The sequence below is a fragment of the Sinohyriopsis cumingii genome, chromosome 13, assembly GCF_028554795.1.
Source record: "Sinohyriopsis cumingii isolate HCF-2022 chromosome 13, ASM2855479v2, whole genome shotgun sequence".
In the NCBI taxonomy this organism is placed as follows: domain Eukaryota; kingdom Metazoa; phylum Mollusca; class Bivalvia; order Unionida; family Unionidae; genus Sinohyriopsis; species Sinohyriopsis cumingii.
This window is the reverse complement of record NC_142973.1, coordinates 33,507,515-33,563,201: the sequence shown is the minus strand read 5'-3', so window position 1 is coordinate 33,563,201 and position 55,687 is coordinate 33,507,515. Positions and strand designations below refer to the sequence as shown.

Here is a 55,687-nt window from a genome sequence, read left to right as displayed (position 1 = left end):
CAAAACTGTAAGAAGTTAAAAAGTATCAAAATGTACAGAAGTTTTAAAAGATGAAAACTTTTTTACAACAATGTAAAATAAAAAATAACAAAATTGATTTGGAATATTGAAAGTTGTAAAAATATTCAACAAATTGCAAATAATCTTCGACAATAAAATATTTGTATAAATTATATTGAATGATTACAAACGTATAAAATAGATCAACAAATGTCAAAACTTCAAAAACTGAAGATGAAAACATTTAAAAGAAAGCTTAAAACTCCGCTACTTCGTCACTCAATCTTTGTACTGAACTGTCTGATAGTATGTATATAGGCGTGGGCGTGTCTATATCCTATTAATACATATTCACCGACATTTGGTATTTTCTCTTGAAACAGGAATCGCAATGGAATTTTTGTCATTTCACTATAATCCATTTGTTCCTTTTAGGTTCGAACTGTACTGTAAATACTTATGCACAGAATATTTCCTGACAACTTACAATCGAGCAAATAAAAATAAATAAATTAGAATAATCTGGCAGAGATCTTGTGAAAATTCTCCCCTAAATAAATATTTCGAGCTTTTTTGTTTTGGTTTGTTTCCTGCAATTTGGAGCCGCACCCGTTTTTTAAAAAAGGAAAAAAAATCATCTGATTTTTCCATTTCCACACATGCTAATTCTGGACCAATTATTAAATTATTGAGTCTAATTACAATAAATGACGCGCTTCATTAATTTTGTCTTAAAATAAATCTTAATTGAATGACTTACTGCAAACCATAATAACACGTCAAGCAATATGTATATATCTTTTTTCAAAATCTTCGATAAGTCAAATCAGTATTTCACCAACTAAAAAAAAATCTGCGGACTTCTGTTCCAAGGGAGACAAAATTGTGAGGTGGTATCGTAATATTGAGAGTTAATTCCCTTGTTGATGGGTATTGGTAGCATTAGTACAACTACATATGTATATGTATGTGTATATATATATATATATATATATATATATATATATATATATATATATATATATATATATATATCTGGGAATTCACAGTCGTCTGATGGGTTAGTCAATTGTCTGATCGCAGGGAGAGGGAGGTACTTAAATTATGGAAGAAATGGGAATCAGAGTTTTGAAATGGGAATGGTGAAAATAAAATAGAGTATATATGGGTTTGGCTGGCCAGGAATAGTTGATAATCAAAGTAAAAGTTTAGTAAAATAATCTTTTGAGATCTTATCCTAGTTGTAGCTTTAAAAAAACAAAACAAAAAAAAAACAAAAAATAACAAAAAAACAACAACAACAACAAACAAACACCCTCCAACATGTACCCTTCAAGAAAAATTATGGCATTGTTTTATTGATTGATATTTAGTCCCATTACAGACTTGAGTTTGGAAGACATATTACTGAAATCAGTGCCCGACTCTTTGGTGCGGTATTGAAAGCACACGTTTCAAACACAGATCGATCCAGAAAATGTCGGCTCATATGGTTCTCTCTACACAGAAGCTGTCATCAAGGAGGATGTGTCTGTTCTGATAAATATACATTTGATCTTGAGCTCTTGAGCGCTCAGATGTTTAAAGTTACTGAATTTTTAATAGCATGGTGTTTGCATATGTTTGCTATGGGGACTGAATTAGTACCGTGAGTCCTGCATGTTCAGACGGAACTGTGAAGGTCACTTGTAAACCCGCATCCGACGCCGTTCACATTGGCGACTGCCTGCGAAACTAGTGACTGCAATTATCATTTGTGCTACTTGATTTGTGTACAACGGCGGGAGTTCCAATCCGGAATCACGTTTCCACACTGGTTTCCCGCTCCATGATTTCAGTAGCTTTCCTTATTTTTATTTTTAGGGTATTATTCTCTCTACGAGTATCCCAAGATAAAGTATGCCCTGATTCCTTGCAATGTTCACTAACTGCTCTCAGGGATTCTCTGTTGGTGTTCATGTTCTTTAACTCTTGTTTCAAGGCTTCCAACCGTCTCTCCAGTTCAGTCTTTGCCGCAGTTATCACACTGGGCCTTATAGATGATTTAGCATTTCTTATTCAAACTAGTGTGGTCTTTAGGATGTATCAAGATTGAGTGGATGGTGTTAAATGTTTTAGATGTCATTAGTTTCATGCTTTCGGAGCTTTTTTTATAGTCTTACTGAGAATCAACCAAGCTATGGTAAATGTACCGTTACACGTCTTTCTCCTTTTTCTTTCATATGTTTTTCTCTTGTTTGTTCTTTTTCAGGAAATACTAACATCCTGTCTTTGTAATCATTGGCCCTTAAGTTTTTTTTTTAATGTGTTTGAGATCAGTCAGACGGTCCTCCTCGGTACAAACGATGCTGTTCATCCGATGTGACGGAGTTGTCACCATTTATCTGTTATTTTCAAGATGGTGGTTGGAGCTGAAGTTCAAATACTGATCTGCGTTGGTAACTTTACATTAAATCGTAACTTTTGATCCTCTTTCATTTAAAATATAAAAACAAGTGTCCAAATATGGCAGCTTCTTAGCCTCTTCTACATCACACGTGAACTGGATATTGTATACTAATTACCCACTCCAATCATAGTGTTGATGTAACAACAATCTCTGTCTCCTAACAATTCTAAATAACTTCGACAAGTGAATTATATTCTCAATGAACTATAGACACGCTGTCATTCTGAGGTTTTTGCCTAATATGTCTTCTCATCTCTGACTAAAATATCTCAGAAATGCATCATCAATATAAGCATGTTATTTACTGTAAAACAACCTGCTCTTAATTGGCTTGTTCCTCATCAAGTTATTCATTTTCAACCACTCATTCATTTACCCTGTTATTTAAAATCGATGTAAATACTTTGTTTATACAGTTAGTAATCTAATACCTCTGTAGTTATGGGTTAATTTGCATCCACTTTCTTCAGAATTGGTGTATTGATTGCTGTTGACCAATAGTTTAAATAATATCCAGTATCGAATAGTATATTAAATAATATTGTTTAATATTAGTGAAATCATGTTGCCTGCAAATATAACGAAATTGCAGGATAAATTATCTACACCCCAGCTTTATCATGCTTCCGTTTCCTCAGAACAGATTAACCTCCTCTTCAGTGATTATTCTACCTAGAGTTTCATGAACTATTTCACTGTTTTCATTTGCTTGTATCAGGTCAACAGAACTGGAGCAGTTAAAGAATTCTGACAAATATTCATACCAAGTTGCAGATGTGAGATACTGCTTTGCAAACGACTGCTCTGATTCTTTACACGGCGCCAGAAAAGCGTATTTTTCGAGGATAATGCAAACAAAAGGCTCTAATTCATACTGCTTTTGTAAGAGATTTATACATATATCTAAAGAATTTATAATCTTCAATTGATTCAGTTGTGCCTTGTGTTCTGGACTGTCTTAGATATATTAATGCCTTGCTCTAAGAGGCTATATAACCTCTGTCGACCCATGATTGACCTTTAGAAAGTGTTTTTGGATATGTCACATATAGGTTTTGCTTTCTATTGACTAGGTTTGCTTCATCATGGTAATTGTCAGTAACTGTTTCGACGCATTTATGTAACTGATATAGTTTATAGCATCCATGTCTTGAAATAATCGATCGAAATTTTGTTTTCAACTATCAGGTGCACAGGCATCTCCATGGCTCTGTGTCGACCATTGTTTGTGCACATGGTGTTTTGCTCATCGGCCTTCCGTATTGGTGGCTTTCGACAAGATTTCTGGAGTGTCATCTGCGTTTTCTGGCTCGAATATCCACACCGTCGTCTGGTAGGACTTTTCTGCCTCGGATAAAAATTGTTTGCAATCCTCTCTCCGTTGTTTGCATATCGCTTTATGTACGCAAATAGGGTTCCACACGACCTCCGATCCCTGCGACTAGTAGAAGGAGCGCGTCGATTATACCGACAGGTGCAACCGCTTTGTTTCTTCGCCTTTGGCTAAAAGAAAGAGGAGCGTTTTAGATATGTGTACTTTTCTTTCTCAATCATGAAGACATTCTTGCACTTTTCAATCTCCCCAACGATTATATTTGTGATTGTCTCCAGCGTCCAATAGCCGTACGAAAATGTGATATTTACCATGCTCTGCCCGCCGATACCGAGGCACGTATACAATCAATTCTGTGGTCTCGCGCGAAAAGACCTGGGACTGCCTTTGTGTGTACCTAGCATGCACTTCCACAACGAGGCTTTTGGCTTCAGTCCAGTGGTCCTTGTAGTTATTCTTGGCCAGGAGTAACTGCACTCTTTGTTCCAGCTCAGCATTCCGCCACCCGCGCATCTGTTGTACCCATGACTTGATATAACTGTGGGTACAGCGAGCTCTCCATCGCTATCTCGCTTCGTTCCCTTTCCTTGGCAGAAGGGACAGAAGTCTTACGGTTGTAGCCATCCATCCCAGATGACATCGGTGTTGGCTCCTTCCCGGTGCTGTGAATATTTTATTTTCTCTAAACTAATACTAGATGCGTCGTGTCCGGTTGGATTACAGAGGGTGGTAGCGCGTCCATTACCTGCATTTGCTCGGTTGCATTCTCCAGGACGGTGTTCGCAACGGTACTTTCGTTCTGAAGCGCAGTGGTACGATGTTTAGTTCATCTACCTCTGCATCTGCGTACACGATCCATTGGATGTCTGCTTGGATTATTTGGAACCAGAGAAAGTCAAATTCAGATATCGCCCAGAGAATGTATTGTGTCCACCGGTCATATCTGGTGGAAATTGCATGAGCCCCATTTTCATATGAACCTACCATTCTACGTAGATTGACTTGTTAGCTCAGCTGTGTAAAACCATTGAGCGTTTCAGCTCCTTGGCCAGGTCTGTCTATTGCATGATTGGTGACTGCATCACAGTCAAAAAGGTTCATGTCGATACTTTCTTCAGTGCGGATGTTAAGTAGGTTTCGGTGGTGTGTGATTCGAGCTCTACCCATGCATGCAGGCTTTCAATGAGACATCAATGTGGTTACAGCCGTAGGTTAGGACACCGTGGAGTACAAAGTATTTTTGTGGTTTTGGTTTGGGAAAAAGGGGTAGTCTGAGAGATGTCCTCCAAACGAATCGCAATTCTCTCGGCCTCGAAGGTGGAAACGACCGTGATGTAGATCTTGCATCGTATGGAGATGCATTCGGGGATCTGCTGCAAGTACAACAATATATGATTTCCTGTACTATAGGTATTGTCGAGGAAAGTCTCAAGCTTGTTGTCGTCGGCCCACTCATCCCCTTGTACTAGATGTCGCACCAACTGTTCGCCGTATATGTCACGGCTCTCTAGGACATTTTGTCGATAGGGCGCTAGATTTGTTCGACGATAGACCATATGCAAGATGTTGGCATAGATGTGTCTGCAAATGGATCTTTCTGTCTTTCGGACCATCGATTTACCGGGAAAGAGGCGTATGGCTCCCACAATGAGCTTGCAGGACCTTATGTTTCTGATCGTGTATAGATCCGCCCCGCTACATAAATTGTCTTCTCTACGTAGGTAGCCAAACACGCAGAGGCAGTCAACAATGGCTGAAAAATCATTGTTATGTTCATTTAAATTGTGTGCTTGACTTTTGTCCAAGATTGTAAAGTAGATAATGTAAACAGTATGTTTACATTGCTAATGTTTGTCCATCTGTACTCTGCTGAACTAATTTTATTTGGTATCAATTATTGTTCTGAAAACGAATGTTATCTATACGTCTGTTTGTATTTCAGTATAAAACAGCGCTGCATTTTAGTTTCTCAGTTACCAATATTCTGTGTTTCTTGCTCTTTGTGTTTTAGTATCAACCGGTGCTGTATGTTTCATTTTATCGGATATCAGTGTTTTGTCTGCCTACCTGTTTGTATTTCAGTAAAAATAGTGACGCCTTCTAAATGTTTTAACAATGATGACGAAATATTTTACCTGGAGTAATATACTGATAGGCCTACATTCTTGAATAGTGACTACTTGTATGTATGTAATTCTTACAACATGCAAGTCAAGTATTAATTTTCTGCTGGGCAATAACATTTCACAAATATATAGCTGAGTGGGCCAGTGCTATATCATCATGGACACGCCTACAACCTACGTCATCGGAAGTGATGCATTCCGGGAATTTTAAGACGTTATGGTGAATTTTCGTTTCTACTGAAGGTACGTTTTGCTTTAAATTCTGTATTAATCAAACGTCTCAGGTAAATGATGGTGTATTACAAAGACAATGGATAATGAGCTAATAAGTTATCTTTGTTTGGGTATTGTTGTGCGTGTACTTTCTTCAAACACCTCAACAGATGATCGGTTGAGGTCTATGAAGTTATCAGCTGCGCTTTGGACAATTATTGAACAGCGATAATAATCTGAGAACCTGCTGACCTTTGTGCACTAGGTAGTTTTGTATGAAAACTCTTCAAAATACGCGTTTATTAAATAAACTACCTCGAATCGACAGTTCAGTCAAATATGGTGGCTCAGATTTTCCACATGCATCAATTCCCGTGACATAGGTTGTCAGTATGCGTCCCACTTATTTGTTTGTGATGATTGACAAAAGCATTGCATTCTAGTTTTGGTTATCATTCTTTCTACGCTGTTTTGATTACATACTTTATTTGGTTTTTCACATTTCGTGTGTAGATGTAACAATACTCATTTCATTTACCCCAATCAAGTTATCTCCAAACTGAACACTCTCGATGGTGTCAAATATTCATCCGTTCCATATGGATTAGTGACTTTTAAGTACCACAATTATAGCACTTTAGTTTAGCAGTAAGAGTTTAATATCAAGTCAGTCTAGTGGATTTAAAGTAGTAAAATGGCATCAGAGAGACCAAGATGATGTCTTCAAAAATCAGTAGCTAGGAAAGTGCTAATATCACAGCTGTCATTTTCAGTTTTGGTGCAGTAGTTGAAAAAGTGGTCCACTGCTACGGAGTCTATAAAAATTGGTTGTTTCATGCAGTATTAAGGAAAGTGGTACATACATTATGGTGTTTTTGGTATTGTTTTATTCAACAGTTAAGAAAGGGATCTGGAAAGTATGGTGTTTTGTGTTGTTTTTTTTTTAGCAGGAAGGAAAGTGGTTTAGTAGTGAGTAAGTAATACACGAAAGCTGTAGTTTGATCGGTCAATTAATACTTTTATTTTATTTGTTGTACGTGATCAACAGCCCGAAAAATAAACTGTCATATATTGTCTACTTATACATTACTTTAGTAGTCAGCAATTATTTTTTATTTTCCTACGTTATTAGCTGATATATTTCATCATGTGGTAGCAAACCATCATATTTGAACGAGTGGCGAAGCCACGATTTAAAATATATAGTTTTTGGTACCATATGATGAATTATATCCAGTTGAAACGTAGAAACAGAAAACATTATTTTTATTAGCTAATAAACTTGTTCCAAAATCGAAGTTTATCAGATTAAACTCACTCTTCGGCAGAACACGCTCATCCCCACCCCATTTTTTCGTAACTTCACCTCACTTTCATAGCCTGGTAGTATAAATTATACGTGAATTAAGACAGCGATATGACTGGTCTGACCTAATCTGTCACAGCAAATTTCATTTTTGTCATTTTGTAAACTGTTTGACCATATCTGGAAACAATGCAAGTCCGATTCAGCAATACATCACAGCGGAAAATAAATTCAAAGAAACGCGTACGGCGTCTGGTCAGATTCTTTATCAAAGATTATTTTCCATGTCTGAAATGTAATGTAGTTTCTATTTATTTGTTCTAGCTCACAAAATACTCGTTTCATGTTGTTGCACACGCAATCAAGCGACGCTTGACATAATGGGATATCTTATATTTTCACATGTGAAAATGTAAGGACAGTTTTTACACGTGAAAATATAGGAATGAAAAAATAATATGAAAATTGTTCAGTAAGTCTCTATATTTCACAATAAAGTATATACTAAGTGATATTATGTTTCTGTAATTTATTGAAAGAGGAAAACTTTCTTTTTACTCAACTTTTTGCAGTCCCCCAAAGCATTATACAAATTGGGTTCAATGATTCATTCATTTTGATATGCTGTCTGCAAACACAGTCTTTTGCGCGTTGTTTGCACCGATTTGCGGCATTCTATCTATATACTGAATGCATACACACCATGCAGATGCTGTACGTACGCTATATCCATTTTTTGAACTTTGTATGTGATATCGAAGGCATTCTCCAGAAAGTCTAACGTTGACTGTATGATTTCTATACATATACAATTGTCTGTGAATGTTGCAAATCATATACTTTGCTTATTACAATAATCTTTAAACGTTTGAAAACAATATAGTTTGAACAAAGATAAGCCTATCTGAGTTTTGAAAGAAGAAACATAAATACGTGAAATAATAAGACTGCAACCACAACAACAAAAACATCAACACTGATAATAATAATATAGCAACAAGAACAACAACAAATAATAATAATAATAATAATAATAATGTTATTATTATTATTATTATTATAGAACAATGAACATTATGGTCATCGTAGTCATAATAACGTATGTGCTACCACAGGAGCCTGACGTTTTATCAATAAAGTACGGCGAAATCTCTGACAACATGAAATCACTTTATCGGTTATATAAATGTATTCACTTATATTAACGATAAGGTGATTTCATGTTGTCAGAGATTTCGCCGTACTTTATTGATAAGACGTCAGGCTCCTGTGATGCTACTATGCTACTTTCACTGACCATCTTAATTTTTTTTTTTGTTTTACTTGTTTTGTACTAGGCCGATAAATCAGCCCCTCATCCGATCCGTTATGATATTGGTTATCGTCCATCAGTTCCAACACAGATTCGAGGTTTGATTTATCGGACTTGTTTTGTACACGCTCTATGTATGGATTGTACATGCACACGAGCTATTCCAATTGGCTTTTAAGGAAAATGATTCTTGTGAGAATGTTCGACATTTATCCAATCAGGGCTGGACAAAAATGTTACCGGCCAATGAAATTTGCTGTTGTACATAAAGTCTAGTACATTGATGACGTTGCTTGGCCATATGATCCACGTTGTTCACGCCAGCTTGATGCTTTCGTGGTAAATTGCTAAAGAATGTCATAAATTTTGATGAAATATAAAAGCGGTTTATATTCCAAGACAAGAAAACTTTCTACAACATACGTTCAAAATTTGTACAGCCTATGTAAAGAAATGATAGCGGATCCCGCGCTAACAAGGTAGGTTGGTTACCTCTCGTTTTCCATGCTAACGGCGTGGATGAACGAAACGTTGCATGCAAAGAAAGTTTCCATTGAGTTTCTAATGATACTGTTAATTATTACTTAAATTGAAGGTGTCATGGGGTAGTTTTACTTAATATAAATACACGAATCTCTTAATTTTAAATTAAAAGTCTGCAGGGCCATGGTGGCCTTTTGCCGGTGCTTGGGTGCCGTGTTATATCATTGACCTGTAGTGTCATGGTTCATGCTCGTAACGCGAATTGTATCGCTTATATTATAGTATTTCACGGGCTAGTGGACAATTCGGCCCAAAGACAATTCGGCCCAACTTGGACCGAAAATAAGACAATTCGGCCCAATTTTATAATACAGCTGTCAATAGTTTTAACAAGTATTTATTTTTAACATATATTTTGACAATTCTTATATAATATGTTTTTACCGTATAGTTCAAAATCCTTGCATTAGGTAACTTAATTATTCATTCTCATTTTAATTAGTTTGTAAAATAGAATAGGTTGAGAATAAAATTTGAAACATTTGGTGAACTAGATGAATGTTTTCCGAAGTTATAATGGTTAGGAGCTTTCTGATGTCTTTAGGAAAACCGTCCCAAATACAAATATTACTGTGGAGAAAGGACGTCTGATAAAAAGAAGTATAGTAGATTTTTGGGCCGAATTGTCTTATTTTTGGTGCAAGTTGGGCCGAATTGTCTATAAGTCATTTCACGAAATTATTAAAATCGCCGTAGAAAGTATTCTGCTGGTAAATGCTTAACTAATTAATGGATGCAAAATGTTGATAAAAACCAATTCTTTGCGAGCAACAACAGGGGATGTTTTTTTCGACATAATTTTAGTGCAGAATTAAAAATTGAACTCCTGTTGTTTGAAATAAATTAATTGGTAGCATTCATACGCGTACACCATCCACCTTTTTTAATACTTGTGTTTGGTCACTTTTTGACCTCGTGTTGGGCTGGAATTGGTACATTTGCAGCATATGGTTCCAATGCTGTCGGGCATTTATGTGCACTTTACGTTTCCGTCACCAATATTGAAGCAAAATGCATACCGAATTCAACCGATTGACGAAAATAAAATAATGCAGTGCTTACCATTTGAAAAGAGGCAATTGTCACCAGAATATTCTGTTAAAAATAGTATTAATTTTGGACGCACGGGATACCACCCCCGTGTTTTCATGACTCGCAGTATATCGACCTATTAGGCGCACAGGTGCTTGACACGAGCTTGATGTTAAGAAGAAAAAAAAACAATCGTCTAAAGGAAAAAAATCATACAGAGTGACAAAAATACCTTAGATTACCCCAATGACCCATTCTGACATAGGACCCTCTCTATCATAACATATAAGAGAGAAGGTACGGAACTTCCAAATACTTCGCTCCACCCATGACCCTCGATTTCCTTCTGCTATTTCCGTCTTTAAAGGCACACGACCATCCTGTATGGCTTGTTTTACTTCTGAGATATTTTTCTATCCATCAAGCCATCAATGATCATTGACTTTTCTGCGTTGTACCAAATTGAAGTTACGGGTTCCGAAACATGCGATTTTCGCGAAGTTTATCATTGTGGACACTTCTGTGCTTTTATGATAATAAGTATAACCTTTTGAGCCAATCATATTTTGACGTTAGTGCCGCCTATTTTGAAAATAGAGATGCCTGTATACGATGTGTTGTGCAGTGAAGAAGACAATGTACAATTCTTGCATGGAACAGGATTCCAAAAGTTGAATCGAGTTAATGGTAAGTAAAAAACTTACTTTTGCATCTACCGCTGTTCTGTAATTCAAGAAGGGATGCACCATAGAGTTGAAAACATTGTCCATATCGCTCTTGTCACCGGTTTTCAGATGAGCACGGTAGTGTCCAAAATGAAAAACTTTGCAAAAATCACACGTTTTGGAGCCCATAACTTAAGTTTGGTAACAACCCAGAAAAGTCAATGATGGCTTGATGGATAGAAAAACATCTCAGAAGTAAAACAAGCCCTATTGTATGGTCGTGTGCCTTTAAAGACGGAAATAGCAGAAGGAAATCGAGGGTCATGGTTGGAGTGAAGTATTTGGAAGTTCCGTACCTTCTCTCTTATATATTATGATTGAGAGGGTCCTATGTCAGAACGTGTCATCGGGGTAATTTAAAGTATTTTTGTCACTCTGTATGATTTTTTTCCTTTAGTTGATTGTTTTTATTTCTTAACATCAACATGGCTGCCAACCCTCACGAATTTGGTGTGAATTTCACGACTTTTTTAGCGATTCATGGATTCACGCCGTAAACCAAAAATTCACGAATTTTCCAATCCTCAATTGTTTTAAATCTTTAATAAAATAACCAATTTCCCGTTAAGCGCTAGTCGTGATATTCGCAGTTGCCGAAACGGTCCGGTACTGCTGGTCACGATATTAGTAGATATGTAGCCGATTAGTACAGTTGGCCCGGTAGCAAGCATTTTAGCCTCTTTTAATCTATATGTATAAGAGTAGTTTTACAAATGCTTTTGAGAGAAACTGGGGCTTAACCGGAAATTTGCTCCGCGCATGCGTCAAAACACTGATTTGAGTTACCGTTCCGCCTCGCATGTAAGATTTTGAAAATGTCTTCACCACCAAGGAAAAAGAAATGTATTACTCAAAAAGTAAAGTTTAATTTGGAATATATCAAAAATTGGCCGTGCATTCTGCCATTAAACATTGATATTCATTCATGCTTTTTGCGCTCAGTGTGTCATCGCAGAGACGATGTGAGGAAGAATGTCGGTTGCAAAAAAAACACGTCGAAGTTGGGAAAATTAAGAATTCGCAGATTTCGTCTCTGGAATATTTTAAATTATTTGCGGAAGACCTGCAGGCTACCAACGCTAAAGCATTATTTGTGAGTTTTCTTGTCGAACGCAATCTACCTTTATCAGCTGGAGACCATGCTAAACATTTGTTCTGACAAATGATCCCGGACTCGAAAATCGCTTTTTTTCTTGTGGAAGAACCGAAAATGCTGCAGTTCCTGTGCATTACTCACAGCAACAGTGACAGCGTAAAAGTATTTTCTTTAATAAGGAAAAATAAGACAGATTTTAGGGCCTCCTAAGCTGCAGAAAATTTGTCAGCAATTTTAGTCCCCAACATCAACCTGCAGGTAATAAGTCGGAACTGTTTAGAAAACAAATTTACGATCAAGCAGTTGAGGAAGTTCAAGTCTGCCACAGTATAATGCCTTGATAAATAAATATGTGTAGTGTTTTATATTTATTTTGCGAACTTGATATAGTGTAGTATTGACGGTCGTAGTGGTCAGAGTGGATGGAGTTATTGTCATGGTATTTTTCACAAATTCATGTCCAAATTCACGACTTTTTATCCCTATTTTCACTAATTATGAGCCTGGAAGGTTGGCAGCTATGCATCAAGCTCGCATCGAGCACCTGTGATTAGGCGCACAGCTTTGAAAAGATGTTAAGTTTATTCATCGGGTTATAAAAATTAAATACATTACTTTGGACTGTTTCTGTTTTAGTTCAGTCGAGTAATTAGGTTAGGTTTTTTGTTTTTCAAAATTTAATGTAACAATGGCAATAAATGGCAAGAGATATTAAGCAAACTAAACAGAACCTGTAATTTTTTTATAGTAACATTGAACATTTTAAAAATAAATAAGCTATTACATGGTAGAGAAACAACAATGAATAGGATGTAATGTGTTTACAATGTCTTGTAAATGGGAAAAATTGCTAAAGAATTCAGAAACAGACTATACGCTGAGGAATTTTTTTGAGAATCCTGTTCTTGTGGCGAGTTGACATGCTGGGTGGCAAACGATTTTGTACATGTGGGACAACTTCTTGGAAACTTGGATTAAGATGCAGAATTTTTTTAAAGGCAAACGTTTCCATCTTGTAAATAATGTATTTATATGTATGATTCTAAAAGATGCATATTAATTAGGATTTTCCGGGTTAAAGGTTCAAGAAAGTCATGGAGTGGGTCTTCATGTTGACATTTAGAAATCACATGTTCATATGCATTTAAAGTTGAAATGTGGGATATTTTTGTTCAATTTATGAATATCACTTTCCTTAATTAAGGTACGATGAATCTTTCTTGGTACAAAATTGATTTTTGACACGTGACCGAATGTTTACATAAATGACGTATCGTTGCGCAGAATTACCCGACACACATAATTGGCTGAAATAGTAGTATATATAAATGTTTTGTGGACAATCGGCTTTAAGTAGCAACAGGGGATGATTTTTTGAGAATTTTAGAATAAATAAAGATGGAATGTTTTCTTCATAATTCAGGCATGCTGAATTTAAAATTGAACTCATGTCTTTTCAGAAAAATGTACAAGAAGCATTCAAACGTGTACCAGCCACCACTGGTCTTAGTCCCATTTTACAAAATCTTGACATATTATTTCAAACTGAAATTTACATATATTTTTTTTTACATATGGTTATTTAGAAATGTCATATGAACATTCAGCTATAAGAACAGATAAGACGTTTCTTATATTCCAGGAACTTTAAGCCTTTTTATGAAGTCCCCTCCCCCCATTTATTTGTATGAAATACTACATTCTTAAGCCATACACATGTTTTATACATCATTTGCGTGAATAGTTAAATATTGGACTTGTCTTTTCAGATAAATTCGCATCATGTATTCCAACATGTGCAACACGCACCATTTTAATATTGGACTTTGTTAACTTTTTGCAAAATCTTGACCTCCTGGTTATTTGAAGCTGAAATTAGCATATTTCTTACATACGGTAATAAAGAAATGTTTTGTGAACATTTAGCTTTAATAGTAAAATAAAATTTCCATTGTTTGGGGTACTTGTTAAGCCTTTAATGCCTTCTTTTGAAGCAACTCCCCCCCCCCCAATATTATCATATATTTCTTTGTTCATCATGAGCAGTTTATTAAAGAAAAAAATATACCTACAAACTCCCTGTATGTTGCAAATGCAAACTTGATTTTCCTGTTTTAAAGTGGAATTCTGCTTTTCGTCTGACTTGGCTTCCGCTATCTCTTTAACAATTGTCATCTAGTCATAGTGAAATCGGCGACATTTATCAAAATATTTGACAAGCACACTTTTGTGAATGATTTTAAAAGCCTTTTTATCCATTTAATTGTTGGCAAACAATAAATATGCATTGATTTCTGCTAATTACCATGTTGACAACATATTAGCACCATTTGTGGATGCTTCATTTTTGTAAATTCATATGCGCTTGGTTAATCATTAGAGACGAGTGCCTTTTAGTTCCAGACATGATTGTCAAATAAATCTTGTGAGTTATATTATTAATAATTAATACCACATCACACTAACATTGGCAACGTGCATGAAAATAACCTCTGAAATGCCCATATTAAATGGTAATCCGGTAAACTGCCTGAAGTTTACTTTAAGTTCTAAGGGCATGAACATTGTTGAAGACCGATGCATGCAGATATTAACCGATAAGTTAAAATATAACAATTCCTTTTTTTTGTCAGAGCTTGTTTTAAATAAATATGCACATTATCTGTGGGAGAAAACGTGATATAGATCATAGACGAAATAATCAGTGGCTATATATTTAGAAAAATGTGCATGTAAACGTTAATTCAGAGTGCTGAGATGTCTTCTCAGGCAAGATTGCAGGATATAAACTTGAAGAATTTAAAGAGTTGTGAACTGAACACAACCTAGAGTTTTCAAAATAACTTGTGCAGACCAGCTTTCGTTTTGTGCATTTTACATGTACAGTAGTCCCCCTCTTATAAGGCCACCCCTAATGCAGCAGGGAAGTGGCCTTATAATGCGGGTGGCCTTTCTAGAGGGGGATGACAAATGTGAATAGTAAATACATATGAAAAAAGTCACAAATACATTTAATTTTAAATATTTAATATTTTAATTAAAAAATCACATGCATGATGTGAAATAAATGTAAAACAAACTTTGTCATCATTTGCAAAAGAATGCTATGAATAACCATTGATAGTTTTAAAACTGTCTTTATAATTATGTTACAGTTCACATCACGTCACTTTGTTGGTAACAGTCCAAAAAACAAACCAGTCTCATCACATTAAAAATATCCTTGCTGTCATATCCCCTGCATATATCGTTTAGTCTTTTGTTCCAATCTTCGACAACTTCATTATTAACATCAGCTGATTCACCGCTAATGACAGAACACTTGCTATTGTGTCGCACTTGAAATCTGTGCAAACTATCCGTTGCTTGCGGTAAAGTCGTCATATCCCAGTTCAACTGGCAAAATTTTTGCTTTTTCTTGTCTTTCAAATCAGGATACAAACGTCTCCTGGCTCAAACAATCTTCCTTTCTCCGTCCATTTTACCTTTCCACTTCTGCAGAATTGTTTCATTATCTTTCACGATATTGTTTATCTGAGTCTTCCCGACGTTAGTTTTCTGCAAGGATCCTCGAGGACCCCCCCCCCCGTCAGTTGAATTACTTTCACGTTCTCCTCTAAACTGAGAATTTTTATTTTCCTCGATGACATGTTGATCTTTTTGCAGTATGTTATTCATGTTGGCAACTACAATACTGATAAAACAATTTTGTATGCTTCTAAACAAATTGCCGTGTGTTTTTAAAGGAAGTGATCTTGTCACGTGATTCGTTAGTCTCGGTCTGGTACCCTATTGTTTTTATACATTTCTTGAAACTAAACGGCTTCTATATGTACCATTAACATCACGCAGATTTGACCTCGCGGCCGCTAGGATTCGTAATTTTGACAATTATTGTCAGTAGTAATAGCCACTGATTACCAAAGTCAACAAGCTCAACATCTTACTAAGGGAAGCCATAAAGGCTATTAAACCATTTTCCTGCTGACTTTGGTATTGTACATCGATACTGCCACATCTCAGCTGTTACTACTGTTCAATAATTGTATTCTTAACAATTATCAGAGTGACTAAACCGGACATCTTATGATAACACAGCAATAAGGATAATTGGATTACATGTACGTACCCTTTTGTATGGATTAAAATTTGAGTCTTTCTCGGTTTTTATTTGGCTTCTCGTGAGGCGTAAATGATATAATATTAACCTTAGTGGTAAATGTACTTTACTCAACACTTCTTTCAGTAACGAAAACCTGACATCGGGAAACAGAAATCGGATTACTTAACACACGTTATGAATACAATACTGGTTCTGGATACATATTCAAATAAAATTCGGCCGCTTGTGAGGGGTAAATTTTATGATTTTGTACTAATATGCTGGCCGCTGGTCGCGTTAGGCGGGTGGCCTTTCGCGAGGGGTACTTTTGAACACAAACTCGTCGGTGCCAACGGATTCTGGCCGTAAGGAGCGGGTGGCCGCTGGTCAGGGGGGCCGTTCAAGAGGGGGACTACTGTACTGCCGATGTTAAATAAAATATTTACCATTTTCAGTTGGCATCATGTGCAAGCTTTGGCCTTGTTTTAAAGTATTTTGAATGGCGAATGTTTTTGCATTTTTGCTTGTGTGAAAAAAAAGATTTGAGATTTAAAAAGAAAACTGTGTGTTGGGAAGCACAAATAATTTCAAGTGACAGTTCATGATTTTGTAGAGCCTATATTAAATAAAGTCTTTGTGTAAAGTAAAGATCTATTTGTTTTGAGGTGTTTGATGATGGCCAGTAAAAATGCTTATTAGGTCTCAGAAATGATACAGGATAGATGATAAGAGGCAGTTCTGAGAAAAATGCACACTTTGATTACTACTCAGTTCTGTAATTTCATTGATCACTCCATAAGTAAGTGCATACTGTCATAAATCCTGATATTAATACAGCTATCGAAAGAAAAGATTTGTGCACATGATTCTCACTTGAAAATATGCAACTAAATTACCAATAAATAAAGCATAAATTCTAGGGCAGAATAAATTTGTTCTGAATAGTACTGCTTCTTTTTTAAGTAGTTTTAACAATATTATCATTTACATACATAAATGTTATCATTTGCATACACAACAACCTGATATATTTTGCAAATAGTCTTTTTATGCTGATTGAAATAAACCTTTGATGGCAAAGGTTAAACTTGAAGATTTAAGGTTTTTCCAGATTCCTTTGTTGATAACTTCACTTGATTGATTAATGTTTTAAACGCTTGATTGATTTGCATTTATTTTAGCCTGTGGCCATCAGAGGTTTTGCTGGGATGTGACCTCCGATTGCCAGTGCTGAATTCGAACCATGAGTTATATGTGGAAAGGTAAAATATAATAGAGATGCCCAGTGTGCGAATGCAGTAATCACAAATAGTTTATTTGAAATGTAAGATGGGTGAGAACTTGGATGCAAAATGTTATAAATGTTATTGTATATGTAACATAATTAACATACTCATTCATGATAATCAAAGACAGCAAGGCAACCAAGCAAAATGAATACTTCTTAAAATAAAGAGCATGGTTACACAAATATGGACCATTGTAGGCAAGCGAGTTTCAGTGAATTCCTGAACTGGCACTTACAGATACCCTCAGGGATAAGAAGTTTCACTATTACTTCCAAAGAAATCATAACATTAATACTGTATGAACTGAAAAATACAAAAACTTAGATTCGATATACGTAAATGTCAAAATTTTTTTGTAAAAAAGGAATCTTGTTTGGTTGTGTATAAACAGCTCTCAGCTACTTTGACTTCCTACTTGGCATAATACGACTGAATACCACTCCAGGAACCAGACTAACGAACAACACAAAAAGCAGTGACGTACTACAAATGTTTTTGCATACAGGTGATCATTGGTGAAACCAGTTGGAACAAACTTTCAGTTGACATTTTGAAAATGTTATTTCTACTGAAAAACAAACACAAACAACTTCATTAGAAGTGCATTATTATCGATGTGATTGTAAAATAGGATTCAGTCATTAAACAGCCCAGTTCCCTACCCCACCCCCCACCCCCATGGTTTTCTACACGTCTGAGCGAATGTTTTAATTTGTAGAGATCTCTCTGTAACTAGCGCCCTCGCTTATAGTGCAGTATATGTTCGTGGACCCTGTTGTGCACGAGTTATCGAGGGAGAGGTGTATTTTGATTCCATTCTCCAGGTCATGATCAGTGCTCAGTACCCAAAATAGTCATGCTATGCAATGTACTTCAGCAACAGTTGTCTTATTTGTTGACCCAAATTCTGATATCTCGTTTCTCATAACACTTTCACTGCTGTCAAATAGACTTGATACAAAAATAGTTTACACATAAAATGATTATTATGCAATTAGATGCACAATGAAATTTTGGGATTTTTTTTTAACCCTGGGAGAAAAAAGTGCTGTGGTCAGCGATGGAAAACAAAGACAGTCAGCTTAATGGAAATGCATTTTTTTGGGCCTTAAAATCATGTGTAACGTGTTTTAAGGTAAAAATAAACGCATGTAAATTTAGAACACATTAATGCATGAATACATGTATTTGAAGATATGGAGAGTTAAAAAGTGTCAATATATTGGAAAAAATGCCTGACTCTGTGTTATAAACAGATTCCCGAGTTATTGGAGGAGTGGTGTATTTAGCATTGCTCCAAAAACGTATTTTTTAGACACATGCCCAGTTCTTAAAATCCACAAGCTTGGATTCCAGTTTCTATCTGCCCAAAAGTTACCTTTTTAATCTTCTATGTTACACAATGATGCAATTGCCACAGTTCAGATATAAATTCAGTAGGGAGTTTGCAGGTAATACAAGTGTCTTTAGTGTTCATCACCACACGCACTAGAGACTGGATGGTCCTGGTGTTCAAACTTCTGCTGGATTCTCTGAGTGAATCCTGGTCAGAACCAAGTTGTGGTATTTCGATATGTGTGGAGTATGTGCAAAGAATTAATTGCCCTCCCACCCATCCACCACTTATATTTTTTTGTACTGGTAAAACGCCGTCAACCAGGAGTTCTGAACTTTTTTTTTTTTGGCTTTGCTGATAGCTATATGCAGCCTAAATCGGCTTCAAAAATGAATCACTTGCAGCACTATTCTGTCAGTTTAAATGATCATACTTTGCATTTTATACATGCAGTAAATCCAACTTTAAAAAGAAACGTTGCATGTGGTTTAAAGGACTGCTGTGTTGGCCTATTGGTTAGAGCGTCTGCATTGGTTGTGGGTAAAAATGGTACTAACAGCTGCCATACTTTGCGCTTAGCATTAGAGGTTAGAGTTAGGACTGGTTGGCCTGGTGTCAGGATAATGTGACTGGGCGAGACATATTCTACATGTCTGCAGCATGATGTCCCAGTGTTAGACATCACTGTAAGCTGCCACACTGCAGACACCGTAGCGATATGATTGATATTTTTTTTAAGCTACATTAAAATTCCAGTTCACATTCACATACCCACATATGGCTTAAACACTCTCATTCATAGCAATTTGTAGAAACTTGTTCTCATACACATATCTAGCATCACCTATGCCCACTGCAGTCATTAAACACATCTCATTACCTGTTGTCAGCAAATTAAGTACCTGCGAAATGGTGGATTATACCGGACCACCATGCTTTTAATTGACACATTAAACTGCCCAAGGGATAGTTTTACATCAACTCCAGTCATGACTGTTTAATGTTTATAAATGCTTCATGTAATGGACATGTACTGAAAGGGTGTTTTCTTGTAACACGTCTGTGTCAGTGAGTTTGGGAGGATTACAAAATCGTGTTTTACCATGACACACCATTTTACGGTTTGATTAAAATTAGATGTCCGCTTCATGTAGGACAGTGGTGATCTGATTTTAATCAGATTGCATGTAGTTATGGCAGGTATGTCAACGGCTTGAAAATACTCTTCTGCGTCTCATCAGCGTGACCAAAGTTTTCTCTGGCAAACTTTTATTTTTTATTTTTGGGACTATCACAATGGGCACTTTTTTAAAAATACTGATCTGATATTAGATGGGTCCTGGCATTGGGCTATCAGATTATTTTGAGCACAGTTGTGTGTCAAGTCCTATAATATTTGCTGAGGTACACTGATGTATACAGTATTTTGAGAGACAACAAAAAGAAATCAAATTTGAATCAATAAAAGTTCTAATTTTTTAAAATAATAACAATAGGTTATATGTCCATTGGGTCAAGGGGAAGTGACTTGTTTGCTCTCTGCCTGTTGGCTTGTTTCAGATGGTTTGTCCAAAACAAAATCCTTATTGTATGAATTATCTGGATCCAGGTGAACTGGCCAGTATTGTATTTCATTTATTTTCTTGGGTGTGGATAGTACACTTGGAAAATGAGTTAAACCTTTTTATTTTTAATTTTGTCTAAGAGGCATTATAGTCCTTGCTCCCTCTTTGCCTTTGGCCGTGTGCATTCTCTTCTACCAAATATAGTTTGTATTAAAAACATTTTTCAACAACAAAAAATAATTATGGTCTCGATAAATTTAGTAACAGAATGTAGATCCGCTGGACTCTTAGGTCCTTGTTTTCAAAAGAAATCAAGGTAACGCAAAATCATATTGAAAAATTATAAACCCTGATGATATTAGTCATTATTTGTATTTGACTGGGCAGGCCAGTTGATGTAAGCTGGTCCAACAGACCAGTGGAATAAAGCCCATTTAAGTTGACCCCAGCTTCAGTCCTTTAAGCAGTTGGTAATTTAGATACTTTGATTGTATGAAAAAAAGCCAAGCCACGGCAATGATGCTAAGAACTTGTTGGGTTTTATCATGTGGGGGAGGCATTTGCACCATGGGTACATTATCTGCCTTGGCTAGCATGGATCAGCTGCAGTTGCTTGAGATAATTTCCAAGACCAACATGCCCAGTCAAGCAAAAATTCATGTACACATCTCCCTCGATAACTCGCGCACAATGGGGTCCAAATAGACCGTACTATAAGTGAGGCTCAAGTTTCTGAGATACCTCCAAAAACTGAACAAAATTGCTTTAACATCGAGAACGTCGTAAGTGAACTGGGCTGTTTATTGACTGGCTCCTCATTTTACAATCACATTGACGATAATTTTTATTAATGAGCTTTTTCTAACGAAGTTGTTCATTATTCTGTTTAAAAAACGTTTATTTTCAAAATGTCCAACATATGAAAGATCGTTCCAGCTGGTTTCAGCAACCTTCGTGTGTATGCGAAAAAATCTGTATTATGTCACTGTTTTTTTTTTGTTTTCTTGATGAGTCTGGTTCCTGTAGTTGTGTTTAATATTATCCTGCCAATCGGGAGTCCCGAGAGCAGGGAACTAGACTAACTGTTGATATACCATCAACAAGATTTCTTTTTTTTAAATAAAAACACACAATATTTTTCTTGAGACAATCGTCTTATGTTGAAACTCAATTTTTTTTATTGCTTAGTTAGTACAATATTGATGTCGTGAATTATTTGGAATTAATAATGAAACTTCTTATCATCCTTGAGAATATCTCTGAAACTCGCTTGCCCACAATGGTCCGTATCAGTGAAATCAAGCCTATTATTTTACGAAGTATTTGTTTCCCTTGGCTGCCTTGCTATCTTTGGTCAGTTATGAAAGAGTCGGTTAATTTAAGGTAGTTTGTTACATACACAATAATATTTATAAGTGTTTGATTGATCAAATGAAGCGAGTTCACTTGATATATGACCAGTGCTGCTAGGTTTTAAGTTTGTAGGATTTTCGTGCCTTTTAACTTTTCTTTTATTCCACCTTTATTTGATTCAAAATACGTAATTAATGTGATAATACAAAGGAGGCCAGCTTTTAAATCAGTGCAACAATAAAACAAATACTTCCAGAAGTCGGTTATCAAAACACGGTTGGCACTTAACTTAGGTTCTCAGAGAAACGCATGCAGACATAGCTGTTACAGTAGATTGACACATTTTATGTTTAATAACAAGATGACTCATTACATTTATGACGATTACACTTAACAGGAACTAAAGGATAGAACTAGAGCACAAATTTCATTTGATTAAAAAGTTTTTTAATGCCTCCACATTTTTCTTGATTGAAATTTCCTTACCTATCGTTAATTGCGGTGTACTTGTAATGTCGTTTGGAAAGAATGTAAAAAAATTTATGACCTATTTTTAAATTTGATATTTCAATGTTGATTAAAATTTCCAGGTCCTATCTACTGTTTTCGACTATAAACGAGCGATTCATTCAAGTTTACGTTGAAAATTTTGATCATGATTTTCTTCAAGTTCAACATATAGGGATCAATTTTGGGGGTATTTTCTGGTTTAAAATATGGGATCCATGTCTGACCCCACATTGTAAGAGGGTTCACATGTTATCAGGGCGCGAGTTATCAAAGGAGTGTTGTATGTAATACTGGGGGTATATCCATTGTTATATCTGTCTAAACAATTTTTTATTTTGAGTCTTAAACTGTATTTTAACTAGACTTCATTTCTATAATCTGTCAATCAAGTACCGCTCTGGTGGCCTAGTGGTTAGAGCATCCACCTCAGATGTGTGAGGTTTTGGGTTTGATCCCCAGTCGAGTCATACCAGAGACATACAATAATGGTACTAACAGCTGCCTTGCTTGGCGCTCAGCATTAAGAAGAGGTTAGTGTTAGGACTGGTTGGCCCAGTGTCCGGATAATGTGACTGAGTGGGATATCATGCTACGTGTCTGCGGCATGATGCCTCAGTGGTAGATATCACTATAAACTGGCACATTGCAGAAATCTTAGCAATATGACTAAAAAAATTTTTAAAGCTACGTTAAAAAAACAAATCACACCCACACATGGCAGTCAAATTGTTAAGAGGATGGTCTTTCATCCAGACTTGGTCCTTGTTTTGAGCAGCTTGTGTTTAGGTGCCTTTTGATCTTAAAATATTCTACATTTCAATATTAATGTATGTTACCATGGAAACTGAATGTATCTTTTAGTATATGATGATGACAATTCTGTTGCCCAACTTGCCAGGGCAACTATACAATGTTGGGCAATTGAAATCTTGTGCAAAGAACCAAGTTTTTAATAGGAAATAAAACAAAAATTTAAGCTTCAAAGCCATTCTTCTATCATGGGGTCCCAAGTGGTTTAAAGTGCTCTCTGTTACGGATCACTGCCATCTCACCTCTGTCTGCATGAGTTTGAGTCTAGGATTCAGCCAATGTGGGTATTTGAGAAAGCTTGCCAGTAGCTTCTCGTGGGTCGGTGATTCTTCCCAGGGTTCTTCCTCCACCATTTATACTGGCCGCCATGCATAGCCTATTGTGTGCAGAAAAATGGCATTAAACCCCACAACAACCATTCTCCTATAACCCTTACCTGGCAAGAAGTTTAGAATTTGAATTATTTTGCCCTAAAATGTCTAGCTACATGTTGTGCTATAATCATGCACTTAATGCATCTTTGTGTATCTTTATAGATTGTATAGTTAGCCACATGCCATGTTATATTTGTGCACTCGACTCAGCTTGTAGAACCATCTGTGCATATCATTAATGATAATATGCACAGCTAGCCACATTTCAGGTTACTGTCATGCATTTCACTTTTCTTGCAGAGCATTCAGGCAGCAGAAGTTTTGTGACACATTTTCTCCTTCAAAGGGGAGTTCCTGTGACGCCAGTGTTGCGAGCTCAGAATGTAGCAGTCCAGATGATCTGTACTTTGAGATTGAGGATGACAGTCTTTTGTCCCCTGCAGAATCGGGTTTAGCGTCGTATATTTTAAATGTACTTGAGGACACTGACTCTGTATTTGGTATGCATTTATTACACAGTCTCTCAATTATATAAAAGGGGAAATTTTCCCAATGTTAAACTAGCACTTTTTGGAAGTTCTGTTTACTGCTGCGATTGGTTGCTTTCAGAATATATGGATATCTATCAATCGAACTGCAGTATGAAATTGTCTGTTCCAGACCTTGTTTCTATTCAGTTGTTGCCCATTAGTAATTCATACTTTTAGGTCAACTGGTAAGAATATAAGAGCTTATGGTATGGTCCTTCATCCAGCATCTGTCTGTCCATTAGAAAAGCTTATTATTGCAACTCATCCTTAACTACTTGAAGGAGTGCTCTGAAACTTTACAGATTCATCCCATGGACTATTTGGATTTAAATGGCCATCTTGGAAATCTTGTTATCATTACCCTCCTGAACCGAAAGCCATGTTGGCATATGGTTGTCAGGAAAAGACTTCCTATGGTGTTTACTTAGTCTTGAATGAAAATGGTTGTTCTTGGACATGCAGTATGATGATTACAGTGTCCATCTTATGATAGGTACTCTTCCTGAATGGATGGAATTTTCAGTAAATTAGGTATGAAATCTGCTTGACAGTAAATGAAAATGGTGCCATTCTGACATCTAATGCAACAAGCATTGAGGAAAGACATCTTGATGACATCTTGCTGAGCTTGATGGAAATCGCATGAGAGCTCGTGAGATATGGAGAAGCTACTCTGTCATAACATTGTCTATGCTAGTCTGGTTCCTTGTTTCATATGATCTGAGCGTTGCATTCTATACGAGTAGAGGAGCGCAACGCAGGGAGCAAATAAAGCGGGAAAGACGTCAGTGCCTATGCTTGAAGTATAGACGATGTCATACCTTGTCCAATGCATTTGATATTGAATTATTCCTGATTGCATTATGTGAATCCTTTGCATTAAAAAAAACGCATGGCAACAAAATGTGCATCATTTTCTCCAGCATGTGTCCCTGATGTGCATAAAGGGAAACACTGTATAGTGTTGGGAACTTTCATGATCTGTCATCAGTTTATTGTTTAAAGACAATGTGGCCTTTAATATAGTGTTGGGAAATGGCTACAGTTTCTTGATCTGTCATCAGTTTATTGGCTAAAGACAATGTAGCCTTAAAAATTACTGTAGGGAAATGGGTAGTTTCTTGATCTGTCATCAGTTTATTGATTAAAGACAACGTGGCCTTAAAAATTACTGTTGGGAAATGGATAGTTTCTTGCTCTGTCATCAGTTTGCTGCATATTGATTAATAATTGATCATTCGTCATTAAAAATAGCCTCATGGGGGCAGTTTCTTAACCCATTGGACAAACACAAAGTTGGTTGTGAAGTTTCAGTAAAGTGGAGGTAACTGAAGACATTGTTCTTGGGGAAAAATTACCTTTCAGCTTTTTGTCAGCATCATGTCTAGTCAAAACCAAAGCCGTTTTTATGCATCCAATGCTTGCATTGGGAACATATTGGATGCGTGCATCAATCCTTTCTGTCCTTCCATCCTGAGAAGCCTGTTTGCAAGATTATATTTTTTATTTTAAAGCACTCGTAAAGAAGTTAAATTTGGGATGCACATTTGTATCCATATGTAGATATTTAGCTCATTACACTATTTAACTATTTTTGCTTTACACATTGTGGAATTTTTTATAACAAAAACCATGATAGCATGATTTTGCAGAACCTACTTGAGGTAGATAAATGAAATTTTGGAAGGAATAATTTGTATTCATATTTATACTTGTTGGGCAAAACTCCTGTCAGTTTTCAGCAACAACTTGTGGATGGTTAGCATACATGCCAACCATTATGCTTTTGGCATAATCATTACGCTTTTTTTCACTAAATTACTCCTTACGCGTATCTATTCGGATTACGCAATTTTGGTATATCCCCCTCCCAAAAAAATTAATTTGTTTTCTCATGCAAGCGCCTTTGGACACCTCTACTCCATTCACATACAAGTGCTTTTTTTTACACCTCTACACCATTCTCATGGAATCGCCTTTATATGCCTGCTGTTAACATCAGCCATTTTGAGCGGGTTTTCGTAGCGCCACCTTTAGGGTAAACCCCCTCTTAGATACAAGATTCATTGCTGCGAATGACCATTATGTCAGATCACATGGTCGCTGTTTAATGCTCTGGTCAAAATCTGCTATTTAAAATAACTGGGTTGTATTCTCCACTCTCCAAAATGAGGTCGTAGGTTTCGTTCAGTACTTACTCTAGTTTTCACGATTAGAATCACATCTATGAAAGCTTCAATAACTTAGCTAAAGTCTCTGATATTGATGTAGGCAGCAATTAATTTTTATAAATTATCAAATTCAAATGACGCAGACAAAGATCTTGTAAATTTTGAGTATGAGAAATGGCAGCTACGGTTGGTCCACGCGGCTTCACTGACTTGATGGCAAACGAATTCTCTCAAGATTTTAAAGCACATAAAAAATTCTTCTGTGAAAAATAATTAAACAGCTATAATGATCGGACTTTACTCTTAAACTTTTCCATACATAATAGATGTGTACCAAAAATGTAAAATGGTTAAAATTGCTGACAAACGTAATATACACTGCACTGCTTAACAGTTATCAGGCAGGCCTGTGTGTATGGAGTTGATTAGGTAACGTGTGTTCTATTTATAGTGCACTGCACTGGGTAACTTTGCTACATGTGTATCGAAGAGCTAACAAGTCATACTCTTTTTAGAGTCTGCGTAAGAGACTTTGACAACGAAAAGGGCAAAGTTAGAGTGCTCTTCTTTCATTACCAGAATGAAAAGTGATTCCACTGGAGAAAACATTTTTTTATTTGCTTGATAATGCTTTGAATAAACATAACTGTGAGAGATTGTTAACAAAAATAAAACAATTCAGATCCAGGCTCAGTAACCAGCACTTAATGCTCTACTAGTGTGCAAAGCATTCATAATCTCAGCTGGTACAAAGTGTTTTAAAGCAATATGAGAGTCTGTTGTTTTGTAAGGCTCAAAGTGTTCTATATGAAAACTTTAATCAGTAATTGACGTTAAAAGTCCAGAGGGATAAATAAATCATTTTGTACATGTGCTTATTGAATTTTTATCATGTTATTTGTGGATTACTTTTTATTTTTGCTCGGATTACTCTTTTTGTCCACTTGGATTACACTTTTTCCTAGCCAGGGCTTGGCATGTATGGGTTACCAGTGGAGGCATGCATTTTCTTTTACACCTATAATCACACCCCATTTCAAAAAGCTTGAAGTGCAGGAATGGCACAGCTAGATAAAACAAGATGTATGTTTTGTTCTGAGCAGGTGGTAAACGAGTTTAGGGATGTCAGGACAATCAGGCCAATAACTTTGTTCCTATGCAGTGTCAAACAAGTTCTTTTCTCTAACATGGAACAAAACACTTGTGTGGCTTTGGTATTTATTACATGACCCATTTTTATTCACACATTCTTTGAACAATTTTTAATGCTTCCTTTTAATAAAATGAATTAGGCATTTGGTGTTTGTACATGTACATAGCCAGGGCTATGCCTATATACATACATACATACATACATACATACATATATACATACATACATACATACATACATACATACATACATATATATATATATATATATATATATATAACACTCTGGCAGTTGCTTCATCAGTATGTCTACAATAGATATGTTTACTATTTAGCTTTGAATTTTTAAAAATAATGTTATATGGGACATAGGAATGGATTTAATCTGCTGTCACATGAAAGTGGATTTTTTCTTCTCAAATGGAATCTAGGTTTCGGACCAGTAGGTAGACTCTACTTGCGGAGGAGACATTTGATTTCCAATCAAGACAGATTTTACAGACTCAGTAATTATATAATTCAAAGTTGAACAGAAAGCTCATTCATTTACAGTAACATCAACTCTATTAATATAAGAAATTGTTGATGCATTAAACTTAAAGTGATAATTTAAGCATAAAATTAAAAAGTCAAAGATTCGTTCAGACTGGATTTCCAGTATTCATTTGATACATTTTAACAAGAAAATTGTAAGCATCAATGCAGCGTTGATCGATTTTCTATTTTATTGTGTTCTTGAATTGGTGCAGGAATTAAAATGTCAGCATAAACAGGGATGGTCCTGGCTTTTAAAAAGCTGTCGCCAAAAAAATCGCCAACCTCAATATTTTGTCGCCAATTTTCAAAAAGTGTCGCCAAAAAAAGTAGTGTACATTTTTCCAAGTGTTAGTTTAGTCTATTAATGTAACAGGCAATGAAAATTACAAAAGATGGATTAGTTAATACTTTAATTACAACAAGCATTAACAAAATGTTACAAAGTGCTACATGAAGATCCGTTGCGATTTTAGGGCTGCCCACTTGTTGAATGCAGTTTCAAAGTCTAATTTTTCACATCTGTACATTCTGATTCTCATTAAATTCTCAAGAGATGAGATGCAGAGCTTATTTCTGATGTCAGTTTTTATGAGGTTCATCTTACTGAATCCACGTTCACAGTCCTCAGTGCTGACAGGTGACACCAGTAGTCTCTCAGCAGCCCCCCTCCCCCCCCCCATGGCTAGCTTCATAAAGCTTGTAGCAAATTGCTTCCTAAATCCCAAGAATGATCACTGAATGCTGTATAAATTTTCTCGACAAGTTAAATAGGATCCATTCCCACGAATGAAACTTACACGAGTCAACACCTGGCAATATTGGACCGTATATATAAGCATAAATTCACTCCTGTATTTTGAGAAATAAATAATTATTATTAATTATGCAAAACTGTTCTTTTTTGCTATTTCTTGTTGTGGAGTTTAAGTCTCTGCAGCCGTAAATCAAGACTGATGGCAAAAGGAAAAGATCAATGAGTAAAATGCCGCACTGGCGACAGATGTAATTGTGATTTAGATTTTTTCCATTTGCTTTGTATTTATACACAGTAGTCGGTACTTCAAAGCTTATCAGTTTTCTATGAAGGTTCAGCAAAACTATTGTATTGGTATATGTATAAAAAAAACCAGAAGGATTAGCCATACAATTAATTGTATCTGTTCTATTCGCGTCTTCAGAAGTCGGTCAGTTGTAGGTATAGTGCGGTAGCATGATTGACTGTATCGCAGCATACAGTACTCAGCCCAGATGTCAGCATAAGCAGATTATGATGTAACAATGCACTGTAAAGATGGGGTTGTCAATAAGAACAAAGGATCATTTGTGTAACAGATTGATTCCAATGCATTGCTTAGTCAAGTTTGTGGCTTCCTTTCGTTCTGCCTTTTAATTTATCCAGTCCAAATCATTGATTGTATGTACAAATTAAATAACCAAAAAGTATGTCGCCAAAAAATCACCAGATGGGTTATTTTTGTCGCCAATAAGGAAAAAAAATCGCAATTTGCGACATTGGCGAAGCCCAGGACGATCCCTGATAAATTTCCCTCATTGTGCCCCAGTGATCTCATAAATGTTGTACACAATGGTTTTAATACATCTAATTTGGGTCAGAGTCACTTAAACCTGCCCCTGAAAAGAGACTGAAGCTGAAATGGATTTTAGCTATGTTATTTTAGCCGAGTTGTGTTGTGGAATGTCTGTTGGGAATTAAACATTGTGTAAAGTTTTGTCTAAACTTGGGGCATTTCTAATATGCCTTGAAATATGACATGAGTGCAGAGTGCACAAGGACAAGCAATTTCTTTCATGCCCATTTGTGAGTGTGGTAGTGGCTTATAGTATCCACTTGGCCTGAGGACTGCACTAGGACAAATAACTTCTTTTGTGCCCCTTCGTGAATGTGCGTGTGGCATATAATGTTACCATTGTCAATCCACTCATCAGTATGTCCATCTGGTTGAGTTTTGCATAATATCACTGTGGTAGTTGATTTCACATTTCTGATGCTATTTAAGAAACAAATAACTAAGTACCAGTTAACAATATTTTTGAGCTATGAAGCATTTTACATTAAGGATTTTTTTTCTTCTCTCACTAGATTCTCTGTCCATTGAAGGTCTCGACTGGGAAGAACCATCTTCCCCTTCATCATTTGGGGTATCCCAAGCAACTCCACACTCTCTGCTAATGCAGTCCACCGAGTCGCACACACCGGTCAAACATCCCCCTTCCCCGAAGAGTGGGGACAATAAAGCACCTTGCTGTCAGAGGAAAAAATCCTGGCTTGTTACAGAATATTCAAAAAAAAGATGGTAAGTGGTGATCAGTTTTCTTTTGATTGCTGCTGCCATCGTACTTGTTGTTAACAACTGATAAAATATTAAAGGTTGTGCTGTTGATCAATAAATGAGAGAGCCAGTGTATGGTTGTCAATTCTTTGAACAGTTGTAAGTACAGTAGTTGCTCTTTTAAGGAATGCCATCTACAAACAGAAGGGTACCTCTTTCTGTGTCAGAGTAGCAGTAGTAGTAGTATGTACTTAGAACCTTGCCCCCATTTTATGAGAAGCCACATTTGTATCTTATCTGCTAGGGGTGTATTGGTGGGTGGCATCATGAAGATGGACCACTTACTGCAAATATTAGTTTGTGCATTGCAGGGGTGGCATTAAGTTACATTTCTAAATTTTAGATTTTGTTTTGTTATTGTAAATATTATTTTGTGCACCAGATACTTGCACTGTGTTCATAATGACAAGTTTCCAGTGTGTTTGGAGGCACATTTTCATGCCTGTTGGCCAAACATTATAAATTTTATACATATGTTGACACAGAGAGAACTTTGTCTTTTCTTATGGTAAGACCCGGTTTATGCTTCAGTCTTTGTCGGTTCTTTAGGAAAAACCCTGCTGCTCATGTCAGTGATATATATTGCACTCTTAAACTCTACAGTGGCTGAGTGTTGCTCATGTGTTTAGTCCAGTTATATGATTTAAATGAGATTTAATAAAGGTTACAAGCATGTGAAGGTTAATCCCCAGACAGGACGGAAGAGCTAGATTTCTCTTTTGGTTGAAAGGGACAAAGCAGTGAAAAGCTGCCATGGATTGTCTGCTTCTGATGATTTAATGATTGGGACAACAAGAGATAAGAAGAATAATATCATCTTGCAACAAATTAATTTCCAGAAATCTGCATGTAAGTGCACTTGAATGTTCTTAAAGACATACTTGTCCAAAAATCTCAAAACTTGATCCATTGTCCTCATAAGGCAAATGCCAAGAGATCATGTACCCTGCCTGTCCTCATAGAAACATATTTTACAGTATTTACAATCTTCATTCAATCCTGTGAGATTTTATTTGGAACTTGATCTGTGACCCTTTTTACACCAGTTACAAGTAATTACAAACTGCAGCAAGTCTGCTCTCCCACAGGTAAGCTTTGATTATTATTAAAGGAAACTGAAATCTCTAGTTGGATCAGCTTGCTACCATTCTAAAGGTTATATGGGATCAGATTTTGAGTAAACATTGTGAGTAGACAAAAACTACCAAGATGGCCATTGAGGTTCATTTGGATGAAACTTTGCATAAAAATGAAATTCAGTGCAATTAGAAATGGTTCTCAAATATTAAAGTTAGTGCTTTCCAAGGGAAGTAACCCATGATATATAGATGATAACACATTTGGGTTGTGAGTTCATCTTGTGCAAAAGAGATTGAAAATGTTATTTTATAATGCAAGATGGATAAATTTGGGTGTAACTTTTTATAAAAAAATAGCGGGAAAAAGCAGATGGAAAACAAACTTGGTACAAAGTATGCATTTTTAGTGAACACTGTTGGCAGTATTCTTGACAGAACATTCTTTTCATTAGAGATAACACTGGTCAGTCAGTCATTTGATTTATTGGAAAAGTCATTTGACTGCTGGAAATTTTTAAAACTGTTCACTCAGAATTGGTTGAATGATTGGAAATTTACTTGATTGCGAGATATTTTGAAAATGCTAGTCAATCATAATTGAGTGGTTGGAAACGTTGCACGACTGCCAACTTGAAGACCGTATTTGATAGAGACTTCAAGAATATTAACTGTCACTTCCTGGTATGTTGGATGTAAACTCAGAGGCTATTTAACTTATTAAACTGTATGACTACTCAGAGGTGAAATGCGTCATTAGCAGCCAAGAGATTCAGATTGATGAAGTCTGCTTCATCTTGAAATGCATGATTAGCAGCAGATGGATTCAGATTAATGAGGTCTGCTTCATCTTGCAGTGCATGATTAGCAGCAAATGGGTTCAGATTGATGAAGTCCATTTCATCTTGAAATGCATGATTTGTAGCATATGGATTCAGATTAATGAAGTCTGCTTCAACTTGAAATGCATGATTAGCAGCAAATGGGTTTCCATTGATGCAGGGTACTTCATCTTGAAATGCATGATTCATAGCCAATGGGTTTACAGTGATGAGGGGTGCTTCATCTTGCAATGCATGACTCATAGCCAATGGGTTTACAGTGATGAGGGGTGCTTCATCTTGCAATGCATGACTCATAGCAAATGGGTTTACATTGATGAGGGGTACTTGGTCTAGAAATGCAAGATTTGTAGCAAATGGTTTACCTATCAATTAAGGGTTCTTCATCTTAAAATGCATGATTCATTGCAGATGAGTTTACATTGACGAGGGCTCAGTCATCTTGAAATATATTATTCATATCCAATAAATTTACATTGATAAGAGCTGTTTCATCTTGACATTGATAGTTCATAGCAAATGGGTTTACACTGATGACGACTGCTTTATCTTGAAATGCAATATTAGTAGTGCATTAATATGGGGTACTTCATTATATATCAGTTAAGGAACAATGTAAATTTGCTAACCATATCTCCTAATTGGCAAAGAAATGACATATTTAAAACCAGTCCTCCAAGATGAAAGAGCCAGTCCCGCTGTAACAACATATAAAGCACCTGCACATGAGGAGACATTAGCTATTTGTTATAGATGTTTTAATTCACACTTATAAGGGAGGTGTATTTGACCATAAAATGTCGGTTTTGATGCAGCCAAGAGGTTATGAGTGTGAATAATAGTGTGTGTACATAATAGTCTCTTAGGCTGTGTATACTGAGCATTAGTTATGGTGGATTTTTAATGCAGTGCTTGACAAAATCCTTGTAATAGTTCACTATGAAACATTTAAAATATGTTACAGTAACCATCTGAAGAGGTGCATATCATGAAATAACTTTCCATTGTATTGGTTAGAGTTACTGCCCATTTCGTAGCTTACTGCAGTGTATAACAGTCTCATTAACATGATTAGTCCTGCAGTTTTTGATGGATTGATGTGCAGTTTGGTAATTTTATGGTCATCTAAATATGCATATAAAGACAGATTGCCGTTCCTTTTTTATTATTACTATTATTATTGTTTTACTTGAAAGCAGTTTGATAAAATCTTGGGGATGCATGTAGTATTTAAATTTTTCCATATTTGAAATTTTTTAAAAATGTGTAACATCACCTGATTTGGTTGTGTTTGTCACATTTTACTGGCGACTGGTAAGTTGTAAACCAGACTGAGGTGATTGCTTTTGTCATGTTAGACTGGTGACCTGTAAACCAGACTTGTTACATGTAAAGATGGTGATTTACTGTAGGAAATAGCACTATCACACTTGAAAAGGGATTATTCATTGGACTTAATTGCTTGTGCTAACTGCTTTTAACATAAAACATGGCTGTCTCATAGTGGCTGAGTGGTCTGTAATGCTCAGTTACAGATCACTGCCGTCTCACCTGTCTGTGTCTTTTCAAGTCTCAGGCTCAGAGATTGTGGGTATGTGAAAAAGTTTGCCAATAGCTTCTGGTGGCCGGTGGTTCTTTCAGGGGTTTTCCAGGGCTCTTCCTCCACCATTTATACTGGCCACCATGTATAGCCTATCATATGCTGCAAAATGGCATTAAACCCTACAACAACAACAGCATAAAGATGGTTGCTATATACTTGTATTTTAAAAACTTTGAATATCATTTCCAGTCACTATTTTACAATAACTAACAAGTTTCACATACTATTGCCAAGTTTTTACTTGCAACTTGGAGAGCTGTAAATGGTCCAAAAAAATACTTTTGGTGGATCCCAGCTATAAACAGTGTTCCCATGCTATCGGGAGAAATGGTAATCTTTTTTCTTGACTGAAAAGTCCTGAAATCTTGCAAATATTGATGAAAGTCAGGGAAAACACGGAAATTTTCCACCACCACTTGTTGCCCCAAAATATCACATAATTGAGCTGTAAATAAACTGATCACGAGTTAAATTTATCAAGTTCTAACCAGAATATTTTAAGGGTGTAGTATGGGTCATTTGGGTACTTGCAATAAACATTTATGCTGAGTCAATCCAATTGCTCATTGGATTAGATTTGTCTAGTAGACTTTTATTTTCAAAGTCAGCTCGGTATCTGTATCTTTCCTTACATGGAAGGTATGAAAACCACTCTAGCATCACAAGAGGTAAACATCGTGTTGTCAAAGCGTAGCCGCTTACTGGATGGCCTAGCAAACATTGTTAAATTGAGTGATACTTGCAAGAAATAGATATGAAAATTACTTCTTTTCTCAGAAATTGTGAGTATTAAAATCGTTAAATATCCAAATATGAAAAATGGGGTGTGAATATTTGGAGGAAATCCAGATTAGAAAACAGACGGCTATTCGTTTTAAACCAAATTTGTAGTCCAAATTGTTGAATCTCAGCTGAAATGAGAAATTGTTGTCCCTTGCATTATATATTAAAAAAAGATTTGAGCCCCTGTATCAGTACAAGGTTGGGGTTTGGTTTAATGAATTGCAAGAAGACAAGTTGATTTTACAGAAAATTCAGTCCTTGTTTATACAGCAGTATATAATTTTGAATGTCTTTTGTCAAAATTTAAATCAACTCTTTTGAAAGTGTTTTTTAAATGATGGACTTTTAACCGTCTTAAGGAGATTAGGTTGTTTGAAAAATCTACTTTGGGATTTTATTGGCACAGATAGATTCAAGGTTAAACTCTTTGTTACAATTCAAGATTCTAATTTGCGTTTATTGTTTTCTTTTTACTGTAATAGGAAATGTTTACTTTCTATAAGATGCAAATATATATTGCTATAGAATTCTTTAGAATTAAAGGTTTGAAAGGAAATAAAACTAATTTATGTTCATTATGTTGTTCCCACTTAGCAACATAATGCAGATCAGCAAAATAAATTTAAAAATTTTATTTTGTACATTGAAATGACTTTACATGGCAATTTAATGGAATATAATCAAATTTGTTTCATGTGATAACATTTTGTGATTTTGTACATGATCATCTTTTCTGGCTTAGATGTTTTGGAGAGTCTTGAAAAAGAACCATCTTTAGATGTAGAAAATGCATGTTTTATGATCTAAAATGTTCTTTATCTGTTCAGTAATGGTCATATGTGAACCTTGAAAAAATTAATTTAATCCTGGAAAAACCCAGGAACTGACCTGGAAATTTATCTTTAGAAAAGCGTGGGAACCATGTATACAAAAAATTCCATAGTGCCACCACAGTATTTTTAAATATTTAAATTTGTTTTCGCCAAACGTATGTTTCATTATTATGGTTTGCTTTGTTTAGCTGTCATAGACCAAATGAGATTATTTTCTGACCTGTCATTCTCCGTGGATCATCATCTGTCTGTTAGCACAAGTTTGTTCTCACTAATCTATTGCAAGGATTGCCATGAAACTTGATACTTGCATTCTTCCCCAAGGTGTTGAGGGTCCTAAATGAAAATGCTGCCTGTGGCACATCCATTATGTCTGACATCTTTCTTAAAAAGACTTTGTTATTGCTGCTTCTCCAGAATGCAAGATCATATCGACATCAGGTTTTCACTTGAGGACTTGTAATCATTAATTACACATAGTCCAAAATGAAAATTGCATCATCTGGCATCCAGTATGGGCCACTACAGCTATCATCATGTAAATCTTATTGTTGCTGATCTTAATGGATGGTCATATTGATGCGAACTTTGCGTTAAATGATGACATACGACACGCTAAATAAAAATGGCGTTGGCCTGACATCCATTATGGCTACTTTAAGGCTGTATTGACATAGATTTTTCATGAAAGAATGCTGATGACTACTTGGTCTTAAAATAAAATATAGCCCAACAGACCTCCAAATCGGCCACAATTGTGGCCATCTCAAAATCTTGTCATGTCAATTGCTATACATCCTTAACAGATGATTATATCATATCAACATTGAATTCAACCTGAAAGACTTCTTCTGCAATCAGTTTGGTCACAAATAAAAAATACTGAACTTGAATCCAACATTGATGCCACAGTAAATATTATTGCTACTGCTTACCTGAGCTTGAACATGACAACCATAGTGACCTTTAACATGACAACCATAGTGACCTTTAACATGACCTTTAACATGACAACCATAGTGACCTTTAACATGACAATCATAGTAACCTTTAACACAACAACCATAATGACCTTTAACATGACATCCATAGTAACCTTTAACATGACAATCATAGTGACATTTAACAAGACAACCATAGTAACCTTTAACATGACAATCATAGTGACATTTAACAAGACAGCCATGATGATCATCTTATTATTGTACTTTAAAACAAACATTGACATGAGATTTTTCACTTAATCCATTCTCGCACTACATGTATGTAAGGAATTTGTTCTGAATAAAATTGCATAGAACTGATCACCAGCATATCTGTGTGCTGGTGAAGGAGTTTTGAAAGCCAGACCAAACTGATTTGGTAAAGTCAAAGGTCTCTGCTTACATTTTTGCACAACATTGAAATTAATGAACACTGCAATATATAATATCCTAATGAATTTTCACCCTACTTTGTATTTTGTTGCATTCCAATAAACATTTCAAAAGTCAATGGGCAGAAATTGTTTTTAAAGTCAAGGGTCTTGTCTGGGGGTTCAAGATGTCCTGATGTGTATGCATGACAATACAAACAAGTATGAATAGATTTAAATCAAACCCAATTTGTGGTCGTATCTGAAGAATACTTTGATGCCAGTTCAATAACCTGGGCTGTGGAGATTTAGCTAAGCCATTGGATGTGTTTGAATATTGTCTGTTAATCTTTTATCCATGTCATCTGGAACAGGTTAAAAAAAAATATTTTTTTAAAAAATGTTTGGAACATTGTAGTTTTTCAAGCGCGTCTGAGATGCGTTCAGTACTTGGTGATAATAAAAAAAAAAGACAAATAACAGAAGAAGTGGACTTGTTATATTCCTAGAAATTCTTTTTGACTACTAAATTGTCAGTATCTTTCACATTCCTAGAAATACTTTTTGACTACTAAAGTGTCAGTCTCTTTGAGCAAGCCTTGTTCCTGTTATTTGTAGGTCAGAACTAACAATACGTGAGCGCAGGGATGTGGTTGAAGACATCAGCTTGACCATTAGCCAGAACCTCGGTTTACGAGAACAGCTGGATGTTATCAGAATCATTAATCCCACAGCATCAATCTCTACCACAGACACAGAGTTTGTCATAGGTAAACATTTTATATTCACAGTGGAGATGGAAATGTCAAGGAATTGAGTTAAACTGCTAAACATTTTCTTCTCAGGAACACAGTCCTCAACAACAATTATTCTGCATAATAGTCTATTCAGTTTTATTCAGCAAAGTTATAACCCAACAGCACATTTTAGTTCATGCCAGAGTCCAGCCATACATTCTGACAGTTTCGAAAAGTAGTGGGTGTATGTAAGTGATTGCTACACTGGCTTGAGTGGAAAATGGCCAGTAAACGGTGTTCTATATGTTAAACCATTTCGTGATAAAATCTTGAACTTTAACACAAAAGTTCTGTTTTGCAGCTCTTTGTCTTTGAGACATAAAATGCTTGAAAACATTTATCAGTTCATAAATCCATCTTTCAGCTTTTGTTTTTAACCCGTGGAATTTACCTGAATAGTTTTTCAGGCTATGCCACCATTTAAAAAAAAATTGTGATTGTGAACTTCTTACACTATCATGATTTTTGTAAGCATATTTAAGACAAACTCTAGAGGTAAACAAGTGAAACTCGGTAGACATGTCTATACTTGCATGTAGATAACCTAATTTTATTTTGCACCATTAAAGTGTCAACATTTTTAGACTTTTTGGACATCTATTTTTTGTTAGTTTCGACATACTTGTTTTGCATTTAGCTAAGCCTCGTGCTTATGGCTGTAGATCTTGAAACATGCTCTAGATTACTCGTCTTTATATTATTGGGGTTTCTTGTGAATGTGAACATGGAGTCTTCATTGTTCAAATCTGTCTGGATAATGTGACTGGGTGGGACATATGCTACATGTCTGCGGCATGATGCCCTAGTGGTATACATCACTATAAACTGTCACACTGCAGACATCATAGCGATATGACTGAATATTTTTTTAAAGCTACTTTTATCTTCAGTTATAGTAAAAATGGAATTTAAGGAAAATTGGAGTTATAAAAGTTTACTGGTATGCATTGAAACGTTGATTATGTGGATTGAACACTCATATCAAACACTAAGTCAACCACACAAGATTAAACAGGTCTGTGATAAATAAATGTACAGTACAGGACCGTTATTGGGCAAAATTCTTTGGGACAAATTGCATTGCATTAGGTTTCATCAGGTAAATGATGCTTTGCTATATGTGCATACAATGTAGTCTTCACTGTTCAAATCTCTGCTAAAGCAGCACTCCATCTCCAATACATTATGAATACGGACACTAATTACAACTTAATTAGTGGAACCAATCTAGTGACATACCTTCCCACAAGTTTGTATAGTTATAACATACTTCATTGAGCTTGGATGGGCAAATTTCTAAGTATGTTGGTGTTACAGGTGTAAATACTTTGTATGGCACAATGACTAGTATTAGCAGGTAGAAACATTAGTACAGTTGGTGCATTTACATGTTTGTTCATAGGTAAATCTGTATGAACAATTTCTGGAAGTATTGTTCTTGTCTTGAATTAGAAATAGAGTAACATATGTATGTTGATATATACTATGTAGGCACTTCTAGTCTGCTCTTCCGTTTCATTTAACTGAAAGAGTTCGTTGAAGTGCAAGAGAAACTAGACAGTCATAACTGCCTGCACATGCAATTTAAACATCATGTGCTGGTTTTAAAACTGTCATACATATTTGTCGATTCCACTTTGTGACCTAGTGTATTGGGAGTCGGGGATTTATAACTTTGTTTGCTACTGAATAAAATATAGTATGTACAGAGTGTGTTGACCATCTTGTACTGGTGTATTTGTATCCTAATTACCTCACTGAAGTGTTAAACAGGTGATCACAGGACTTGACTTTAATGTATTGTTTGGTAACCTGTAGTGGACTTAACAACAGGCAAGGTCATCACCTGCTTTGAGGCCTTTGAAGATGTACATGGATAAACACAGTATTTCACCAACTGGCCATGTCAACCCCATTTTCAGTTTGGCTAGAATTAGCAGACATTGAATGAAGTGCATTAACTGTTTAATCACATTAATATATGTCACTGGATTATTCTCTATTTCTCTTCATCATTTGCTTGCTCTGAGGAGTAAATAAGTGAAACTGAGTGGTAAATATATGAAACTGAGTGGTAAATATGTGAAACTGAGTGGTAAATATGTGAAACTGGTTTAGTAAATTGCATGATGTGGATATGCAAGGTGATAATCCTACTAATGACCTGGCACAGACTGGTGCTGCTATACGAGGTTGGTAGGTTATGTGAATGTATTTTTATGCTAGTCATGAGGCAAATTTAACAATATTGGGTGTATGTATAGCTGGAAGTCAATTTGATGAAAATATCAGCTCAAACTTGAAATGTTTTTGATAATGTATATAGAAATAATTAAAACTTTTGTCATATCACACAGTTAAAGTATAAAATGGAAATTTTAAAAAAGTTTCCATAGTAGAAGCCTTCTTTCCATATTTTTATAGGATAAAATGATTAATTTAGAATTGTAATTTGCTTTCGTTTTATGTGTAGAAATTGTTTCTTTTCAAGGATCTTATGAATTTTTTCCAGGAATGTAATTTCTGGCATTTATAACCATCAGATCTGCACCAAACTGAACTGGAAATGCATGAAACTACATTTTTCAGCTTTCGATAATCCTCTTTTTAATGGGAAAATGACAAGTAGTTTTATCTTGATTATCAATGTGTTGTATTGAGATGAATGGGGTGGGTTAATAGTGTATAATCAAGGCAAGTGTAACAGGTTAATGGGGGTTGGGATTAGATCATGGCAGAGACACACAAAGCATGCTGTATAATCAAGGCAAGTGGGGATTGGAATTAGATTATAGCAAAGACACTACACTCATTTTCGGGAATGAGAAGTTAATAATGTGATTGAAAAAATTAATGAATCCGACGCCAAACTTTAACACAGGGGTCTCAAAATCAAACCACCTTGAGGGCTGCATGATGGACATTTTTAATGGCCCAAGGGCTGCACCACATTTGTTATCTCTCATGACACCTTGTGATGCCAATCATTATGCAGGCCACTGGATACAGCTTGGAGGGCTGCATGTTTGAGACCACTGCTCTAACAAATAAAATCCAACAATAGATTTAACAAAATGATGCACAGTGAGTTAAAAAAAACATTCTAAGGTAAACAATATCCTTCCTAACTGGAACAAATCATAACATGCAACATAAATGAGTAACCAAAAAGAATCAATACAGAAAAAATGATCGACTGAAGGATCTGTCATCTACAGGTACACAGCTGTCAGCTTTTCTGCGCATGTTAGGTTTCTGTTACCGATATTAACACAAAATGCATACTGAATTGGACTGATTGATGAAAATAGAACACTGCAATGCTGAAATTTTAAAAGCAGCATTTGTCAACAGAAGAACATTCAATTCAAAATAGTCTTTTTGCTGAGGAACTAGGTCAGATTTATTGCTGGTTTTACAAAATTCAATGTAACAATGCCAATAGAGATGTTAAGCAAACTAAACTGATCTTGTAAAAATTATTAGTCAAAGTTCAACATTTTATACAAAAATAAGTTATGATAACAAACAATAATGAATAAGATGTAATGTGTTCACAACATCTCGTTTATGGGGGGGAATTGCTACAGAATTATGAAACAGACTGCTCGGGAATGTCATTTAAGTGGCAAGTTAACAAGTTGGTTAGCAGACAGTAAAGTAGGTGTTGGACAACTTGCAAGATTAGAAACCTGGATTAAGATGCAGTATAGTTCTAAGGTAAACATTTCTATATTTTAAATGTATTTATTTGTATGATTCTAAAAGATAAATATTTAATAGTTTTTCTTGGTTACAAATTCAAGAAGGTCATGGAGTGGTCTTCATGTTGTTTCTAAATCAAATCTTCATATGTTTGAATAGAAATGTGGGACATTTTTGTACACTTTATGAATATCACTTTCACAGATTAAAGGATGATTGTTCTTTCTTGATACAAATTGTATTTTTAACCAAAAACATGTGATCCAATGTTAACAGGAAAAAAGCGTGCTCCGTTGTTTAAAAAATGACGTGCAGAATTACATTGCATGCAGAATAGGCTGACATGCATGTGTGTATACACCACTCCCTCGATAACTCACGAACCCGCTTATAACGCAGGGTCAGGCGTGGATCCCATTTTTTAAACCAGAAAATACCCCAAAAATTGATCCCTATTTGTTGAACTTGAAGAAAATGGTGATCAAAATTGGTAACAGAAACTTTGATGTATCGCCCGTTTTATCGTCGAAAACAGTAGATATGACCTGGAAATTTTAATCAGCACTATGAAATATCAAATTTAAAAAGAGGTCATACAAATTTTTACATTTTCTTTCCAAATGACATTCCTAGTACACCGTAATTAACGATATGTAATGAAATTTTGATCAATGAAAATGTCACTCATTCCAAGTGGAGGCATTACTTTAATAAATACAAATTAAATCTTTTTTTTTATTTTATCAATTGAAATTTGTGTTCTAGTTCTATGTTTTAGTTCTTTTAAGTGTAATAGTCATAAATGCAGTGTGTCGTCTTGTAAGTAAATGTAAAATGTGTCAATCTACTGTAACAGCTATGTCCACGAGTGTTTCTCTGAGAACCTAATTAAGTGCCAACTGTGTTTTGATAACTGACTTCCGGAAGTATTTGTTGTATTGCACTGAATAAAAAGCTTGCCTCCTTATCACATTAATTATATCTTTTGAATCGAATAAAGGAGGTGGAATAAAAGAAAAGTTAAAAAGCATGAAAATCCTACAAACTTAAAATCTAGTGGGTGAACTCACTTCATTTGATCAATTGAACACTTACAAATGTTATCGTGTGTGTGACATAAAATACTTTAAATTAACCGACTCTTTCATAACTGTGATCATTGGGGCCCCAAGTGGTCGAAAGCGCTCACCGTTACGGATCACTGCCATCTCATCTCTGTCGGCATGGGTTCAAGTCTCGGATTCGGCCAATGTGGGTATGTGAGAAAACTTGGCAGTAGCTTCCTGTGGGTTGATGGTTCTTTCCGGGATTTTCCCGGGTTCTTCCTTCACCATTAATACTGGCCACCATGTATAGCCTATCTTGCGCTGAAAAGTGTCATTAAACCCTACAACAACAATAACAACAAGAACATAACTGTGATCAAAGATAACAAGGCAGCTAAGCAAAATGGATACTTCGTAAAATAAAGAGCTTGATTTCATGGACACTGACCATTGTGGGCAAGTGAGTTCCAGAGAATTCTTGAACTGGCACTTAGGGATATCCTCAAGGACGATAAGAAGTTTCATTATTAATTCCAACTGATTAATTCACAACATCAATATTGTACTAATTGAGCAATATAAAAAGTATGATTTTTCAAAGAATACGATTGTTACACGAAATGTCACGTGTTTTTGAAAAAAAGGAATCTTGTTTTGTGGTGTATCAACAGTTAGTCTTGTTCCCAGCTCTAGGGACTCCCAATTTGGCAAGATAATATTAAACACCACTACAGGAGCCAGTCGCATCAAGAAAACAAAAAGCAGTGCTGTAATACAGATTTTTTTCTTCAATTTTTGGCGGTTCCCGTTGTGTGCAAGTTGTCAGGGAAGAGGGGTGTGTGTGTGTGTGTGTGTGTATATATATATATATATATATATATATATATATATATGTAAAATTTTCACTCATAGTGATTTTGAATGCATTGATTTAATATTCACTCAAATAGTATTGCTTAATAATTTAACAATGGACAATTATAACTTATGGCATCCAGTTGATGACCACGAAGTACTTTTGGTCCCTTCACTCGTTGGATGGTCTAGGAGCCACCATACATGGCCAACACCTCCCATTCTACCAAAGGATCCATCAAGAGCTTCCTGTTAACTGCAGACCCATTGGTCCCAAAGCTTTGTCCCTTTCCATGAGAAATTTTAACCACTTTCTTACTCTGAACAGAGATCACCACCACAAAACCCACCCACTGATTCCTAAGACTACATCCAAGATATTATTTCATTGTCCAAAATCACATCCAAAATCAGCTGAAAATACAATGACTAGTGCTGTGTAGTACATTAGACATCATGTGCAAATGAGCGATATACACTACATGTGCAGGAACGTGAAATGGCTTGTTACATGTTAAACCAATTCATTAGAACTAATGTACGAGATTATCATTATAATATCCAGGTTCCTACATTAATTGGGTATCCAACAAGAATAATCTTAAAGAATTATAAGAACTCTTACATTTTCGCATCCTTTAATACATGCAACATATAAAAGTGTAATAAGTTAAGAAAAACTTGTTAATATGCCATTCTTTACGCTTTTCACCACTCCGGTGGCCTAGTTGTTAGAGCGTCTGCCACAGATGTTTGATCCCCAGCCGAGTCATACCAAAGACTTACAAAAATGGTACTAACAGCTGCCTCGTTTGGCGCTCAGCATTAAGAGGTTAGTGTTAGGACTGGTCTGCCTGGTGTCTGGATAATGTGACTGGGTAGGACATATGCTACATGTCTGCGGCATGATGCCCTAGTGGTAGACATCACTATAAACTGTCACACTGCAGACATCATAGCGATATGACTGAATTTTTTTTAAAGCTATATTTATCTTTAGCTATAGTAAAAATGGAATTTAAGGAAAATTGGAGTTATAAAAGTTTACTGGTATGCGTTGAAGCGTTGATTATGTGGATTGAACACCCATATCAAACACTTAAGTCAACCACACAAGATTAAACAGGTCTGTGATAAATAAATGTACAGTACAGGACCGTTATTGGGCAAAATTCTTTGGGACAAATTGCATTGCATTAGGTTTCATCAGGTAAATGATGCTTTGCTATATGTGCATACAATGTAGTCTTCACTGTTCAAATCTCTGCTAAAGCAGCACTCCATCTCCAATACATTATGAATACGGACACTAATTACAACTTAATTAGTGGAACCAATCTAGTGACATACCTTCCCACAAGTTTGTATAGTTATAACATACTTCACTGAGCTTGGATGGGCAAATTTCTAAGTATGTTGGTGTTACAGGTGTAAATACTTTGTACAGCACAATGACTAGTATTGGCAGGTAGAAACATTAGTACAGTTGGTGCATTTACATGTTTGTTCATAGGTAAATCTGTATGAACAATTTCTGGAAGTATTGTTCTTGTCTTGAATTAGAAATAGAGTAACATATGTATGTTGATATATACTATGTAGGCACTTCTAGTCTGCTCTTCCGTTTCATTTAACTGAAAGAGTTCGTTGAAGTGCAAGAGAAACTAGACAGTCATAACTGCCTGCACATGCAATTTAAACATCATGTGCTGGTTTTAAAACTGTCGTACATGTTTGTCAATTCCACTTTGTGACCTAGTGTATTGGGAGTCGGGGATTTATAACTTCGTATGTATAGAGTATGTTGACCATCTTGTGCTGGTGTATTTGTATCCTAATTACCTCACTAAGTGTTACAGGTGATCACAGGCCTTGACTTTACTGTAGTGTTTGGTAACTGGTAGTGGACTTAACAACAGGCAAGGTCATCACCTGCTTTGAGGCCTTTGAAGATGTACTCTGATAAACACAATATTTCACCAACTGGCCATGTCAACCCCATTTTCAGTTTGGCTAGAATTAGCAGACATTGATTGAAGTGCATCAACTGTTCAATCACATTAATATATGTCACTAGATTATTCTCTATCTCTCTTCGTCATCTGCTTGCTCTGAGGAGTAGATAAGTGAAACTGCGTGGTAAATAAGTGAAACTGAGTGGTAAATATGTGAAACTGAGTGGTAAATATGTGAAACTGAGTGGTAAATATGTGAAACTAGTTTAGTAAATTGCATGATCTGTGGATATGCAAGGTGATGATCCTACTTAAGACATCTCACAGACTGGTGCTGCTATACGAGGTTGGTAGGTTATGTAGATGTATCTTTATGCTAGTCATGAGGCAAATTTAACAATATTGGGTGTATGTATAACTGGAAGGCAATTTGATGAAAATATCAGTTCAAGCTTAAAATGAAATGTTTTTTGATGATGTATATAGAAATAATTAAAACAAATATTAACTTCTCATATTTTGCTTCCATGCAGTTGTCATATCATACATTTAAAGTATAAAATGGAAATTTAAAAAATGTTTCATAGTAGAAGTCTTTCCATATCTTTATAGGATGAAATATTGCATAAAATTATTAATTTCGAGAAAAAAATTTGGAGGTCCCTCTGTAATTCACACCTCGCATATGGTGCGGTCTATGTTTGTGGACCTGTTGTGTGCGAGTTATCAAGGGGGAGGTGCTTCCCATTTTGGAGCTTCATTGGAAAAATAAGAAATATGAAGGTGACCAATTAGAATTGCCATCTATTATGGACCCTCTATCCATCCAAATTGCTTTTGTTTGTTTGTTTGTATTTCAATGATATTACATGTCTGCTACAGGTATGTTTGTCTACCTTAAAATTAGGCATATAAGTTGTTGAAAAAAGTTTTATTTTCTATTAACATTTTCAATCTGCATTAAGTAAAACCCATTCATACAAAATTTATAAATATTATCCTTAATTTAAAATTTTTTCCTTGTTGGGATTTAAATAGCTTCTACTTTGCATGAAATCTTAAAAAAATATCTTCAAATTGTTTCACTGAAAAAGTAAAAAGACTTGTATTCATTGAGTAATGTAATTAGCAAACATACATAGAATTTAAACAATATATTTATTTCCGTATTTCTCTTATTGTTGTAAATATTTCTGTAAAACTGAAATGAATCTCATTGGAATGCTTTAAGATGATAGGAATAATAAAGATGTATGCTTAAATAGCATTCATACTTTCTAACATTTGTGATAATTTTATTACCCGTTTGAAGGGCACTTTCAAGTTTACTCTTTCTGTTTTTATTAACATTGAGAGTTCGTCAGAGTGCTAGAAAAACTGGACTGTCATAACTACCAGCACAGGAGTCCTCACTGTCAAGTTGGCTTTTAACTGACAGACAGTTATTTTTAAATTTATGTTGCTATTTTTCATTCTCTGGAAGTTGCTTATGAAGTCAGAATTATGTTGAAAAGTTCTTGCTTTTTTTCAGGGAAAACTTGTTGACATAGGGAATGTATTGGTCATGTCTTATTGTGGAGGTATAATTTTGTAATGTAGGCTGGTTTAATTTGGATAGCAGTTATACAGTACTGAAGGCTTAATCTAAATTACACCAAGTGTCTGTCCTGCATCAAGCTTTTCCTGGCCAGTGTTTGCATTGTTTTCAATGGTGTCATTAAAGGATTTGCTGCTTCCAGCAGTTAAACCTATACAGCGGACCCGTGGTGGTTGAGTGGTCTAAAACAATTGCCTTTAATTATCACTACCACTGAGAAAGCTTGCCAATATCATCTTGTTGGAAGGTCTTCACTGTAAACTGCCACACTTTAGACATCATAGTGGTATGACTGAAAAATTGTTAAATCTACGTTAAAAATCCCAATCACACACACTCTTCCTGTTGGTTGGTGGTTCTTACCAGGGTTTTCCTGGGTTCTCCCCAACCAGTTATACTGGCTGCCATGTACTTTATAGCTTATCGTGGGCTGAAAATGGCATGAAGCCAACAACAACCACCACCACCATCTAACATAACACACCAGTTATATTAATATTGCCATTTCCATAGGGAACTGTCCTCCATTTGTACTGTCTGCATGGATATAGTATCTGAACCATACTCTACCACTATACGAGGACAGTTCCAAAGGAAAGATTTAGCACATCACATGACTTGCGTGGGAGGACAGTTTCAGGTGAAATAACAGTAATAGATTTATTATATCACCTGATTTCATGTAGGAGGACATTTCCAGGGGCGAAAACAGTAATTGATTTAGTACATGAAATGACTTCATGTAGAAGGATAGTTCCAAGGGAGAGTGCAATAAGTTTTATTTATGTCACAGGACATCTTTTAGAGACGACAGCTCCAAGATAGAAAGCAGTAATAGATTTAGTACATGAAATGACTTCATGTAGAAGGACAGTTTTGAGGGAGATAGCAATAATAGATATATTATATCACATGATTTCATGTAGAAGGACAGTTGCAAAGGAGATGGCAATAATAGATAAAATACATGACATGACTTCATTTAGGACGACAGTAACAAGGGAGAAAGCAATGATGTTTAGTATATCACGTGACTTCATGTAGAAGGAAAGTTTCCAGGGAGAAAGCAATGACAGATTTAGTACATCACATGACTTGATGTAGAGCCATACAAGATTTTTGGTATGTGGCAATAGTGTCTGCTGGAACAGATGCCATATATAGTATTCTACAGTCAAGGGGAAATGCATACTGTCATAAATAAATTCAGGTAGTTGGACAATCATTGGTGCAGAATTATGTTCAAAATAGGTCTTTGGTATGATTTATATTTAATAAGTTGAATTAGAACTGCAGTAACTTTGGTATTATGATGCATATTCAGTAAGCATTTCTAGTCTGCACATCTATTTGACGCAACTGAAAGAATTTGTTGAAGTGCTACAGAAACTAGTGAATCATAACTGCCCACACATAATTCCAACATGTTGTGCAGGTTTTAAAACTCATATTGAATAAAGTGCACTATGCCCAGAGTGTATTGTCATCATTAACTTGTGCCAGTGTAGATGTCCCCATATTGCACCTTTAGTTTAATATCCAGGTGTTGCAAGTACTTCACTGTGGTGTTGTGTATTAACGTGTAATAGATTTATGAAAGGCAGAATAGTTCCCCTCTTTGAGGCCTTTTATTGAATCATGTTCACTGGATAGTCCACCAGATTGTCAGATAGACCCTAATTTTTGTCTGTAATATCATGTGGAATCATTGCCAGTCAAGTGCTGAGTGGAAGTTTCTAGGTCACAGCAGTGTATGTCAGTGCATTTGAAGATGTCAATGAATCCATCATAATCATGGTATTATAGCTATGATATGATGTGCGTGTACACTTGTCCTATATTTGTGCAATGTTGCACACTGTGCAAGGGCTCATGGGTTTCCTACTTTATCATGTGTATGCATCAATTTGTCAAATTAGACTTGTCATATTACCAAACGAGCAATTCCAATTACATTTTTTAAGCTGTTGTAGAATGCAGCATCAAATGAATCCTGGAGTCTGTAAAAATTGTAGATCTACAGTCAAAGTAAACACATGGTTCAATCAGCAAAAATGTGTTGCATTGGCATGTATACATGTATTTGGGTTGCAAGAATTAAACAGACCAGTGGTGGTTGGATGGAATTGCGTGAAAGCTTGGTGTGCAGAGCACTTCACTATGAAAAGCTGTGACAACTTCAGGAAAGACTGGGAGTGACTCTCTTCTTTATCCTGTCCTTGTTCTCTCCAACCCCACTACAATATGTGGAGAAACAAAAGTGCTTGCTGCCATTATACCCAGCCAGCCATAATGGAATATTGCCAGCTGTTGGCATGCCATTCTGTTGATAGCACATTAGACAAAATAAAGCAGGAGTCATGTATACTGAGCTTAAGCTTAGTGGTGGTTGCTCTGAGGGAAAGACGGGTTAGTTGTGATAATCTGAATTGTTGTTAACAAAACCATTTTAGTGCAACCTCATCACAAATACCTCATTTTGTGTTTGCTGTTCTAAGATATTCTGTTATTGAAGTAGAATACAGCTTAAAGGACACTGAGAGGGCACTTCCACGTTTTCTCTTCTGTTTTCAATAACTTTGAGAGATCGTGAAAGTGCCAGACAAATTAGGCAATCATAACTACCAGCATAGTTCTTTGTACTATCCTGGTTTTAAAATTGTCTGACATTATTTGTATTGTCAGTTTTCATTCATTGAAAGATGATTTGAAGTTGGAATTTTGATGTCGACAGATCCTACAATTGATGTTTCTCCATATGTCAGGTAGATAAAAAGTTTTGACTAGTACATTCTCTGAGGAACTGGACATCAGACACGGGAATTTGCAAATATCATGATCATAACTTGTTTTTGAATTTTAATCCACGAAACTGACAAGTAAACACTATAAGAAAGTAAAACTGAAAGGTCACATGGTCTAGTCTACAGATTGTTTCTTTTTCAGAAAGTCAGTAAACATGTTGCCAAGTAAGCTTACTTCAAAGACTTGGCAACATCTTAATTCAAAGACGACCACTGTATTTCTTGTAATTTTTCATACATGAAGAAATAGATTTTTGTCAAAGTGCAAAAAACTGTGTAAGATAAGTAATTTTCATTGTGTATGAAAAAAATCAAGGACCCAGCATACGAGATGAACTCGAAAATATCTACGTGACTATCAGTATGACTTTTATGTGCATCGGGCTTAATTGTGCTGAAGTAACGTGCACCAAGTCTGTTTGAATTTACTTGGACACAAATGATAAAAGTACCAATTTCTCTACAAAGGGATAGCTTACGTATGATTTTAAAACAGGACTGGCTCTTTCTTTGGCAGACTTGCACAGTTAGATATGGGAAGATATGTTCACACTTCTAAGCATTATCTGGATATATTATTTGTGCAGCTGTCTGAGATGAAAAGAGATGGCTTATGTGAGTGTTCTGATGAATAGGGAATATAACAAAGCATAATGTGGCAATTGTTACTAACACCTGAAGTGAAACTTTGCCAATGGCGCCATTACAGAAAAGTTTTTTAAATATTGAATTACCCTTCATTCAAATGAAGTGAGATCAATTCTCGTAGATGAACCAAGTTACTGATATATATATATATATATATATATATATAATTTCAAAAACACTACTTACTACTTACCGTACTATCACACATGGCAACTTGTTTTTGCTGATACACTCCTGCTTTTCCCGTCATCTTTTCACTTCATCTAGATAATGAATTTCTTTGACACTCTCCCTCTGTAATGATAAAAACTGCATCACATTCAAATTTTACATGGAGACACTTTTGAGTTAATTGACTGTGACTGGAGTACAGTGAATACCAGTGGAAAAAAATGTTTGCACCTCGATTCATATGCTATTCTTTTAAATAATGCCTTCTTCGTAAGACAAGCATTTAATTTTCATGCATAGTGCAGTCTCTCTTAATACACTTCATTGGCTACTTAAAGCATGACGATCATTGTTTGGTTAGAAAACACCTGGCTGCTGACTGTACAACATGTGACCAATATATACATGACATTTAAATAGGAAGTTTTTTAGGGGGAAATTGGAATGGCCATTGTGACCAGGTGATCATGATTAAAAAGTGACCATTGGGACAGGTTTGACTACATTTATCTTATTTCCCATTATGAACAGATAATGACATTTTAACTTGATTTGTGAATATTGGATGATCAGCCTGGTTAGCAAAGCCAAGTCCTACCTTGCCATTGTCTATTTCCATATATTTTTACCATATTGAAAAAAGATAGATTCATAAATCTGGTCACATTCAAGAGAGCTGACAAGTATGTGGAGTAAAGAGGGAGTGCTGTATATATGAATAACATATCTTGATTGACCATAATACATTGTACTGGGTGGGGATCCATTGTAATTGGGAATTCCATAAGGGAATTGTCTCGACAGGGAGTATGGCTTACATGTAACCAAATACACTTATAAAATCTTGATTTCTTGCACAGGCCTTGGGCATTCATCCAACATAGCACCTGCTGTTTCTTGTGGCAACCTTTACTTATCAGTGTGTAACATTGTCTTGTTTAGCCACATTGTTTGTTCTCTGACATCCAATTTTTAGCCACTATTGACTGGCTGTACCTCTTGTCAACAAATAGTTGAGCTTTGAAGATTGATTTACCAAAACTTTGGTACAGTAATATTACTGTTGGAAGGTCAGAGGTCAGGGTTAGTGTTGAAAATGTTGTGGTTCATTGTGAGAGTGTTACAGGGGAGTGACAGAAATATGCATCATTTGAGATCATTAATTTTGTCTTGTGTTCTTACTTCCAGACATAGATTCCATCACAGAAGAGAAACTGACAAAAATACGAGAGTATGTTCACACTCATTTGACAGCTACACACCACACCTGTGATGACCATAAGGAACAGTACAGAGCACAATTCACGGCCCGGAAGAAAAACAAGGTATTTGAAAGTTCACACTTGGGCAACTGTTTGTTATTTGTACAGTATATAATCACAATTTATAAAATTTGCACTCAGTGGATGAGATGTTTCATATGATCTTTGAGGTGCAGGGAATGTAAGAAAGCAGTGAAAAGTAAATACCTGGGTTGAGTGATTACTTGATCTTTATGGGTCCAGAAATCAGGATCAAACATTGTACGTGTCTGACTTCTGGTGCCCATGGGCTACTAAAATGTCATATCTGGGCTACCATGTGATGCATTAAAACGTACATCATTATGATTTTGATGGAATCATTTAATTTTCAACCTTAATTATGCAGCTACATCACTTTTCAGTTCTTTTCCATTCAGTTAAAACACCAGCTGTTATTCATTGTAAAAGTGTATTTGAGTACATGTATCACAAAAGCAATTAAATGTTGACCAGTTAAAAATAACATCAGCTTGATGCACTAATTTGCCCTTGAGTTCATAAAAGGTTTTGAAATGAACACTGATGCATACAGGTTACACTTAAGAAAGAAGAAACAATGTTGCAGAAATTTAGAACTTGTTGGCAAGACATCAACATGGAGAAATTGAGATGCCCACACTATAACTTTATATACACATACTAGGCATGAAAAGACACATTTTGATGTAGTTGCATTGACCATGGGAATTCATCCCTGCAATGTTTTGCAAACACAGAAAGCTAATTGTGTTTTGATATTTCTAGAAGCAGAAAACACAAGACAGAAGAACACCATCAAAAGTGCCCAAACAGAGGCAGAAGAAAGAGTACAGACAAAGACTGAAAGAAAGGAGGAGTGGGCTGTTTGTGAGGGAAGAGGTCTTGTCCATTTCAACATGTGAATCACACCATGAAGATATAGATGTGTTAGGATGACAAATAATGATAAGGTGTTCAATAATTCTGCCATGATTGTCTTGAAGCATTCAAAGCATGAATGTTCGAAGATGACCACGACCATCCCTAAATAAATAATAAAACTACTGTCAGTTTCATTTCATCATTATTTACACCATTCCTATTTTTTACTGATATTCATAATAAACCACTTGAAAGAAGAAATCACTAAATAACATTACCAGCATAATCATGCTATCCAACTTAATTGCTGCATGTTCATATCTTGTTTACAGAGTACCTGTTACATTCTGACAATTTAATCTGAAAGAAATTTGAAGTATCTATCTATGTTAAGGTTCATGTCTTCCAAGTATACAATAGTCATTTTCATTGGCTGACAGAAATCTCTTGCAGATTTCGATTATCTTGGTTCCCAATCTACAGCACATGGTAGATGATCATTGATAGAGATGCAAATGTGTCAGCCCTTACAATTTGTAGTTAATTCTTACTGAAATGATCCTTAAATTACGGATTTTAAGGACCGATGCTAATTATAAAGAAATATATAAAGAAATACCATGGTTATGTACTGGCAGCCAAAATTTCAACTTAGAAATTCTGTGTGGATTTTATAACCAATAGATAGATCTTTATAAAACTAAAAGAACAAAACAAAGATTACATGTCTACCTTGTCTGGTTCAAAAGTTATGGGTAAAAATATTCTTCATAAAATGCAGAGATTTTCTTCAAATTTGTCAAATTGCATAAATGGCCAAATTAAGTAGTTGATATTATCGAAACTAATTGCAGTTTAAGCCTGGAACTTTCCAGATCTCTTACATTCTATACAGAGACATTGCTCAATTTTTTTGGGAACTCAATTATCGGAAATAACAATGTAGCAGACCCCCCAAATTAACGATCTTCACTAAACTGGTCAGCGGCAAATACAGCCGCAAATATTAAAAATTCAATATCTTGGCCATTTATTTATCAATTTTTAAAATTTAAGGTGTATTGTGTTCAGATTGCTGTAATCTATCTAATGATTCTATATTCCGTGGATTTAAAAGAATTTTAAAAAAAAACATCTCCCTACCCCCTGGGCAGAACTTACATGACGTCAACATACAACCACACAATAAAGTAAAATCTGCACAACCAATAAAAAAATTTTATTGAAACATAAAAATTCATGTTATATAACAAATTCAATATCAAAATGTCATGTCTGTTTGGAAAATCCCCAGTCAGCTTTGCATAATATCAAAATCGCAATAAAACAAATACTGCAGGAAAACTTTAAGAAACAACAAAACATCTGATTCAGAAATTGATTCAAAATTTGCTTCTGCAGCAGCTGTCAGCGCATGATGTATCTCCTTCTGCAAATTTGTATGCCTAAAATCATCTTGACATGAGGCTGAGCAAATCTTTTTCAAAAAGTTCTTTAATTTGATCAGAAGTGACCGGAAATTTACTTTTAAGCTGATGGAGCTGGATCAAAAAACTTGAAGGTGATGACATCTTGCTCTTGATGCTCAAGGGCTATTTTTCTCCTTTGCCCTTTTTTATCAACCATGTAGACATACGGTGGAAGTCTTCATTCTCTGTAAAAGTGCAAAACAGCACAGTTAATAATTTATAAGACCTGTATCAGTGCAAGATTTGGGAAACTGATTTTTTTTCTTCCACAGTTTGAAACTTAAACATTGTAAACAAAAATTATCAAACTTTTAATATTTTTTTTGTGTATATTCTAGATTCAGATCTTCAGCTGGTAGAATTTTAAATGTTTAACTTTGTGAGCATATTTTGTTTTATTTTACTTTACCAAAAAACGTTTTGATATATTTATACATAATACCAAATCATGACATTGAATGATTGATTGCTAGATTGGGAGGATGGAAATGTGTTTTTTATTTATTTTTATAGCAAAGAAACAGACAGACATACAGAGATTAATTACTATTTGTGTATGATAACAGTATAAAAGTGTTGATTTCCCAGAGAGACCAACTAAAAATAACAACGAAACTTCAACCAAGAAAAATATTTGGATGAAAACAACAGAACGAAGAAATACATCTTAACAGAAACCTACTTCCGGTTTATAAACGTCCAATAACTGTGAGGAAATGAGCAAAAAAAACAAAATATTTATGAACAGAATGATTAATTATTCACTCATTTTACTAATTCATCGAATCAATATAGGTAGTTACTATTTATTAAAATTAAATCACTCTCGCAGTCTCGGAATGCAAGATAGGTTAACATACGGTAATTGTGAACTTCCTGTCGCAGTATACACGCATTTTATAGAAGAGTATCTTATTTAATCCATTAAAATTAAAATAAAAGAAATGCATAAAAATATTCATGAATGTTTGGAAAAGCAAGAAAAACAATACTTACCAATGTGCTTTGCAATTTCTCACAAACGAGACCAAAATCTGGACCATCTGTCGATGAGAGGTCAGCCATTTCATTCGAAATCACCTCACAGGGCGTGACTCGAGATATTTGAATATGACCTTACGGTTTACACGCTTGCGATTGGCTGCCTTTAATAAGATCTCGAAGCCATGCATATCATTAAATTCAGCGAAAATTGGGCTTTCCAGCGCATATAGGTATCATATATCAATTTTTAAAAATGGCCGAGATATTTAGCCGGAAAAATGAACCTATTTTTTTAATGCTTACCAAGAAAAGTTAATTTAAACATACATATTTCAAACTTATATGAAAATAAAGGTTGTTCCCTGCTCTACCATGTGGTGCTATTTTTAGGTGTTGACCCGGTGACTTCGGAGTTTAAATGGAATTTCCCTAGCGAAGGCAATATTTCTTGCTTTCACTGCGAGGCGCTCAGCTGACCGAATCGTGCCCAACAATGAAACTGTTTTTTTAGATGAAAATTACTGTTCATTCTCTTATTTTTATCAACAAACCAAACAGTTAAAAAGAGCAAGAAATGAACTTTATTTCAGCATAAATTGTAATATTGGTGGTTCATCTAACAATGACGATATAGCTGGTAGAAGATGATCGTTTTTACGTTGCTCTGTCGAAAGTGCTACACGTCTTAAGGGAGGCTGCCAGTACATACCATGGTTGTAAACTCTGGATATTGGCTTGTCCATTTTTGATCAGGATCCAGGTTTCATATTATGTTAGGTGTAGTTGGTTAGGAAATCGGACTAACT

The 55,687-nt window shown here is 35.6% G+C and overlaps 1 protein-coding gene across 4 annotated transcripts; it reads left to right on the top strand.

The window, feature by feature from the left end:
• The first annotated feature begins 9,001 nt into the window (after positions 1 to 9,001).
• LOC149785172 (protein FAM199X-like) lies at positions 9,002 to 52,611 on the top strand. Of its 4 annotated transcripts, none has more exons than XM_089978964.1 (7): positions 9,002 to 9,218; positions 17,419 to 17,499; positions 23,775 to 23,974; positions 29,984 to 30,179; positions 37,325 to 37,476; positions 51,473 to 51,609; positions 52,333 to 52,611. In XM_089978964.1, the coding sequence occupies exons 1-7, from the start codon at positions 9,109 to 9,111 to the stop codon at positions 52,501 to 52,503; spliced, it is 1,047 nt and encodes a 348-aa protein (XP_089835090.1). In that variant the 5' UTR covers positions 9,002 to 9,108; the 3' UTR covers positions 52,504 to 52,611. The 4 variants fall into 4 exon arrangements, with proteins under 4 accessions (XP_089835090.1, XP_089835089.1, XP_089835091.1 ...); XM_089978963.1 differs by having other exon boundaries at positions 9,003 to 9,218; positions 29,966 to 30,179; XM_089978965.1 differs by having other exon boundaries at positions 9,008 to 9,078; positions 29,966 to 30,179.
• Positions 52,612 to 55,687: the final 3,076 nt, after the last annotated feature.

Coding starts and splice junctions, on each gene's coding strand:
- LOC149785172 (XM_089978963.1), top strand. CDS start 9,109: ATGAAATATAAAAGCGGTTTATATTCCAAGACAAGAAAACTTTCTACA. Junction 37,477..51,472: donor AGACACAGAGTTTGTCATAG/GTAAACATTTTA, acceptor TCTTACTTCCAG/ACATAGATTCCATCACAGAA. Junction 51,610..52,332: donor CGGCCCGGAAGAAAAACAAG/GTATTTGAAAGT, acceptor TGATATTTCTAG/AAGCAGAAAACACAAGACAG.